General features: G+C 41.4%; 1 protein-coding gene across 3 annotated transcripts; it reads left to right on the top strand.

Moving 5' to 3' along the window:
* Positions 1–28,110: 28,110 nt before the first annotated feature.
* On the top strand, positions 28,111–64,778 carry LOC126457582 (MAD2L1-binding protein). Of its 3 annotated transcripts, XM_050094028.1 has the most exons (5): positions 28,111–28,422; positions 37,595–37,687; positions 44,137–44,312; positions 44,885–44,981; positions 64,241–64,374. In XM_050094028.1, exons 1-4 carry the CDS (start codon positions 28,201–28,203, stop codon positions 44,967–44,969), a joined length of 576 nt encoding a protein of 191 aa, XP_049949985.1. In that variant the 5' UTR covers positions 28,111–28,200; the 3' UTR covers positions 44,970–44,981; positions 64,241–64,374. The 3 variants fall into 3 exon arrangements, with proteins under 3 accessions (XP_049949985.1, XP_049949969.1, XP_049949977.1); XM_050094012.1 differs by lacking the exon at positions 44,885–44,981 and having other exon boundaries at positions 64,241–64,778; XM_050094020.1 differs by lacking the exons at positions 37,595–37,687; positions 44,885–44,981 and having other exon boundaries at positions 64,241–64,778.
* The last annotated feature ends 7,311 nt before the right edge of the window (positions 64,779–72,089 follow it).

Genomic DNA, 72,089 nt, shown 5'->3' with positions numbered 1-72,089 from the left:
AACTGGTGGAAATAACTTATTATGGACCAGAGATCTCAACACCAGAAGCCACACTGTAGGAAGTGATGCAAGCCATTAAGGCCTTAAAAAACAATAAGGCACCTGGAGAAGATTAGCTCCAGATGGAACTTCTCACATATGTTGGGGAAGCACTGTGAAAAGTAATAGATATAGTAGTAATACTGAGTATCTGGCAGAAGGAAACCATGCCAATGGAGTGGAAAACGGCTATTATGTGTCCCATACATAAAAAAGGAGAAAAATTAAACTGACAGAACTACTGAGGAATATCCCTGCTAAATACTACATATAAGGTGTTCTCCAAGATCCTAACTGGGAGGCTTATCCCCTTTGTAGAAGAGAGAATTGGAGACAATTAGAATGGCTTTAGAAGAAATAAATCAACAACTGAGCAAATGTTCACATTAAGCATACTACTTAAAAAATGTTATGATCATCAAAGAAACATACACCAGCATGATATCGATTTTAAACAAGCCTATGATAGCATGTCAAAAGTGGCATTGAGGAATGTGATGGAAGATGCTGGAATACCTAAGAAGCTCGTTAAACTTATTATGATGATCCTCAGTGAAACCAAATGTAAAGTAAAAATACAGGGCGAAATCTCCAGAGCAGTGGAAGTGAAGAAGGAAATGAGACAGGGAGACAATATCTTCTCACTGTTATTCAACCTCTGCCTAGAAAAAGTCATAAGTTAGAGTTAAATAAAGGAGGAACCATTTTTAACCGTTCACTGCAGTACCTAGCCTACGCAGACGAAGTGGCATTACTCACACGAAACACTGCTATGCTGGCCGATGGCCATCAACAACTCTAGAGAGGTATAAAGGGACTTGGTCTGGTAGTCAATGTCGAAAACACCAAATTTAGCAGGCCGCTGTGGCCGAGCGGTTCTAAGCGCTTCAGTCCCGAATCGCGCTGCTGCTACGGTCGTAGGTTCGATATGTTAAAAAATGGTTTTTCATTCATGCCGATGGTTATTTGTCCTAGGGATTTAGCAACCACCAAGATGAAACAGCATGAGGAAGGTAGGCCCAGCCAACCTGTAATGGCCTCAATTTACCTTTCAATACCTACAATACCTACAACCTGGTCTGGGGAAGCAGCAACTCTAACAACAGAGGAGAGTACATTCTTGAATTTTTACTCGAAAGCAACTAGGAGATCCTGAAAGGGGCACGCAACCTACATCCAGGAAAATAAGAAGGGAAGAAATAATTTACACAGTTTTTGGGTCCATTCTAATGGGCAGCTATGTCATACAAGGGCATTGGCGCTAATCACACGTATATTAAATTTGAAGTTGAAATGGGTGTTAAACAGACCATGGCCTATAAAAAAACTAGGAAAACAGACTCAGGTAGGAAAGGCCTCGACTAACACTTATCTGAAATCGGAACTTCGATAAAGAATCCAATTGATTTCGAGGAAATGTCAGATGCAGTGACGTCTGCCATTATGACCTAGTATTTAGAAAATTGTCCAGTCACCAAGAAGTACGAACAGAAATTTACTTCAACGGAACAGTAACCTGGAATTGTGATGGAAACGGGTAGGATGATCGTCCAACCTTGCGAGAAGGAAAGGACAATGGGCGAAATATTGTATGGCCTTGCCAAATCAGCAAGCAAAACAACCGTCATGGAAGGTATTCCTTGAGGAAGTGGAAGATGTAGCTACTTCTGACAGACTTCACAAAATCGTCACAAAGATGCCAACTAATCCAGGAGGTATTCTAAGGAAGGAGGATGGTGAGTATACAGCGACAATGAATGAGACATTGCATGTCCTCATCAAGACTCACATCCCTCAGTGCACTCTGTCAAACAAGACAGACCAAGATTCAGTTCCTGAAAGGTACTTGTTTACAGGTAATCAAGTGGAGAATTGGAAATCTGCAAGTTAATGTGTTTATTTAGAAAAAAAAGTACAGTGACCAGAATGGGATGTTTGATTGTTCAAGTCAGCAGACGCAGATGGAAGCTTTCCAGCTCTACAGCAAAAATCAGGAGACAAACTTCATGGCAGATTAAAAGTGTATGCTAGACCCAGACTCGAATTTAGGATTCTGCCTTTTGAGGGAAGTGCTCTACCAACTGAGCAACCCAACCACGAGTCGTGACCCGTCCTCACAGTTTCACCCCCGTCAGTACCTCGTCTCCTACATTCCAAACTTGCTGGACTAGCACTTCTGGAAGAAAGGATATTGCAGAGACTTGGCTTACCCGCAGCTTGGCGGATGTTTCCAGAGTGAGATTTTTCACTCTACAGCAGAGTGTGCTCTGATATGAAACTTCCCGACGTGTAGCCGAGATAGGAGACAAGGTACTGACGGAAATAAAACTGTGAGAACGGGTCGTGATCCGTATGTGGGGAGCTCAGTTGGTGGACGATTTGCATGCTAAAGGCAAAGGTCTCGAGTTCGTGTCTCGGTTCGGCACACATATTTAATCTGCTAGAAAGTTTTTTATCACCAAACACTCCACGTCTGAGTGGAAATCTCATTTGGAAGCAGGAGAGAGTTTAATTAGACTCCTACATAGACTGCTTAGCCGAGCAGCAAGAATCATTTCTAATGCTTAATTGACTATGAGGGCTGTTTTCATTCTGATGTCAGGAAGGATTGACCATAACAATGCCAAGGATATGAGACAGATCAGTCTATCCTCCTTTTTTTGAGGACATTAGAAAAACTGGTTGATGTGTACGTTAGAGAAAGGAAGTGCCTAAAGTTCCTTTGTAGATAAACCATCATGCATATGAACCACGAAAATCGTGTGAAGCAGCACTTCACCAACGTGTAGGGAAGGTGGAAAAGCACTACATTTTCAGAAATTGCTCTCTGCATCTTCCTGGATTTTAGGGGGCTTTACGCAATAAGATCTTTGAATCCATGATTAGAGCTGCAGAAGAGCATGACACCACCACATATAGGTCATTAGGACAAAGTCGAGCAGAAAAAAGGTAGAAGCCACCATGACAGATGAAAAAATGCTGATCAACGCCGCCAGAGAGGGTCTGAAAGGCGGGGTTTGGTTCAAATGGTTCAAATGGCTCTTAGCACTATGGGACTTAACATCTTAGGTCATCAATCCCCGAGAACTTAGAACTACTTAAACCTAACTAACCTAAGGACATCACACACATCCATGCCCGAGGCAGGATTCGAACCTGCGACCATAGCAGTCCCCACGGTTCCGGACTGCAGCGCCTAGAACCGCACGGCCACCACGGCCGGCGAAAGGCGGGGTTTGTCCCCAGTCTTGTCAAACCTAGTGGTGAATGAACTCATTGGAGAGCTGAATACTAAAGGTTACTTTTACCAAGGGTATGTAGACGACTTAGTCATAGTAATACTTTGCAGATTTGCTAGTACTGTTAGATCAATGGCATAATGTGCATTGAACATTGCGCAAAACTGGTGCAGAAAACAGGATCTAAGGGTCAAGCCCCAAGAAAACTATTGGCGTACCATTGATGAGAAACATATCTAGCAAACATACTGGAATCGTAATGCAGGCTGCAGACAGCACTCAGTGATCTGAGAGTGGTGGTGCGACAGGCCACTGGACCCAATGACATACTTGTGGTCAAGAGAAATGTTTTATTCATCTTCAAATAAACATCACATCATTAGCAGTGTGAGGCAAACACACGCAAGTCCGGTGATCCTACCTGAGATCAGCTTGCAGGTAGCTGGATTCCACCATAGTGAATAGATGCATGCATTTTTGCTCTGCATTGCTGATATCGGACTGAGCTATGGATGGCAGCCTGACAGTTAGTCACGGCCTTAACATTAGCGGTACTCTCCTACTTCTGCAATGGCGTTCTGTTGTGGAACATCCATACCCAATGACTCAGGCTCTACTTGCATCCACCACAGAGGTGGGTTAAGACTGCCATGCACAGACATGAACTGCTGCCCCCTGGCAGGAGTCTGGCTATGGCAGGTGCAGACAGCAGGTTGGCAGTGCTATGGCACGAGGTCCCAAAAAGATATTCAGTACAGGAAGCAACTGGCCTGACCCAGCCTCCAAACCATGGTTGTGGCTGGTGGTGCCCAGTCATGTTGCTGTCTGCACTAACCTGGCATCATGGTGGTGCTGCTGGATTCTGAATGAATCTGACTCATAATTCATATCTATTTATATGGCTCTGAGGCGGATTTGTTGCACTATTTCCCAGTCCCAGTCACATAGCTCACAACGTTGGGCTTGCCTTGGTGTGGTGACTTCGTTCTGTCTGCTTCGCCTTTAACCACTGGATGGTGCAGAATTCACCAAGCACAGCTGCCCCTTCTAGCAACGCTTTTGCATATGTGTTGTTCTGACCCACGTGTTGCCATGCTATGGATACCGGCCTTGCTACTGTAACACTTCCTGGTGGCGTCCCTATACATTCTTACAAGTTCCACTAAAAATTCGGTAGTGATAATAAACTACACCACTCTACAGGGAAAACTCAGATCCTTGGATCTTGCTCAGGAACAGTTCTCCACTCAGACTACTTCCACCCTTGATACATGAAATAAGAACATACTTCGAAGATTATACTAGACTGGCAATTTCAAACACTATGCACTTACTATGTTAAATTTTATGACTGTTTCCCATCATCCTCAAGCACTGCAAATTCATTCTCCATCTCTTGCTTCGGCAATCCAGTACACTGAGACCTGGACTACACATAGCTTGGGTTTCTGAGCGATTCGACGTTTCAGATAAACGAAAGCTATGCAGTGCAAACTCAGAGTCACTATAGCACTGAGAATTGTGACACTCAAGGATACAGTTAACCAGCGCCTACCATCCTGATACTATCCCATGTGCTGCATTAATTGCTCTACTGCCCCGATTGTGTGGCCATCAACTAACTTAGTAAATGCACTAAGCTTTGTTCCCATATATATTTCAAGTCGGCGTGGTTTTGCTTAGGGAGTGTTAAGGGTCGTCTGGCCAATACAGCAGCAGTTGTGTTATATTTGAAAGAGTAATTCCAGTCATTGTTGTTGGTAAGTGAAACATTTGCCTAAAATATCACACAGGGTTTCCTCCATTAACAACCCACTGTCACTTAACTGTAAGTGTCTTGCTCCTATTATCTTCTGTTGTTCGTATTGTATTGTCATCACCAAATATACCCAATTGAGGCCTGTACGGTTTTGGTTCCCTCATTTCCTTCTGGCATGGTCGACTGTCTGCCTTACCCCTGAATAATTGCATGACGAATGTGCTCCTTCCCATCTGGATCTTACAAATTGGATATGCGGTGACCAGCCCATTTTGGCATTGTTGTAGCTCAATCTCAGTTGTTACCACATGCTGATCCCCATCTTCCATCACCAGTAACACACCATCCTCTTTTACTTGCACAAAATTTTCCACTGTTTCTAGCCTTACTGGATAGGTGTGCACCATGTAACACTTGGACAATGTGTGCTTGTCCTCCATCAGTTCTTTCATTGACACATACACCCATACACTATCTGTTGTCACTTCCATCATTCTGCCTATAGGGTAGGTTGTCGGAGGAGGAGGGTGGAAAGGAGGGAGGGGGCTGGGGCACACATGCTGGCTGAGAAAAACATGTGATGTCATTTGGGGTGGGGGTGGGCGTGGTCAGGGGTGGCATGGGTATGGCTGGGTGGGTGGGGGGATTAATAATTGAGACATTTAATTAATTTGCATAGCAATTTGATATCAATAGTGGAGTGGCACCGCCATCTCCCTACTACTGTTGGGAGGTTTTTCTCTTCATTCTGGGTAAGATCCTCTACATGCACAGTATGGTCTTGACTTCGCCAATTTGTATCTTGCGATGTCCGTTAATTAAATCCTCTTTGACGTTGATGTCCATCCAGTACATAATTGTTGTTCCACTGGTTGTAGCTACCAGGAGGGGGACTAGGTTGCTGTCTACCACCGGTCGGCGCTTGCCAATTATTATACTGGTTTTACCACTTGGTGGGGTTACATTTGGAATCTGTTGTCCAAAACCTGTCTGTTAGGTATATGCTGGTCTGTTGTAATTAAGGTCATGGCTTGCTTCTGAAACCTTACTTGTGTCCTTTTTTCCCTGGTTACCATAACTACCTCTTGCATGATTACTATTACGTGGATGGTATGGGTGCACACGTTGCTCCATGCTTCTGCCATTACTACTTTTTTGCGGATGTCCACTTTGCACATTATTGTTCTAGGGTTGAGACTGCTCCTCTTCGTAAATCAGGTCAATCGAATCCACAATGGATAAAAAGTATTCTACGTCATTCTGGGGTATTGTAATTAATTTTTCCTTGATATATGCTGATAAGCAGGTTTTGAGTATTTTAGTACATCCATGGGAAACACTGGATTTGTCCAATACTTTGTTTTGTTTAGCTATTTTTCAAAATATTTTCTTAGCCCCCCATGTTTACCTTTGAATGGTGCCTTAGCCCCTTTTGCAGTGCTATGGGCCGAAATTTGTCCAAGATGGCACACTCAAACTATCCATGAGTATGGCACAGTTTGGTAATATCAGTTGCCCATCGTAAAGCATCCCTTGGGTGTACCGCGCAACGAACCTAATGTCCTGTGCCTCAGTCCAGTTCCATGGTAATACGTTACAGAAGACTCTGATGAATACCGCAGGGTGCGTTCTTTTACCCTTGTAAGGTGTCAGGCAAATCCAACACCTTCCATGAAAACCCTGACATGATAGCAAATCCGGCAATATGTCAAATAGCTCCGAATAAATCCTGATCTTAAATTAACCAAAGTAATACGATCAACGAGTGAGCAAATGGAATACCACAGACTAACACAAGAATGCCTAAATGCATATCATACCTTCCCACCATGAAACAGACGCAGTTCTGAGGGGAGAAACAAGAACAGAAGCCGAGAGCAGAGCCGTGTAGGCTAGAAAGCCCTACGATAAGAGCGGGGAAATGGGACACCCACATCGCCGGCCGACCGCCGGGAGGTCCATCTCCCAGCCCATGTTAAAAGATAGAGCCCTCCAGAAGAACAGTATAGATCTTATGATAACACTAAAACGGCCACACCAGCTGCAACTTTTAGCGTGAGACTATACGCGTCTCTGTTACGTAGCAAACATTAAAAACATTGCCCCACCACGAAAAGTATAACATTTCTCATTGGATAGATAGAATTTTTGTAGGCGGAGCTTAAGGTTAACATTGAGATGCCGATTGGTCAGTTGAAAACACAGCCAGATACCTTTTTCTTAAACCAACTTTGGTAAACGGTAGTAAGGATAAGTTCGCGAGAGTTGCTACCGAGACGGCGAGGTGTGTGGAGCTGCGCCACCCACCACCCCTGACGCTGCCTAACCACCGACAAGGCTAATGAACACACACAATGCCGCATAAGAGCACATAAGGCTGCACTCAGAACTGTAGAAGTCTCATCTGTCACATCCCCTTTTTATGTAATATTAATGTCAATCGTCAATTAAACTTTGTGGTATTCACATTTGCTACTTGAAGTGAAAATCTGAAATGCGATGATTTTTCTGTTATATAATTATTGAGAAGCCACATCAGCCATTGTAATTTATGACAAGTTAAATAAGTAGTTAAAGATAATTGAGGATCACTGTAGACCATTTTTGATAGTTTTATCTTTTATGAAAATTACTGAACTCTTCTGAACTCTACATGTCGTGTGTGGTCTGGCGTCTCCTTACCAGCAACAGGTCCCATGTTCAAACTAGTCAATTCCCTAAAAAACACGCTCAGAGCGTCGTTGCACGAAAGTGGTAGGGAGACACGACTTAGAACAAACAGACACCACACAGAATGTTAGAGAAATCCCGTCAGGGTCGCTATTCTCTAACATTCGTGGTTTCTGCATTCTGAATTTGAATTTGGATCGCAATTTCTTTATTTTGCCTTGTCATGGTTTCTGTCATTTATTGTAACAATTATGCCAGATTGGTGAGTCCTATTGCGTTTTCTTCTGACGTCCTACGCTCTGTATTTTCGCCCAAGTGTTGGTTTGCAATCGATTGCATTGAACTGTGTGGTGACACGTTTCCTTGTACTCTGTTGTGAGCGAGCTCCGATTACTTGTACTATGGGTTCTACGTATTCAAGACGCAAGTTGGAATCCTCATCGACTGTCTCTCTACTTCCCTGCTCCTCTGTCGTACGCTGACCTACTTTTTCTGTGCCTTGGCGTACATTATCCTCGTTATGGTGCGTTTTCTGTCCTATTTCTCTCGATACTGCATCATCTGTCGTACTGTCCTCTATTCTCTGTCCGTTTTCACGTTGGGCCCGTACCTCAATTCGTTCAAGGTCTCAATCTGTCATTGCTAATCTTTCTGATCACCTTATTTTCTGTTCACGCGCCCTTCTTCGCATTAACTTCCGCTCATACGATCTCACGCGTTTCATAAACTTTTTGCTCACACATATTATACCCAAGGCCGACAATCCATTCGCTTACTTGTTGAGTCAGAACCAACTTGTCAACGATGTATACGCCTACTGTGCACTTGCATTGGAGAGAAAACTTAATTCTAACAATATTAAAATACATAATTTAATTATGCTATTGTATCTGCTAGAATGTCTCACTTTCTATTGCATACTTTCTTACTATCTATCGCTGCAGCTACTGTTTTCGACTATTTATGCCTCTCACAAAAATTATTCGTTACGAAAATTTTTAAACAGGATATTTTTCTGACCTAGTTAGGCATGTGGTCGACCTTTAATCATGGTATTTTACCATCCTGGCAGGGCTCAGATTCAGAACGCAGAAACCACAAATGTTAGAGAACGGCTACCCTGCCAGGATTTCTCTAACATTCTGCATGGTGTCTGTTCTAAGTCGTGTCTCCCTACCACTTTCGTGCAATGACGCTCTGAGCGTGTTTTTTTAGGCAATTGACTAGTTTGAACTTGGGACCTGTTGCTGGTAAGGTAACGCCAGATCACACATGACATGTAGAGTTCAGAAGAGTTCAGTGAGACTAGCGATGATATAATCAAATACTTAATGATTTCAGTGTTAGCTCCACCGCACTCCCTGTAAAAGAATCTTAACACTTCTAAATTTTGTGGAAGGGGTTAAAGGCTTTCCTATTTTTAGTTAGCCGGTAAAATAATGTCGAAAAAGCAGTTGCGTTTACTATTGGAATTTTTATTCTACTCACAAAACATTGTTTATAAATTTACTGTTGATAAGAGGAAATATTGTAATACAGGATGATAAAAACCAACTGTGTTCAACAAAAATGTGAACAAATATTCCCTGAATGGGTTTCCAAGTTCTATAATGGATCAAAGGATGACCTATGCCATATCACATCCATAATCTAGGTTTAAATTACTTTTCATAAAAGAGAAAACTATCAAAAATGGTCTACAGTGACCCTCAATTATCTTTAATTACTTATTTGACTTGTCGTAAATTACAGTGGCTGATGTGGCTTCTCAATAATTATATAATAGAAAAATCATCGCGTTTCACATTTTAACTTCAAGTAGCAAAGGTGAATACCAAGAAGTTTAATTGACGATCGACACTAGTATTTCATAAAAAGGGGATGTGACAGATGAGACTTCTGCAGTTCTGAGTGAAGGCTTATGTGCTCTTATGCGGCATCACGTGTGTTCATTACCTTGTCGGTGGTTAGGCAGCACCAGGGGCGGTGGGTGGCGCAGCTCCACACACCTCGCCGTCTCGGTAGCAACTCTCTCGAACTTATCCCCACTACCGTTTACCAAAGTTAGTTTAAGAAAAAGGTATCTGGCTGTGTTTTCAACTGACCAATCAGCGTCTCAATGTTAACCTTAAGCTCCGCCTACAAAAATTCTGTCTATCCAATGAGAAACGTTATACTTTTCGTGGTGGGGCAATGTTTTTAATGTTTGCTACGTAACAGAGACGCGTATAGTCTCACGCTAAAAGTTGCAGCTGGTGTGGCCCTTTTAGTGTTATCATAAGATCTATACTGTTCTTCTGGAGGGCTATATCTTTTAACATCGGCTGGGCCAGCGATGTGGGTGTCCCATTGTCCCACTCTTATCGTAGAGCCTTCTAGCCTACACAGCTCTGCTCTCAGCTTCTGTTCTCGTTTCTCCCCTCAGAACTGCGACTGTTTCACAGTAGGAAGGTATGACGTGCATTTAGGCGTTCTTGTGTTAGTCTGTGGTATTCCATTTGCTCACTCGTTGATTGTATTACTTTGGTTAATTTAATGTCAGGATTTATTCGGAGCTATGTGACATATTGCCGGATTTGCTATGATGTCAGGGTTTTCATGGAAGGTGTTGGATTTACCTGATACCTTACACCCTCTGTAGTAAAAATTAGAAGCTGCCTATGCTTTAGTAAGCCTTCATAAGGTAGTAGACTAGAGAGGCAGGAGGTATGGTTTGCTATCATCGTTGCATTGCTCAGCTGCATTAGGGGACCGCCGGTGTATGCCGGTGCAGCTGGTATTGACATTGGCAGTGCCTGTTGCCCTTCCTCTCCTCTTGAAGGACTAATGGTAAAGGGTGGAAAGGTATTGAAGCTCTCTATTCTGCCTCACTGCAGCTGACTGCTAGCGATTAGTGGCTCATTTGTGATACCAGTACCACTAGTTAAACTGTTCTGCAATTTTTCTTCCATTGTCTTTAAGCCTGATTCAGTCCTGGCAATTATTTCATTTTCATTCTTCTTGACTACCTCTTGGATCCCTTCTACACAGATATTATGCTCTTGTACTACCTTCTGTGCTGAAGTCGTACCATTTGCTAGCAATCCTGATTTGGCTTTTCCATTAAGTTCTTTACATCCTTATCAAATCTTTCTTGTGTTTTCTTTATGAGCTTACTGGACAATTTTAAATTATTCAATCATACAGGCAGTTCCTGTACTTCCTCACGTAAATCTTTACATATAGTTTGCAACTCGGTAATAGTGTCTTTCATCTCCATATCTCAATGTGGAACTTGAAACTTTCAGAACAAGAGCATGTAGAGGAACTATGGCCCAATTTAAAAAGAATAATTAACCACGCAATGGATAGATATGCACCCAGTAGAACAGTTCGGAATGGAAGGAAACACCGATCGTGAGAGACCCAACTAGCTTTATTTGTTCATGGGACCCAGAAAATATTAGATACAGGCTCCCAGGTAGATGCCATTTTCCTTAACTTTCGGAAGGCGTTCGATACAGTTCTGCACTGTCGCCTGATAAACGAAGTAAGAGCCTATGGAATATCAGACCAACTGTGTGGCTGGATTGAAGAGTTTTTAGCAAACAGAACACACTATGTTGTTCTCAATGGAGAGACGTCTACAGACGTTAAAATAGCCTCTGGCGTGCAACAGGGGAATGTTATGGGACCATTGCTTTTCACAATATATATAAATGACCTAGTAGATAGTGTCGGAAGTTCCATGAGGCTTTTCACGGATGATGCTGTACTATACAGAGAAGTTGCAGCATTAGAAAATTGCAGCGAAATGCAGGAAGATCTGCAGCGGATAGGCACTTGGTAGAGGGAGTGGCAACTGACCCTTAACATAGACAAATGTAATGTGTTGCGAATACATAGAAAGAATGATCCTTTATTGTATGATTATATGATAGCAGAACAAACACTGGTAGCAGCTATTTCTGTAAAATATCTGGGAGTATGCGTACGGAACGTTTGAAGTGGAATGATAATATAAAATTAATTGTTGGTAAGGCGGGTGCCAGGTTGAGATTCATTGGGAGAGTCCGTAGAAAATGTAGTCCATCAACAAAGGAGGTGGCTTACAAAACACTTGTTCGACCTATACTTGAGTATTGCTCACCAGTGTGGGATCCGTACCACGTCGGGTTGACAGAGGAGATAGAGAAGATCCAAAGATGAGCGGCGCGCTTCGTCACAGGGTTATTTGGTAAGCGTGATAGCGTTACGGAGATGTTTAGCAAACTCAAGTGGCAGACTCTGCAAGCGAGGCGTTCTGCATCGCGGTGTAGCTTGCTGTCCAGGTTTCGAGAGGGTGCGTTTCTAGATGACGTATCGAATATATTGCTTCCCCCTACTGGGAGAAAAGAGAGCCACTTGTATGAATATCAAGAGCTCAGATGGAAACCCAGTTCTAAACAAAGAAGGGAAAGCAGAAAGGTGGAAGGAGTATATAGAGGGTCTACACAAGGGCGATGCACTTGAGGACAGTATCATGGAAATGGAAGAGGATGTAGATGAAGATGAAATGGGAGATACAATACTGCGTGAAGAGTTTGACAGAGCACTGAAAGACCTGAGTCGAAACAAGGCCCCCGGAGTAGACAACATTCCATTAGAACTACTGACAGCCTTGGGAGAGCCAGTTCTGACAAAACTCTACCATCTGGTGAGCGAGATGTGTGACACAGGCGAACTACCCTCAGACTTCTAGAAGAATACAATAATTCCAATCCCAAAGAAAGCAGGTGTTGACAGATGTGAAAATTACCGAACTATCAGTTTTAATAAGTCACAGCTACAAAATACTAACGCGAATTCTTTACAGATGAATGGAAAAACTGATAGAAGCCGACCTCGGCGAAGATCAGTTTGGATTCCGTAGAAATGTTGGAACACGTGAGGCAATACTGACCCTACAACTTATCTTAGAAGCTAGATTAAGGAAAGGCAAACCTATATTTCTAGCATTTGTAGACTTAGAGAAAGCTTTTGACAATGTTGACTGGAAAACTCTCTTTCAAATTCTAAAGGTGGCAGGGGTAAAATACAGGGAGCGAAAGGCAATTTACAATTTGTACAGAAACCAGATGGCAGTTATAAGAGTTGAGGGACATGAAAGGGAAGCAGTGGTTGGGAAGGGAGTGAGACGGGATTGTAGCCTGTCCCCAATGTTATTCAATCTGTATATTGAGCAAGCAGTAAAGGAATCAAAAGTAAATTTCGGAGTAGGTATTAAAGTCCATGGAGAAGAAATAAAAACGTTGAGGTTCGCCGATGACATTGTAATTCTGTCAGAGACAGCAAAGGGCTTGGAAGAGCAGTTGAACGGAATGGACAGTGTCTTGAAAGGAGGATGTAAGATGAACATCAACAAAAGCAAAAGGAGGATAATGGAATGTAGTCGAATGAAGTCGGGTGATGCTGAGGGAATTAGATTAGGAAATGAGACACTTAAAGTAGTAAAGGAGTTTTGCTATTTGGGGAGCAAAATAACTGATGATGGTCGAAGTAGAGAGGATATAAAATGTAGACTGGCAATAGCAAGGAAAGCATTTCTGAAGAAGAGAAATTTGTTAACATCGAGTTTAGATTTAAGTGTCAGGAAGTCGTTTCTGAAAGTATTTGTATGGAGTGTAGCCATGTATGGAAGTGAAACATGAACGATAAATAGTTTGGACAAGAAGAGAATAGAAGCTTTCGAAATGTGGTGCTACAGAAGAATGCTGAATATTAGATGGGTAGATCACATAACTAATGAGGAGGTATTGAATAGAATTGGGGAGAAGAGGAGTTTGTGGCACAACTTGACCAGAAGAAGGGACCGATTGGTAGGACATGTTCTGAGGCATCAAGGGATCACAAATTTAGCATTGGAGGGCAGCGTGGAGGGTAAAAATCGTAGAGGGAGACCAAGAGAAGAATACACTAAGCAGATTCAGAAGCATGTAGGTTGCAGTAAGTACCAGGAGATGAAGAAACTTGCACAGGATAGAGTAGCATGGAGAGCTGCATCAAACCAGTCTCAGGATTGAAGACAACAACAACAACCTACTTATACCTCCTGAGGAGATCAAGAATGTAAAATTAAAGAGATTCGAGCGCGCACGGAGGCTTTCCAGCAGTCATTCTTCCCGTGAATCATACGCGACTGGAACAGGAAAGGGAGGTAATGACAGTGGCACGTAAAGTGCCCTCCGCCACACACCGTTGGGTGGCTTGCGGAGTTTAAATGTAGATGTAGGTAGATGTAGGACTCTCCTTAGTATACAGTCACTGTAAAGAAACTGTAATGAAACAGATACCCCAGATCACAGAGATGCTGAAGAAATTGAACTGGCCGATTCTTGAAGATAGACATAAGTGATCTCGAGAAAGCCTACTTACAGAGTTTCAGGAACCGGCTTTAAATGATGATTCTAGGAATATACTACAACCCTTTCCTTATCGCTGACGTGAGGATCGTGAGGAATGCCAGAGTAGAATAATTGTAGTAGACACAGATGCATTCAAACAACCATTCTTTCCTCGCTCGATACGTGAACAGCACGGGAAGAAACGCTAATAACTGGTACAATGGAAATTACCCTAGCCATGCACTTCACATTTGTTTGCAGAGTGTAGATGTAGATGTTATTAGTCGCAGCAGAATCGATATTTCCTTGAACCATTCGTATATTTCTTCGATACGAGTACCATTCCTGCCTCCCAAGGTCTACTGCTCTCTTGTGTTACGCCACTGGCCAGCTGTTGATTGATAAACTCCTCCAAAATCGGCTACAGATACCGCGGTATTCTGTACAGCCTCCAATACACTGGCGCTTCGTTCCCTGCAGGAATCCTGTGTTCTATCACAGGCACTGCAGGCAACCGTCCTCACGAAAAGAACAAGTATTGAGACTCTAGCAACAGTTTTACCATCTGTGCCCCGTCTTTTCCCCTCGAATGTTTCACCTTCTAACGCGATGCAGCCTTAGCATCGTTGCCTACATCTTCTGCGTAGCAGTCTATCTCTTCAGGTTTTTTTAACGTCGCCACTAACGTTCCTTTCAACAACTTGATCTCCTCGACACCAAAATTATCCGCATTGATGAGTCTAACTTCCGTCCTTTTCCTGTATGTGTACAGTACTTTGTCTTACTGAACAACACGCTTCATCGAATACTTCACTATCCTCCAGCGGTTCCACTATACACAACATATCAGCTGGTAAGTCAGTCTCCACATTCACCCACAATGACTTCCTGGTGCCACTCGACACACTATCAAGTAAATTAAGCATTAATCTCATTGTTCACGGTTTAACTAGATTATCTTGTAAAACAGACACTTCTCATGACGGATCAACATTGACCACAGTTTCTGCTAGCCAGAATGTTTTCCCACTAAATTCCACCACACATTGTCGAAGCTCAGTTACGACATCATGCTGATGCAGAAAGTCTGACACTAGGATCTTGCTGTAGCCCTCGTTTGCATGAGACACCATTTCCACGCACTGCCTAAATTTGGTTGCCTGTAATTGAGAATGCACTGTTATCGGACCCAGTGGCCATACATCATTATCCCCACCCCACGCAAATTATAACGTTGTGGGTCCCATTGCCTCTCACCCATCAAATTTCTTGAGGCTGCCGGCACATGCGCCCTTGTGACCAACCACTATGGCACATTCTGCTTGTGCATTGGTATTCACTGTGTTTGCTTTTACTGGGAATGCCTTTCAGTGGGTCTTGGCTTCCCTTTTCGATTTAACGGACGATTATTGCCACCCAGATCGCTCCTACCACCAGTCCTATAATCCTGCTGCTGATTCATACCACCCTTATGTTATTCCCGCAAAACCGCTGATAGTTTATACTACCCCTATTTATTCCATGGCAGGGAGCACTGCCTCTGCACATGCCCCATATGCCTACAATTAAAATATCGTATATTTGCTGCAAACATATCTCTTACTCCTGTCGCATCATCAGTCTCCTCTAATTCCGTCGGCAGTATAACTGCTGCAGGGAGATCCCTAGGCGTACCATTGTGCACCCTCCTAGACATTTCTGGATGTAGACCCCTCAAGAAAGCCTCAAGTACCTGTTGTTTGGTTTCCTATAAAACTTGTTATTTTGCTCATCACTCTGCATCAACCCATTAGTATGCATGTTAAGTTTCCTAAATAAGTCCTCAAAAGCCTCTTTGGCCTCATTACGCCTCTTAGAAAATATACCCAACTGTTCATGAAAAAGCTATGCACCATTCTGCTTCCTATATCTCTGTACAAATCCCTGCCTGAATTATTCAAAACTTTCCACCTTGTCCAGTACATCTACCTATACAAACGACTTCACTTCACCTGACAGGCTCACTCTTGCTATTTGCAACAACTGTTTGGCTGACCAACCCCCTATTTCAGCTGATGGCAAGAGATCTTCTATAAATGAAAACACATCCTCAGATGACCTACCAGAAAAGAGAGAAAAAAGGTTCTCAACAGACTCTGTGATTTCAACAGCACCAATTCCTCGTACTTTTCTGCTAGCTTATTATTCACAAATATACTCTCTGCCCTTGACCGCGCTACCTGATCAATTAACGATTGCCTGGCTTCCTCATTAGTGACATAATGTGTCTGTTGGCTCCAGGCATCCTGGTTGGCATCAGCTTGCAGACAGCTGGCTTCTGCCTCAGCGAAGAGATGCACACACACGTGTGTTCTGCATTGGCCTTAACGTCTGCGGCACTCTCCTACTTCTGCTGCAATGGGTCTCAAACCTGTGGCTGCAATTGGTAGTGCCCCGTTGTCTCATTGTCTAATGCCGATTTGACGTGCTGTTGTACTCCGAATGAATTTGCCTGCAAATTCACACATATTTATACGATTCTGAGGTGCATTTGTTGCACTATTAGCCATTCCCTGGTTATGTAGCTCACAACATGAGTCTTGCCATGGTATGGTGACGTCGTCCTGCCTGTTTTGGCTATTACTAGTGAATGGTGTAGGTTTTGCCAAGCTCATCTGGGCTGTCTTGCAGTCCTTTTTCGGATGTGTTATTCTGACCCATACACACTGCAGTTAAAGCCCATGGCTGCTACTACAACGCTTTGTAGTGGCTTCCTTAGAAATTCCTACAAGCTCTACTAGAAACTGTGTAGCGACGTTACATTAGCTTAGATTAAGCTTGTCGATGAAACTACCTGTAGAAGGGTTAGTGAAGGAGCTGTCCGCCTCAGTAGCGGAGTGGTCAGCGTGACAGAATGTCATGCCAAGGGGCCCAGGTTCGATTCCCGGCTGTGTTGGAGATTTTCTCCGCTCAGGGACTGGCTTTTGTGTTGTCCCCATCTCATCCCCATCGACACGCAAGTCACCAAAGTGGTGCCAACTCAAAAGACTTGCACCAGGCGAATGGTCTACCCGACGGGAGGCCCTAGCCACACGACATTTTATTTCAGTGAAGTAGCTGTGGGTAACCCTGCATGGGAAACTATCATCAATCCCACATGTAAGGAATGTATGTTCCAAGACGGTATGCACTCTTACGAGAATTAGAAGAGCCTAAGGAAAAAATTGGGGTCTAAACCCCAAGAGTATGCACTGGATATGTGCCACTGTAATAAGATCGATGATTTATTGGGCTGCAGTATGGAGAAACAGAACTAAAGGTGGCTGCTAAGGAGCTTGACAAAGTGCAGAGACTGGACTGATTAGAAATAACGGACGGAATTAGCAGTACAGCCACTGCTGGGGTGGAGACAATGCTAGACGTGCCCCCATTACACCTGTGGGCTAAAATGGCGGCAGTGGAAAGGGCAGACAGGCTAACAACTGGAAATAACTGGACACTTTTAGGAAATCCTGAATCCCACACCAATATTAGGAATGTGTTAAATATAGAAACGGTCGGAAAATGTAGGCTGACTGCACAATAACTTCCAGGTTATATGGGGTACAGCCTAAACTAGAGAACGCAGTCTCTCTAGGGAACTGGCTATGATATCTCAGGCGGAAATATCCGCTCTCAGAGTGTGTATAAAGGAAAATGTGTGTAAGCGTTACAAAGATTGTAGCAGCTATATTTATTCAAACAGCCAAGCTCTAAAATCTCTATCAGACCCTGTAATGAGATCAAAGACCGTTTCTGAAAGTCACTAACTCCTTGTGAGACTAGAGGAGAGCAATAGGGTAAACCTGCTGTGGATCCTTGGTTACTCAGGAATCAGTGGCACTGAACAAGCTGATAGGATAGCCATGGCAGACACGACGATTCCATTTACTGGACTGGAAACAGTCCTAACCACAAATAAGGCGATGGTTAAATCAAAACTACGAAACTAGATCAGAAGGTAGCATGTAAAATATTGAACAACAATCCAGAAACAAAAACAAAGCAAGCTAATGCTGCCAAAACCATGTTTTAGTAGAAGCTCTGTAATTCTGAGCTTGAACAGGAGACAGACCAATATCTTGGTAGGAGGAATGACAGGCCATGGGAACTTAAAGAAACCTTTACACATGATAGGTATAGAGAAGGAAGCCATTCAGTGTAAGCTGTGTGGTGAGGGTGATGAAACAATACCAGCGCGGATGCGACTTACACTGAGGCGACGAAAGTCATGAGATAGCGATATGCACATGTATAGATGGCGGTAGTATCGCTTACACATGATATAAAAGAGCAGTACGTTGGCAGAGCTGTCATTTGTTCTCAGAAGATTCATGTGTAAAGGTTACCGACGTGATTATGGTCGTTTGATGGGAATTAACAGACTTTGAATGCAGAATGGTAGTTGGAGGCTAGACGCATGGGACATTCCACTTCGGAAATCGTTTGGAAAGACAATATACCGAGTTCCACAGAGTCAAGAATGTGCCGAGAATAACAAATTTCAGGCATTACCTCTCATCACGGACAATGCAGTGGCTGAATGCCTCCATTTAACGACCGAAAGCAGTGGCTTCTGCGTAGCGTTGTGAGTGCTAAGGACAAGCAATACTGCGTGAAATAACCGCAGAAATCAATGTGGGACGTACTACGAACGTATTCGTTAGGACAGTGCGGCGAAATTTGGCGATACTGAGCTACGGCAGCTGACGACTGACGCGACGCCTTTGCTAACAGCGCGACATCGCCAGCAGCACCTCTCCTCGGCTCATGACCATGTCGGTTGGACCTTAGGTGACTGGAAAATCATGGCCCAGTCAGATGAATTCCGATTTCAGTTGGCAAGAGTTGGTGGTAGGGTTCGAGTATGGCGCAGACCCCATGAAGCCTTGGAACCAAGTTGTCAACAAGGCACTGTGGAACCTGGTGGTGGATCCATCATGATGTGGGCAGTTTTTACGTGGAATGGACTGGGTTCTCTGATCCAACTGAACCAATCACTGACTGAAAATGATTGTGTTCGACTGCTTGGAGACCATCTGCAGCTGTTCATGGTCTTTGTGTTCCCAAACAACGACGGAATTTTTATGTATGACAATGCACTATCTCAATGGGCCTCAATCATTCTCGATTTGAAGAACTTTCTGGAGAATTCGAGAGAATGTTTTGACCACTGACATGGCCGAACATGCATCCTATCGAATGTTATGGGGCATAACCGAGAGGTCAGTTCGTGCACAAAATCCTACAACAGCAACACTTTCGCAATTATGGTCGCCTATAGACGCAGCATGGCTCAAAATTTCTGCAGGGGATTTCTAACAACTTATTGAGCCCAAGCTACGTCGAGCTGCTGTAGTAGGCTGGGCAGAAGGACGTCCGACACTATTTTAGGAGGTGTCCCATGACTTTTGGCACCTCAGTGTAACATAGTCAAAATATTTGTAAGCTATAAAATATTTTTTTTATTATTCTGAAGTTCCGAGTGTGTGTTATTTATCGTAGTTCTTGACCTGAGAAGCAAAATGGACAGTAAAGAGAACTGAAATTAAAAGTGAACCAACAACGCCTAAACAGACAATATTATGTCGAGACCTTGTTCGGAAATCACCATGCAGCCAAACACAGAGCAAATAGTGACTTCAAATTCCAGGCAACTTCAAATAGTGTAGGACAATATTTCCACGAAGTTCGGGATTTTCGCATATCTGTCACTCGATATGTTTCAACAGCACCGTGATGTAAAATGGAAATTTCGTCATATTTACTAAAACACCCATAGTTAAGTTTTCGTATGCTGGAACTTTCGTTTGCTGCATATAATGTTTCAAGTGATTAGATGCAGTTTATACTGCCAGTTAACACCTCAGACTCTCATACATTAGTGTTGGTGCCATACATCATTAAAAACAGCAAATGCAAGACAGTTACCAGAATCTCAAAAGTACTTTAGTAAAAAGGATCTGCAAATCACAGGTTCAGCGCGTTCAATAGGTGTTAAACAAAGAGAAAATTAGTGAAAAGCGCCATTTGAGTTTTGGTGATCGTATGCGCTATTGTTGTGTCGGAAAATACAGACATAGTCAACATTACATTTTGCAGTGCTCAATCAGCTGCCACCACCCTTCAAAATACAGTTATATCAAGCAATAAAAATTACATTATTTCACAGACAGAGACTGCAGACAAATTAAGCCGCATGCTTCAGCACGAAATAGTATGAACAATGACGAAATCCCAAGATGGCATCACCATGGTGGCAGTCTCTGCCATCGAAAAGGAATACTAGCTAACGGTTTCTGAGCAGATCTGGACTTCACAACACAATCTGAATGCACTCAAACAAGAGATTAACGAGGAGGAAGACAAGTCATGAGGCTATGCCACACAAGAAGCTGCAAAAATTCTGTAGCTCCACCTCTCTGGGCCCCATGACCAGTAAAAGAACAGTACATGAAGCAACACTTGTGTGCTGGTATCAGCCGCTTCTGAGCTTGGGCTATGGATTGCATCACACCTTGCAAACGCAAACGGTAATCTGTATTAGGCACAGTCTACAAGCGCCAATTATCAGGGCACACAATGTCACCAATATTGCCACATCGAACCCACTACTCGCCAGCCATCAAAACAAAACAGTCAAGTGCCTGTTTCTTTACGAGCTGATATGTTCCATATACAGGAAACATTGGCCCTGTGGTCACTCATGGTTTGTGGTTTGCCTATCTACGATAAACAGGCTAGTGTTTTTGAAGAATTCCGACGGCTATACATAAATGACAAACAATATATTCACAAATCTGGTGGGCTGAAGTTCTGAATTGAGCACCTTACTGGTCACGCAGCAGAAATGGAGAAAAATACTCAGGCATGTATATGTCATACTGCGTCTAACAGTTCAGGTAGTTCCACTTACAGTGACTGTAAAATTATGGTGAACCTTGCTTTTCATTGGCCATTGGAAAGAATTTTGTGCTGACTAGTATATCTGAACCTAAGTTAGGTGCACATGTCTTATGTGATTGTGGACTGGAAATCAGTCTATACACAGCACAGCTTCAGAAGGAGACCAAGATGATATTGGGCAATTAGGCAAGTCTTCAAGAAACAGCAGCGTTTCTCACGTAATCTTCAGTGGACATCAGGTGTGAGCAAGAACAAAAATGGCTCTGAGCACTATGGGACTCAACCGCTGTGGTTATCAGTCCCCCAGAACTTAGAACTACTTAAACCTAACTAACCTAAGGACATCACACACATCCATGCCCGAGGCAGGATTCGAACCTGCGACCGTAGCAGTCGCACGGTTCCGGACTGCGCGCCTAGAACCACGAGACCACCGCGGCCGGCTAGCAAGAACAAAGGAAACATTGGCACCTCATCCAGTACGTTAAAGACAGATACAGAGAAGCTAGACTTGCTCGAGGTGAAATCTGATCCTCTACAATGTAATCTAGAAGACCTTTCGCAAGTAAAGGATAATTTCCATGTTTTGAAACCTAAGCTAAAGAACAAACCTAAGTTAAAGAACAAATAGAAAAATTATATGCTGAAAACCAAGAATTGTATTCTGTAAAAAGGGAATCGGATGCTGCAAAAATGAAACTACGAGGGTTGGCTGAAAAGTAATGCCTCCATCTTCGTAACTCTCCAGCAGTTGGAAGCATTGGTATGCGGTAGGTACTGGCTTGTTTCGTAGCCTCTTCTCTACAGCTCCAGTTGGCGGAAAGTCTTAGCACTGAACAGTTGTGTTGTTACAGTGTAAAGTATGTAACCCTGTGCAGACAGTCAGTCAATACGAGTTAAGCAACGTGCAGTCATTGAATTCTTGACAGCAGAAGGTGTCACCCCAAAGGAGATTCATCAAAGAATGAAAGGCGTTTACAGTGACTGTGTAGATGTGAGTACTGTGCGTCGTTGGGTGAGTAAGTTTAAAGATGTTGAGGCGGAAACATCTGACCTGCGTGACAAACAAAGAGCTGGACGTCCGGTGACAGCAACCACCGAGTTTCACAAGCAAAATGTTGACAGATTGATTCAGGACGATCGTCGTATCACTCAGAGAGAATTTGCAAGCACAACCGGCATTTCACAAGAACGTGTGGGTCACATTATTGATTTGCTTGGCTATGGGAAGATCTGTGCACGATGGGTACCTCGGATGCTGATTCCTGAAATGAAAGCACACAAACTTGAAATTTGCCGGGAACTCCTCTGGCGTCACAAGAATGAAGATGACGCCTTTCTCCATTCGATTGTGACAGGTGACGAAACGTGGGTACACCATTACGAACCGGAGACAAAACGCCAGTCTATGGAATATCGACACAAAGTCTCGCCCCAGAAAAAGAAATTCAAGACGCAGCTCTCAGCTCGAAAAATCGTGGCCACAATGTTCTGGGATGCAGATGGTGTTATCCATATTGCTTTCCTTGATCGTGGAACAACAATAAATTCAGAGCGTTACATCACAACGCTGTAAATTCTGAAACGACGGCTAACAAGGATCCGAAAGGAAAAGGGAAATGTTTCCTGCGGCATGACAATGCCAAACAACACACTTCGTCACCACAGCAGAACTTCAGAGACTGAATCTCACCACCATACGGCATCCTCCATACAGCCCAGACTTAGCAATGTCTAACTTTCATCTGTTCCTGATAATGTAAAACAATCTGTGGGGACATCATCATGCTTCTGATGAATTCATTGAGAGAACTGTGAGACTGTGGTTGCGGAAACAGAGTGTCGACTTTTTCCGTGATCACTTCAGGAAACTTGTTCATCGTTGGCAGAAATGTATCCAATTGCCTGGTAATTATGTGGAAAAGTGAATACTGGTAATTAAAGATCACATTCTAAGGATTATCTGAGTGATTTATTAAAATATTCCCATCCAAACCCAATTAACGAAGGTGGAGGCATTACTTTTCATTCAACCCTCGTAGAACGATGGGAAAATGAAAGTGTTTATAGCCAAAAAATCATTTGAGGATCGTGAGTTGCAATTTCCGACCAATTTACGGATGCCAACACAGCATAGCGGCATCAATCACAATACATTGCACCGCACTGAGACCACACCTGGTCCACCTGTCCCCGGAAATGTCGATTTTTAGCTCTGGGCAATCAAAGAAATGTTCAGGCAGAAATAAGCCACAGGTCAAGCAGCTCCTAGGCACCTCCACTGCACTTCATTAAAAAGAAAGATGGAACATGGAGACTATCTAGTATGTAATGCACATTAAGTGCTGAAATTGTACTTGACTGCTACCTCGATCCCAATATTAAAAATTTTACAACTCTAGTAGTAGGAGCGACCATATTCTTTGTTATAGTCTTCAAGAAAGCTTACCATTAAATTCTGGTGGGCCACAGGATGTTCTGAAGACAGCATTAATAACAAATGGTGGCCTCTTCGAATACCTACGAATGCCTTTTGGTCTAAAAAACGCTACACAGTCCTGGCAAAGATTTGTAGATGAAGTACTGCATGAACTATCTGTTTGTTTAGCCTGTCTGGCCGATGTACCGTTGTTTTTACGAACAGCAGTGGAATAAGATGCGCATTTAAGAACTGTATTTAATAAACTAGTAGAGTACGGTTTGATAGTGAATGACAACAAGTCCGGTTCTAGGCGCTACAGTCTGGAACCGCGCGACCGCTGCGGTTGCAGGTTCGAATCCTGCCTCGGGCATGGATGTTTGTGATGTCCTTAGGTTAGTTAGGTTTAAGTAGTTCTAAGTTATAGGGGACTGATGACCTCAGAAGTTAAGTTCCATAGTGCTCAGAGCCATTTGAACCATTTGACAACAAGTCTGTGCTCTGGAAAAAACGAGCACAATTCTTAGGGCACGTAGTTTCTGCAATTTGGCATCTGTTCTCTTAAGCAGAAAGTCGACGCCATAAAAACCTTGCCTCGCCCTATTGTGTTCTCACAACTAAAAAGATTCTTAGGGATGTTAGTCTTCATCAGTGACACTTGCTGGTTGCAGTCACAATTCAGGCACCCTTGATGGCAGGTTTCGTGGCCAAAATACCACCGGTCGCCACCGACCAGCAAAGACTACAGAAATTTAATGTGGCTCAGATCGCCAAAAAATCATTTGAGGAACGTGAAGACTGGCATACACGAAGTGCTTCTTTTGGTACACACCACATATGTGGCTCCTATTGCTGTGATTGTGGACACTAGTTAGCTAGCAACTTGTGTGATACTCGACACATGACAACCCCTAGATTCCTTTTTTCTCGTAATCTGTTTGTTCCTTAGACCAGGTTATGATTAGGAGTTGTTTGCAATATTCTAAGCTATCTTTCACTTTGTCCTGTATGTTGGAAGCAAGCCATTTACACTGATCACAAACTCATAACTTTTGCCATCAAAAGGCCTCAGGAATCTTTTTTCCTATGGCAGTTCGAAGTTACCAGTCAATTTACAACAGATTTAAGACACATAAAAGGTAAGGATAACATAGTTGCCAAGCCCAGTTTCCTATACCATCAGCTATCAAATTCACTGCCTGCCTCAGTCTGAAGCATTCAGATACATGTTCATGGCTATTAACCAGCACATCGATTGAGCTGAACCTACTAATCAAGGACATTTCTGTGGAAACAATGGCTAAGACATTCTATGCTATACGGTCTGTCCAGTTCGGTTGCCCAGTACATGTCACAACCGATCAAGGACAGCAGTACAAGCCTGTTCTATTTGTCAAATTCGCTAAATTAAGTAGATTCCAATACCATCTCACCACAAGTCATCACCTATCCAGCAATGGGATGGTAGAATTCTGGTACAGGACACTCAAAGCTGCACTTATATCTCATGACACGATGTGAACAGCAGTTCTAGCGCTAGTGGTTCATGATGTCCATACCACTATCAATCACGACATCAGCATGAAATGATTTGTGTAGAGACACTGCAACTTCCATTAAGTCAGATTTCCACAGGCATGAATTACTTACATGTGAATCCTGCCTCCTCCTCCCCCACTATCCTTATAAGCAAGTTAGCATTTCCACATACTGTAGTTGGAAACGCTACTTACCCAACTTTCAAGATGGCGACAAGTGAAGTTATTCATTGGGATAACTAGTATCACCTGAAGTTTACTAGTAAGGTTCAGATGAATATTGCTTCTTCCTTATGCGTGGGGGAGACAATATGATTGTGCAGCTTTTAGCTGAAGTGCTTACACTAACATTGACTAAGAAAAACAGACCCACAGAAGTTGACTAAGGAAAAGGGTACCACACAGAAATCATCTGGTGATATTCAGTATACTATAAAAGAGCCATCTGCCAAAGACGAAGCTCATTTTTGAGTGTGTAAAATCAATTTTGAATTCCTTTTGGGCCACATTTCTAATTCTATACAAAAATCTGCTAGACTCATGGGAGATTCTGTGTCAGCCCACATTAAAGTACACGTAAAATTTGGTATCTGGCAACTGGAGACAATCATCATTTCAGTACCAGCATTGCATTCCATAGAGCACTACTTCTAATTTTTTGTGGTAAATACTTAGATTCTGTCTACAATACACTGAAGAAACACCAGAAAGTAAGGTTTTTTTCTCAAAAGTTGTGTTTCGTTTTTATTTTTAGAGTTAATCATGATTCTGATGGGTCGCAGGTGCTGTAAACGTAACCTTTACTGGTGCAGTACTTAATTTTGTAACCAAACTTTGTACTAATGTGCAGAACAATTATTACTCAATGACTGCCACAGTGCAAACACTGTTGTATTTACATAAGGATAATTATGGTCAAGAATAACGTTCTCTAAAGGCACAAATTAATTTTGTATTTCAACTTCACCATCATATTTAAACTCAATGAGTGAAGCAAGAAAACTATTATCGTTATACTAAAATATAATGTACTTTTACGGTTGTGGTCATTCCGCAGTAACATGAACCTCGGCAAGTCCACACACTCAGCTAAATTCCTTTTATTATCCAGTTCGTCATTTTAAACAATGGCATGATATTCTATAACAAATAAGTAATTGCAAGGGATTTCTGAATGCTAGAATGTGATTCTATCACGATATTTGGAGACTAAGCCAATTATTTTTTCAGGACACTAACTGCTCAAACACATAAACAAATGATTCAAGACATATACCGTCCAACAACGATAGCCGAATGAGAATAGATCCACACTGCTGCAGTTGTTGAAGTTTACAGACGATGACTGGCGGAAGCAACATTGTGCAATAAAGTTAAATGCAGTTAATTTTAGCATCTTATGGATAAATGGGCATAACAGTGTGCAAGTGGAATGCTCCCATATGTGAGCTGACTTACATGTGGAAACCTGACGCTAGAGTTTTTCTTACCACAACAATCCCTCTCCATGCACAAACCACTGTTCCTACTGCAGCAAGTTAAGACTTTAAATTGAAAGCTTCACCCTACACCGCCACAGAGAAGCCAACATTCTCATTCATAATAATTGAAGACCTGCTCACATGTTAAGTTTAGGACAGACATTATCCACTTCCCACTACAACTTGTAACAATACATCGATTTATTTTCCTTTGTACATCAGTAACTGTGATAAAAATCAACAAAATTGTCTGTCTGAATTTTTGTAAGTTATTCATGATTTGTTTTCGATTAATTCTTTTTTTTCCTATTTTTCTCCAGTTAGATTACTCTCTTCTGCCTTGGCCATCGCTTATGTAAGCAGTTGTAATTCTTAGTTAATAATAAATGCATTGATTGAAAATTATGTACTTGTGTTTATTTTAAAAGTAATAATTACCACTCTCACAGCTGACCAACTAAAAAGCTTCCAATTTCTGTAAGTACCTGTAAGTACCTGTAAAGCTTTCCAGAATAACAGCTTGCTAACAGACAATTATCAACCATTTTCAGAATGAAGTTTTCACTCTGCAGCAGAGTGTGTGCTGATATGAAACTTCCTGGCAGATTAAAACTGTGTGCCAGACCGAGACTCGAACTCGGGACCTTTGCCTTTCGAAGGTTTGGAAGATAGGAGACGAGATACTGGCGGAATTAAAGCTGTGAGGATGGGTCATGAGTCGTGCTTCCGTAGCTCAGATGGTAGAACACTTGCTGCGAAAGGCCAAGTTACCGACTTGAGTCTTGATCCGGTACACAGTTTTATCCTGCCAGGAAGTTTCGTCTACCATATTCTACTTCTCATGCAGATTGCTACTGGCAGTAGTAAACATTTTCAGAGCAGCAGCTATTATTTCATTACGAAGTCCGACGTCCAAGCAGAATCTGTAATAATTAATATTTACGCGGTCGCGAATTAGAAATTATGAGGCTGTTGTCCTGGCAGCGGACAATGAGTTCACATATCTACATTCTCAAATAGTTTCTTTTACCAATGTAATTCTTCTTCTCGGTCAGAGAAGCAGAGTATAAACCTCCTTACACTGGCCGATAAGAGGTTTTGAAGCACAATGAACACAGTATGCAGCTCTTATAGAGGTAAACCTACGACGTGTCACTCAAAAGGTAAAGCCAATGTATCTGCTACCAGCCTACTCACTCGGTACCTGTCTCCCCTGTCACCAAATGAGACGAGCAGGGTCAGCGATATCCAATTTCAGCGCAGCCACTATCCCCACCGTACCAAGAGCCGCCAGCTTCACCTCGAAAGTACACTCCGCAGAAATCAGTGCTACTGCCGCCAGGGTTGGACGTCGATTTCGATACCAGTTCCCCTACATTCCCGGTGGTCCATTCTGCTGTGTTCGAGTGTAATGTGTACCTGTGGTTTAAATTGTAGATCGCTGTTTGCACTAAACAGAGCAGATCACTGACTCTGGCATTCACTCATGTTTTGTGCACGATTCAATGTTGTGTGAATGTTTGCAAGCTATAAAATAAATTTTGTTCTGATACAGCAATTCAGATTGTGTGTTATTTATTGTGTTTAACGTACCCATACAAACAGTCAGTGATCTCTTTAGAGATCATTGGACCACAGCCACCTTTATTGGAACCAAATGAAGGCAACTGTATCTTTGGTACACGTCAAAGGCGGCAATATTTAGGATTGAAAAGTACGAGTGTCTCCCTTTGTCAGTGTAGAGAGCAGAATGTCATTTTTGTGAAACTATGGCCACTCAAACGCGATGTTCGCGGATTAATGATTTATGTAAACCGATTACGGTTAATATTATGACACCTTCTCATGAACCAAGCTCCGTTATTGTAATAAAAACCATAAAATATATACTATATCAACGACAGCAAATACCTTTCACTTACGAATTTTTAATGGACCTCGCCTTGAAAGGCAAAGCAGTACTCGATGATTCAAAAATTAAAGAGGGTGCAGTAAGTACTGACTTTATAAGAGCTCATCTAAATTTTATGCGAAATCTGGTTGTATTTATTGTCTGTTGCTACCGTACTCAACGGTCATGCTGGCGCGTTATATTTTACAAGCCAGTATGCTTGTTCCTTTCCTTGGAAATTTTCATTGATTTATTTCATTCTGCTTATAGATGTAATATCATTTGCTTAACGCCTGTGAGATGCGCCAGCGAAAGTGAGAATGTTTTCTGTCGTATTTACCCTTGCTCCTCGAAAGTACTTACGCTTGTTCCGTGCTGCATGTCCGTATATTACACTAAATACTGTACATGAAAATTAACTGACCACAGAATTACACTTATGGAAAACGGGGGGCGGGCTGAAGCTTACGTTTCAACTGATACAGAAAATTCCTGTAATGCAGTTTCAGCGTGATGAACTTTTGAGGGAAGTAGGGATAATGTGCCGAACCGCAATATATTTTCGACAAAATCCCCAAACAGTTGCATCTTTCTCAGGGTCTGCAAGTAGAACGTAAAACTCTCTAATTTTTTAACTCTTAATAATGATAGGACATGATAATGTAATTAGATGATTAAGACACATTTTTGTCCTAACTCATTACAGATAACTGAAAATTATTTTGTGATGCACTTCATGGTTTACCATAAAAACCCCTTCGAGAAATGATTTTTGTTAAGTTCCATATGCAGCTTGTAGATGTAGTTGTACTGTCTTTCATTATATATCCTCTGAGTACAGAATTTTCTGCAATACAAGGTGTGTAACACACCCATGATGTCCCTTTGTATTGATATATTTTGAATTTCTTTTCATAGGCGTAATCAAAAGGTAATTCCAGCTTTCTATTTTGTTACAGACCACAGAAAATATTAGTTTATGCCCCTTGGTTGTAACAGTACTAAGAATTTCACCTGAGTTAAAATTTCCTAATTTCACTAAGAATTCTTCTGGGATTGTAATCACTTCATGCCATAAAATGTTTCACTGTTTTGGTCACTAATGCAAGTGGTCTACAGAAGTGTTAAAAGTATGTACTGATATAGCTCCGTTACAGATCCCCCTGCATACTGTAGCTCGTCAATAGCCCTTTTGTGTAGAAGGAATGTGTAATAATTGCTGAAATATAACTTTTGTAATACAAGGTAATTTGAACACAGTGGGAAAACACTAGACTTGTGTTTCAGAAGAAGGCTTTCCAGCTTCCCATCCATGTTTAATTTTTCTGTAGTTTCCCTAAATTACTTAAGAAAAATGCCAGGATGTTTCCTTTGAAATGGATGTTACCGAGTTCCTTCCACATCCCTCCTAAATTCAAGCTTGTGACACATCTCTAATAACCTTGTTGCAAAAAAGATGTTATACCATTTTTTTCTTGTCCCAGCATTTGACTGTGTCACTTTCTCAATAAAATTTGAACCTGGAATGACTGTTTTGTTGTAGATTGATTTTAGCAGTGCTGTGTCATCTGTGCTCCAAATTACTTCTAAAAATTGTCTTTCCTTTTTCTGTGCCTTCTTATCCATTATTAGAGAAGAATTAGCAGAACGGTTGGCTCTGACAGTTCCAGCAGCACAAATGTTTTCTAGTTTAAATGCTTGGAAAAGTTTGTATGGAGGGAAAAAATGAGCAAAATATATCTTCTGCCTTATTTCTTTTTTCATTCTCTGCACTAACCAAAAAACAACCTTTGGTCCATGCCCAAACACCTTCAATGAAGATTTTTGAAAATCAGTTGGTGCTTCCATATAAAGAATAAAATCCTTAACATGTCCACTATTCCCGCATAACATGTACACTCTTGATACTCCACTGAGTTGTCTTATACTTCACATCTTGTTTTACAAGAGAGCTGTCCTGTATATAGGATCATTGCCTCATCAACTACCAAGTCCAGCTCCACAGGTAACAATACATCTGTTACACGGGGGAGTATAGATAGTTCCATCTTTGTAAATCCTGTCTTTATTATACTCTGGGAAATTTTAGATTTCCCTTAAGTCTATGAACTCCAAATAATGTTTTGAGTTCTGCTGGTATAGTTAGTTTAAAATTGCAAATCTTTCTGCTTTGCAAAGCATATGTGTTTTGCCATATCAGCCATTGAGCTGAAGAAGTCATTGGGAATGTACTTTGTGAAAAAAATTGAAGGAGAATGCTGCGAATATAAATCCAATGTAGAAATCAGATAACAATGCCTTTTGATGTCCTTTCTTTCTGATATAATGTATTTTATGTCCCTAATTTCATTCTTGGTAAATATATCACTTTTTTGAATATTGCTATCACTGTTGTCATTGTCATTATACACATCATTTTCATTATCCGATTTTGTCTGAGCATTGGTTTCTTTCCAATTTATTTTATCGGCCCTTATTCTCATTTCTTTTTTCTCCTGGAAGTGCAGAAATATTCTAGAAATACCTTTTCTTTGACATGATGAATGGAGCCTAAAAGTTATAAAACAACAAACAATAATCGTAGTACTTTTGTGTATATAATGATATACAGTAGACCTGTAGGAAGTCATATACTACAGCACTTGTAAGCTACCGATAGAGACAACACACCCGTATTACAAGAGTACTGTTTATTAAACAGAGCACTAGTGTGGAACATCTGGTCAGTCGCATTGCCCACCTTACACTGAAGTCATATTGCGCTGTCCCAAAGAACTTCCAGACCACTCATACCAAAGATGTTTGATCACACTAGGATGAATGCCCCCACAGAGCCCCCCACTGGGAGTACAAAGCACTGTGGAGTATGGTGACTAGTCTGCGCTGACAGGTGCAGGAGTGCCAGGCAACTTTGCTGTTTGTGATGGTGCAGGTGCAGGTGCATGTACCCATGTGTGATGCCTGCAGAGGGCCTGACTGTGCTGTTTCTTGTGGAGAATGTGGGATTATATGTGCTTGATCACACTGTGGCTGGCACTTGCATGAAGCTCAATCAGATTATTTCTCACAGAGGAAGATGTAGCATGGCAGAAGCTGTACGTGTCGTAGGGGGTGGGGTGCTGCAGTGGTCATCTAGTGTGACCGTACCATGATGTTGGAGGTGTGGATGGGTTACTCAGATTGTGCAGAGACACACAGCAGTGCTGCATAGCTCTTGTGACGGCCAAAGTGAAGCGTTGTGTGTGACAGTGTTGGTTCCACATCCAGTAACAGTGGAGGTGGTCCGTCTTGCAGTGTCTGCACTGGTTTAAGATGGTTAAGGGAGGCAGTGGTAGATTTCTCGTTAATCAGTATGTCAAAGGTATGGGTTCCTGGTATAAGGAGGTCGCAATGCGGGATTTATGGTGTTATCACCTTGTCACAGTGTTAGAGATCTCCATGAGTGAATACATTCATTGTGGAGTGTGGCAACGGCACAGGATTCGTGTGTGATAAATGTGATTTTTCATGAGTCCTACCAATTGTGGAAGATCAAACTCGCAGGCTGAGTATAATCTGCGGAGAGTGCAAGCAGTTCTCCATACACCACTTTGGTGAGCGAGGCCTTAAGGTCATCTTTATGTGCACTCTGTATGCATAGCAGCCCCCATGGAAGTACCTCGGCCCATAAGTCCCCGTGGCACATGAGTCCGCTTTCATTGTTCCATGCCACCTCTCCACCAGGCCAATGCTTTGTGGATGGTAAGCAATGGTATGCATATGGTTGATTCCACAGTGGTGGCAGATAGTGTGGAAAAGGGCTGTGTCAAACTGTCTGCCCCTGTCAGTCATAAGTTCAGGTATGCCAAAGCGCGCAACCTGTAGTTCGACAAAAGCCCTCTCTATAGTGTGCTGAGGAGGCTGCCTCCACCCAGCAAGTCATTCTATCAATGCCAGAGAGGAAATAACAGAATCCTTTGGACTCGGCTGTGGTGTGCCGATGTCAGTGTGGACATGTTTGAAATGCATTGTCAGGATGGGAAAGTTGCCTAATATAGGTTGAGTGTGACACCCAGTTTTGCTTTTTTGGCAGGTAAACTGCATTGTACCTAATGGCAATGGTCATGTTTTATATTAGGCCACACAAAATGCTCCATAATCATCTATTGCGTTGCATTGGCACCAGGGTGGCTGAGCTTGTGAACTCTGTCATATACTTCGCATCAATGCTGAGGGGTCCCAGTGGGCATGGTTTCCGCAGAGAATCACAAAATAAAGTGGTAGTTGTCAAAGGCAAAGTGTGTTGTTCAGTCAGAAGGTTTGTTTTTCCATCAGTAAGCAGTTGAGTGGCAGAATCATTTGTTAATTCTTGTGACATGCATTCGTAGTCGTACTGAACGGAGTTTGCTGTAAGACATGAAAAATAATTAGTGATGCTATTATCAGCTCTGTGCGCACAACAAATATTGTTCATGTATTGGCCAATAAGATGAACTGCGAATGGCATCGGTCAAAGGCTTCTGATCTGTAAATATTGTTACATGGCGACCTTCGATGTCTTCATTGAAATAAGGCACAATGGGGTAAACTGCAAGCAGCTTATGGTCAAATGCTGACCATTTTGACTGCGTAGCTAAGAGTTTCTTGGAGAAAGATCGAAGTTGTTGTGGCACATCATTAACAGTCTGTTGAAGAACTGCTCCAATTATGTCCAGTGTATGTGCCAATTGAGCATCCAGTTGTGGGTGCACCATTGTAACAGTTTGAACGAGGCAGTTTGAACGGTTTAGCGTGGCAGAACGCTCCCTTCATTTCTGTGGCCAAGGTAATTTCCTCTTCCTCTGTTTGTTTTTGCCTTTCAAAGTGTTTGTTAGCGGGATCTGCAACTCAGCTGCCTGTGGGAGGTGTCAGAGGTAAAAGTTGAGAATCCTGAAGAATCATCGTAGGCCGTGGTATGTTTCTGGTTGAGGAAGGTCATGCACCAGCAGTATAGATTCATTTGTTGGTCTGATGGCAGTGGTGTTAAGAATGTGCCAAAGGAAGGTGACTTCAGTCTGCTGAAGTTATGATTTCACCTTGTTAATGACCATTCCGCCCTCCTGCAGTGTGGCTAGAACTTATTCCAGGTGCCATGGGAGCTTGTTCACGCCACTTGAGAAAATGAGTGTGTTGTCAAGATACGTATAGCAGAAGGTGAAGAGGAATAGGAGAATGTCAGTGAACCATTGAAAAGTCTGTGCAGCATTTTCAAGCCTGTACATCTTAAACAGATACTCAAACAGAGCAGTAATGGCGGAATTTTGGATGTCATCAGGGTAGATCAGTATTTATAGGTAGTCACGCTAGCAATAGATCATGCTGAAAATTTTAGCGCCTGCGAGGGCATAAGTAAAGTTCTATATGTTGGGAATGAGGTAGCTGTCATATGCTGTCTGATGAGAACTGAAGACCCTGTAATTGCCTCACAATCTGGTAGAGCAGTTATTCTTAGGCATGAGTTCGATTCTGGAGACCCAGGGATTATCTGACGAGTGAAAAATTCCTGCTTGAAGGAGTTTGTTTTCTGTATCTTTGGCAAATTGTGGATCTGCTGGGGCAAACAGTCTTGGTTTGTGTCAAACTGGGTGTCTGTCTATGGTTATTATTCAGTGTATGGTTTCGTCACTAACAACACAGGTGCATGTGTATCTGCACGAGGTGGTGGATTCGGTAGCACTGTTAACAAACCCTGCACGCTGTAGTTTACTGATCCTGGAATCGCTGTCAGCATCTGTGTTGGTGTCGTGTGTGCTGGAGAGAGGGCACACCTTGGTGAGAGAGGCTGGGCTGTGTCCAGCTGCTCATGTGCAGCTGCTAGGGCCATGGCAGTGGCAGCAGTACGAAGTTGAACCTCTCGTTTTATGTATGGAGCGGTTGTGTCTGCACATTGCAAGTGGTATAGTGTCGATTTGTGTGGGAAAGTCATCTGAGAGTTTGGCGCATTAGTGGAGAATGCCATGGACGGTGCGATTGAGGGAGAGCACAACTGGTGCTGTTTGTGGAGGCATGGAAGAGGTGTAGTGCGGTGGCCCGGTGTAATGTTAAGCATTTTCGTGGACTTACTTGTTGAAGAATGCGGGTTCTGCTTTCTTGCAGCGCTGATCTCTTCTGCTAGCACCGGACGCTTCTCTGAAGATTTCACTGCTATGAAGGGGAAATTTTCACTCTCTCTCTCTCTCTCTCTCTCTCTCTCTCTCTCTCTCTCTCTCTCTCTCTCTCTCTCTCTCTCTCTCATTTTATTTAAAAATACACTACTCGTGGAATATCATTCAATGCACCAGAACATATTTATTTCCACTTTGTACAAAAAATAACTAAACTTTATAACGTAAGCCCACACATTATCAGGCACCCAAGATCAGTTAATTACACATTTTTGAATGCAATTAATACATAAGCTTTTATCGTGGCTGACTATCCACATCCAGTCCACGTACTCTCAACAGCAGTTCAACGTCTTCTAAAACAGTCACTATCTCGAGTCACTCCATTTGTTTTTCAACAATACAAAGCTACATTACTCTTTGCAGCCGGCCACGGAGCTTCCAGGCCGTATGTGTTTATTCTTCGCAGGTTGCACTGAACACTTGCCAGTGCCCACGAACTATCTCCCTTCCAGTTTCGCCTGCACAAACAATAAATGGGTGCAGTATTCCATGCTCATCCTTACGCCCTGCTTTAAAATAACGTGTGTTCGAAACGGCTGGAACACAAGTGTCTCCAGACTTTCGTAAAATTCTGGGGCCACTACAGTAGCTAGCTTATACTCATTGTGGAGAATGAACGTGGACTGTAAGACATGGGGGGAGAGCTGATAATGGTGTATAAAGTTGATTCCGGTGAGTGGTTCTACCGTGTTGGTAACCAAGAAGGCCAATGGACACTGGAATGTGTCAGACAGGTGCACTGTGTGTGCGATGGTGCTTTGTATAGTAATCTTGGAGACATTGGCAGCCTGGAATGTGAGGGTAGTTGTAGGCTCAAAAGTTGGAACACGGAAGTGAGCTAACATGGAAACCCATGTCTGTTAGTAGATATTGGTTTGATGCTTTGTCCAAGTCGACAAGACATTTATGTGCAACAGCTGAGGTGGATGTGTCTGTGAGTTTTTCTGGTGAATTGGAGGTGACTTGATGAGACACTTCAGACTGAAATGCCTCTTATGACCCACTTATGGAGTTTGGGTGCCAGTAAGGATCCAGGCATTTGCATACAGCAGTGCCGAATTGCATATGATACTGGTAGGGAGCAGGACCTGGAGCGGGTGCAAACTGGATGATGCTGTTGACATGTGTAGCTTTGGGCTCTGGTGTGCATTGTCGTGCAGGCAGCGAGAAGTGGTGCTGTCTGCTGTGATTGTGGCACTTTCTGTCCCATCAGCTCCGGTCGTGTGGTGTTGGGAGTGGGGTCTGTTGTTTGTGTTACTGAGTCGAATCTTGGAACATTGTTACTTTTGCCTATAATGAATTACAGTGAACATTATGTCAGCCGTAGCCTAGTACCCTGTGATCATCTCTGTCTCATTCTTGAGCATGGTGAGCTGTAGGTGTGTCAATATCTTGAACAACCACACAGCCCACAGCATGGCGACCGGTATAAGAGCAGGATAGGCTGAGGTGCGGAAGGGTGTGAGAGATGTGATGGTGTACTACCACCCAGTTTGAATCCATCATGACCTCTTGAAGTTGCTGTTCCGGCATATGGGATTCTCTCTGTAACAGCATTGCCTTGGCCATCTCGTATCTATCCTCTGCCAGAGGCAACGTGATAATATCGTAAATTAGATCCAGGTGGCTGATTGTATGCATATACTTTGATTGGTCATTGAAATTGCCAGTTGTCTGAAAAATGTACTATATGATCATGAACCTCAAGCTCGGTTTCTTGGTGTCGAAAAGTGGTACTTTGAACTGAGTGCCTCCCGACCACGTCATTTTACTGGTCGTCGCACTGTGCCTGTGAAGTGAGGGAAGATGGCTGCCAATTATTCATGTATAATTAGTTGTTGCATGGCAAATTTTGAATAACACTGCATGGCATGAAAGATGCGGGTGATGTGAACATGGCATTGCAGAGATGATTAGAATCTAGAAAGCACTCAAAGGAGTCTGTGGAATTCACTGGATTTAAGACAGGTAATGGGTTCATTGTATTCATTGATGTGTTGTGCCACTGTTGGTTAGTGGTAACAAAATGGATTATTTGCACATTCAATTTTCACAGTCGGATTCACACAGTGTCCATACTGATCCTGCACTATATTCCTGTGAGCGGCATTCATTGATGTAGATACTGTGCCCAGTGATGTCGTGTAAAGTGGCCACATTGTCACCATGTAGTAAGCACAATTGAGTATGGAGACAAATTTGTACTTATTCATGTTTGACGTGGAGTACCATTGTAAGAAGTAGAGATTACACACTCAATCACAACAGTATTGTTTATTAAACAGAGAACTAGTACAGAGCTTCTAGTCAGTCTCTTCGTCCAGCTTGCACTAAAACCATATTATGCTGTCCCAAAGAGCTTCCACACCGCTCATGCCAAAGACTTTCGGTCGCACTAGGATGAATGTCCCCAAAGATCTAACAGCATTGGCAATAACTGGAGCTTGAATGATATAGTAATCATCCTAGTTGTAACTCATTATAACAATTACTGGTAATACAACAGACATATTTGTTTTGAAGAAGTCTCAAACAAAACTCTTAAAAATTGTTTGTATAACAGTTAAACATTTAGAACACCACTTCACATCAAGTAAAAGTAAAAGTTTTAAGTTGTGTCACATGTTGTGCTTCAGATCTCATGGTAAAAATTGTGTGCATAGAAGAAGTTGGCTTCTTTCCATGGACTGAAATAATTAATTTCGCTGTTGTAATAAATGAACTGATGTGTAAAATAACAACAACATTCATTTAAGTAGTTGATCAACCAGTTCCATCTGTTCTCACAGTCCCAAGCTGCTGTGCACTGCTACATTCATTTGTTCATATTTTGATAGTGGTGCACAACAGGTGGCAGCACTTGAGTGTGATGAAAAGGTTGAACATTGACAAACGTGTATATTAGATTTCTATTGTACAAAAATATTTCTGTTGCAGTTAAGACACAGTAAAAACTAATGTACTCAATTGTAGCCAGTTTGTCTGAACTACTGAAGTAGGGTTAATGTTATTACCGTTGCTGAGAGATCTTTAGTATCAAATGTATGTGGTAAGAACTCCAATAACTTTTTTTTCCACCCTCCACAGGGGCGTGGTGTTCACTTTCGGGACGTCAGAACCCAGTGGAAAAAATATCAAAAAATTGTCGAATCATTTGAAATGTTGGAAGAAATATTTAAGGTAGGCCCAAAATTAAAAGTAATTATGAGTGTAAATTTTGAAGTTGGTATTACATAATTTTCCTTACATGTCAGGAATTGTTAAACTTAAAACAGCTGCATCACTATGGTGCACAAATTTTTCACTGATTTGTAACATTTTGGGTACACTTATTGCACTTTTGATTCATTGAGTGTTAGAAAATACTGAAAAGTTTGCTGCAATTGTCTCGCCAGTTAATACCTACAGGAAGTGAGCTAAAGAGAAAAAAAATGTTTTTGTTAATGTGTATGAAGATTTATTTTAGGGGACCATTATATACTGTCAGTATTTCTGATTTATGTTTTTACTTAGGTGGTTTGGGCAGTGTTACAACCAGTGATTGATTATCCAGGGCTTTAGAGAGATCACAGATAGTGGCTCTGACTGTAACTGAGACCGAGGAAATGAATACAATAGAAGCGGAATGAATAGCTTTGAGATCTGTCGTAGTAGTGGTAGTAAAGGCAATAGGGTAAAAACTTGACAAGGCCTAGGAGAGATTATTGGATAACACATGAGAGATTAAAATTGATTGTTGAAAGGAGAAAGTGTAAAAATGCAAATAAAACAAGCAAAATGGAATATATTCACCTAAAAATGTCATTGACAGGAAGAGCAATGTGGAATGATTAGAGAAGAAATGAAAAGCATGTAAACATATGCTTGACTGTAGGAGAGGTGGTCACTATCAGGAACATTAAAGGAGCAACTGTAAATACAAACAGAGCTCAGATAGCAAGCCAGAACTAAACAAAGAAGGGAAGGCTGAAAGGTGGAATGAAATCTTGGAAGGACTATATAAAGAAATATTACTCGAAAAGAGAAGAATTAGTTAATGAAGATGAGATAGGGAATGCAATACTGCAGGAAGAATTTGCCTCAGCTGAGAAAGACTTAACTCAAAATAAGACAACTGGAGTAGACAACATTCCTTCAGCATTATTAAGATTCTTGGGTGAAGCAACAGTAACACAAATGTTCCATTGGTTATGTACCGTATATGACACACATGAAATACAATCACACATCAGTAATGCAATGATCTCAACCCTAAATAAGGCAGATACTAACAGCCAGTATTACTGCATGAACAGTTCTATGAGAGTGGGTCAGAAAGTAATACCTCCTGTACCATAAAAAAATTGCAATGGGCATACAACAGTGGAGTTATCTCAGATCATAGCCTGCACTGTATTATAAGCACCAATACCATTCAACATAGTCACCATGAATTTGTGCACATTTGTGGTATCATTGAACCCAGGCTTCAAAACCAATTTGGAAAAAATTGCAGTTTTTCTTCTTGACCCATAATTTTAAAACTGTTTTAACCTCATCCAAGTAATTGAATCAGTAATATCATTGGCTGTCTTTCATAGATCAAAACAGATAGAAACCAGAAAGGCCCAAATCAGGTCTGGTAGAGTGCATGAGGTACCATTAACCCGCCCATTTTCACAATCATTTGGTTTGTGGAAGATTATATGTAAGGGTGTGCATTATTGCAGCCTTAAGCTTCTTAAGTGTGGTTACATGAGTTTTACAGTTGATTGTGAGCTTTAATTAGTCTTCTTCTCAAATCCCTTCAACAGCACATCCTCAGTTAATATCTGTGGCAAATGTGAACCAGCTGCTGCATGGTTTATGTCCATTTGTTTGTCACCAAAATTCATCAACCAACACCATCCATTAAAGCATCTCTGTACACTTTCTTCGTGGATGAAATTGAAGTAGCTTTAAAATCATATTCAAGAAGCAAGTCTGTGAGTATTTCAAAACTTGTTTTGATGTCTGGGTTCAGTGATACTGCAAATGTATAAAAACATCTGATGACTATGTTGAATGATAGTGTTGTGTAGAAGTTAGTTCAGACTATGATATGTACTAATTCCACTGTTATATCTTCATTGTTAATTTTTTTATGGTACTGGAGGCATTATTTTTTATCCACTCTTGTATGTTTGTAAAATACTAACACAGGTGATGGAATGATTCATAGAAGCCAATCCATAGGGAAGATAAAATACAGGGAGTAAAATGTTACCTACAGCTTGTACAGAAACCACACTGCTCTCATGAGATACAGAGGACAAAACGGAAGGCAATAATTGAGAAAGGAGTGATGCAAGATTGAAGCCTATCACTATCGTTCTACATGTACATGAACAAGCAGCGAAGCAAATGAGGAAAATTTTGGAAAGTGAATTTCAGTTCATAAAGAAGATATAAGAGCTTTGCACTTTGCTAAACATATAGTTGTCAGAAACACCTTTGGCAAAGCACTTGGAAGATAAGGTGAGCAGAATGATAGTGTCTTAAAAGGATTTTATAAGATGTAAATAAAAGTGAAACAAGGGTAATAGATTATAGTTGAATTAAATCAGGTGATTCTTAGGGAAGTAGATAAGGAGAGTCAATGTAAGTATTAGACAGTGTGTGTTACTGGGACAGCAAAATAACTGACAGCAGCAGAAATAACTATACAAAATATAGACTGACAATAGCAAGAAAGGCTTTTCTGGAAAAGATTGTGTTAACATCAAATATAATTTTAAATAGCTTTTGACATGTGGTTCTGCAGAAGAATGCCGAAGATTGAGCAACTAATAAAAAAAGTACTGAATCAAATTCAAGAGAAAAGGATGTATTACACAATTTTTTTATAATGTATAGATTGCTAGTACACTCCTGAGTCATGAATAGTAGGTAATTTAGGGAAGGGAGGGGGGGGGGGGGAGATTAAAAGTTATATAGGAAGAAAAAAAAAAAAAAGCTTGGCTACAGTAGGCAGATTCAGACTGATGTAAATGCAGTGGTTATGCAGACATGGAAAGACTTGCCCAAGACAGAGCATTGTGGAGAGCTGCATCGAACTAATCAGTAACAAGGAAAACAATCAATTTTTGACAAAATAATAAAATAATTTCCTTCTCATCCCGTGCGGTAAATCTCCCCAGGCCTGCAGTTATGGGTGGCTTTCCAGAAATCTACTGCTTTTCCTAGGCCTCTCCAGTCCTTTTCCTTCAACCCTCTTCCTTTCCCTTCAACCCTTCTGCCTGGAGGAGGAGCCACTGGCTCCAAAAGCTTACCTAATTGCAACCTCTTTCATGTGTGTGTTATTCCGCTGCTTGGTGAGGAGTAGCTTTTTTATCTATACAATTAAATTATTTAATCAGTGACAAGGTGTCAGTGCAGTGTGAACACACATTTAAAGAAAAAAATATCTAAGTGAATTTATTGAAGTATTCAAAGAGAGCAAAGTATGTCTGCATATTTAGACTATTGTATACTTGACTACCATCAACTACAGAACCTTGTTACAGTGGATTTGTATGAAAAGACACTCTGAATGATGTATTGAGACCTTCATTTTTGGTAGCTGCAGAGTGTTGTTGTTATGTTCTGCCTACTTTCAGAGATGACATCTGTAACATACCTTCTCATTTAACCCTTTCAGACCCGACTTTTTTCTGGTGGAAGGAAAATTTTTATTTATGTGGTAATGCTCTTAGATGACTTTTTAAAGAATTTATATGCAAGTTTTATACAAAATTCTGTGCCTGTTTTCAAAACATATTTCGTATATTTGACTTCATTATATTGACCAAGATAACTAATTTCAAAATTTTCTCTACTGTAGTAATTAGTAAAATATTCATTCAATAATTATCATGCAAAATAACAATAACAATATTGGATTATACGGTGTAATATATCGAACCAACCACAACTGTGTATACTGTTGTTCATCATTTGCTACACTGTCTTGCTGATATTTTCACAATGAAGCCCAACAGTTGGCAGCACTTGCACAGGATGGAAAGATTGAACACTCACAAATGTATGCTTCAGGTTAACATTGGTAAAAAATACTTCTGGTGCAGCCAGGACACAGTAAAATTTAATGTACACAATTGTAGCCAGAGGGTCTGAAAGGGTTAATTCCTGACATATCACTTACTTATCATACGAACAGTAAATAATAAACCTTACAATCTACCAGGTGTGATCAGTTTGAAGTGAGAGTACCCAAAATATCTACAAATAAATCACTGACTTCTTTTCTTTTATATCTGTGCCTTATTTACATGTTTTATAAAGTTATCAGTCACACTGTACGTGCATAGATGTTAAAGATTTATTATTTCAGAAAAGATTCCAGGGCACTAAACTTGTCTTCAGATTGACATCTTGACCCTTTGTTTACTTGACCTGTCCTGCTCCATTTAACCATGAAAGTTGATCCATAAATCATAAATACACACATGAACAATCTCCGCTTTGCCATCTAAAATGGTTCTCTGCATGAGCATACAATTTAAAATTTACAGTAGGCCTCCTATTTGAATAACCTATATAAAAGTTCCTTGTATCAAAAGGATGATTAGACAAATGGCTGTTAGATTACAAATTAGAAAGGCAAACCCATCGATGTTTGCTACAAGCACCCTTCAATAATTAGAATGTGAGGGTGCTGCAATTAAAATAATTATCTTCGAAATACAACAGCCTACACACATATAGAGACAATGCACACTTAAATTACCCAGACATAAATGTCAGTTTTATTAAATGTGCATTTTTATATAGGTTTGAATTGTTCATTTGTAGTTCAGTTTTCCATTTCCGAAGAAAGCAGTTTTCTCAACATCACTGATGGAGATAACAGTCTCTCCAGTGAAAGCGGAAGTACCCCATTCTACCTGACTACATTATCTGTGTTGTGCCAGGAACAGTCACTAAACTTTCTGCTGCACTAGGTTGGTGATAGGTATTAGAGTCAGAGTTTAACAGAGATATGAAAGACTTGTGTGCAGATAAGGCAGCAAATAAGGATGGACAACATTCCTTTAGAATTTCTAAAATCGTTGGGGGATATATCAACCAAATGACTACTCAAGATGGTGTGTAGAATCTGTGCGACTTGAAGCATGCTGTCAGACTTTCGGAAGAATATCGTTCACACAATCCCAAAGATAGCTAGGGCAGATAAACGCAAGAACTATTGCATGATAAGCTGAAAGTTCCTGCATCTAAATTGCTGAAAAGAAAAATATACAGCAGAATGGAAAAGAAAATTAGTATCTATTAGATGATCGGTTTTGCTGTAGAAACTGTAAAGGCACCAGAGAAGCAGTTCTGATGTTGCAGTTACTAATGGAAGCTAGGCTGAAGAAAAATCAATACACATTCATTGCATTTATCACCCTAGGAAAAGCATTCGCCTCCATAAAATGGTGCAAGATGTTTGAAATTCTGAGAAACGTAAGAGTAAGTTATAGGGAAAGGAGGATAATGTACAATATGTGCAAGAAACAAAAGGGAATATTAAGATGGAATATCAAGAATTGGATTAAAAAAGGTGTAAGACAGGAATGCAATATTTTGCCCCCACTGTTTAACCTCTGCATTGAAGAAGGAATGAGGAAAATAAAAGATGGTTTCAGGAGTGGATTAAAATTCAGGGTGGAAGGGTATCAATGATACGGTTTTCTGATGACATTGCTGTCCGTAGTGAAAGTGAAGAAATGCAGAACCTATTGAATGGAATGAACAGTCTAATGAGCAAATATTATGGATTTAAGTATACCAAAAGAAGAGTGGGAAGTGGAGAAATTAGATTAGTGGTAAACTTAACATCAATGCTTGTAACCACTCAAGGGGTTCCTTGGTAGATATTGCAAAGCCTATTAGAAATATCGAACTGAGACTTCGAGGACATCTACTGGAATTTGTGCATTTCTCCACAAAGACACATTTAAAGTACTTTACTGGAAGTGGAAATGGTAGCTGTGCTCATACTGATGCAGATAGATTCTATGCTTTGTAATACTTATGTGCCTTTGGAGGAGGTGATCTCACACATGCCAGATGATCACAGATTTTATCTTTAATATACCACCACCTCTCCTCATTTAAGAGATTTAATGTTCCTTGTGTAGCATTTCTAAAGTTTCTTTGTGAAGCAATGTCATATACGAAAGTAACAGTCCTTTTCCCCTCACATACCTACCACTTGAAACTTGTGCAGTGATGGAATCATGAAATGAGTGGCCATTAAAAGAACCCAAATGACACTCCAACAACATGAACAACATTCATCCAGGGATACAGAGTCGATCCCCATATGACCGCCTAGTTTTAATGTTACTGTGGTTTCCCTGAATCTCACAAAGTGTGTACTGAAACAAGTGGAAATTTCCTCCTTATCCTGCTCCAAACGATACAGCCCTCCACCTCTATCATCCTGTCAGCACTGAGGTCATTAAACTGTTACCTTCCATCGTTCATGACTACTAATTTTGTATGGTTTTACAGTACATAGAGGTTACAGTGTGAATTTACATGTCAAACTAATGTTTAAATGTAATGAATTATTCTACAATTACATGAAAAATAGTTTAAGGGGAATCCTACTTATTTTTTAGAATGTGCGCCAGGAACTTGACCAGTGTAACAACCATTTAGTGCCTGAAGTGATGATAATACTTGGCTCCACACCAATGAGCCCAAAAGAAGTTTATAGAATCATCTTGCCTCAGCATTCAAGAATTTCTTCAACAAGTGACATAGCACCAAAAACTAATATTTTTCACATGTTCAGGTATGATAATTCTTTAAATGCATGTTATTATTATTGATTTTGTTCACTTTTTGCAGCAACAGTGGTATAATTTTCTCAGAATAAAATCAGCCATCAGCTACATAATTGAATTATTTTGTTGCACATAACTGGTTTCGATTGATTAATCTGTCATCTACGGAAGTCTACAAAATTTAGGAAATCGTTTGTATTTTCCTACGTTTGTAGATTTCCGAAGATGAGTGATTAATCTGTTGAAACTGGTTGCGTACATTAAAATATTTCAGTTGAGCAGCTGATGACTGATTGTATTGTCATTTATTGTTATTCGTGTAAACTGCTCAAAAAAGTTTAACACTACCATAAAGACTTGCATGTTAGTGTTTCTTCAATCAGAAACCTCTTTTTCAATATTCTTTTGACCACAGAAAACAGCTACTGGGTGCTTGTAGTCAACTGTACCAACTGATGATTGCAACGTACAAATTATGACTCTTAGTTACCCCCAAAGAGAATGCAATGGAATTGCACATTCTCTTTTTGGTACAGCTGGGAGTGCTTAGTCGACTTAGACAGTACTAATCTGTTTCCAGGCCTGCTCTGTGGACACCCATTGTGAACATCTGTACAAACTCCAGCAATGTAGGGTGTGGAGAAGATGGGCAAGGAAACACCTGAAATGGAATTACAGTATGTGGCTTACTTTACCAAAATGTATGGGGTTTGTATGAAGCCTTATGATTGTCATAGAAGAGCATAGAGGTTGCCGGTATCGATGCATGTCTCAGGCTCATTCTCCCATATATGAAGTGGGGAGGTAGGTCAGTTATGTTTTGGGCTGGTATAACATACAGGTATCGATGCCTTTTGTTGCTAATACTGAGTGAGGAGGCGCAGTGGTTAACACACTGGACTCGCATTCAATCCCGCGTCCGGCCATCCTGATTAAGGTTTTCAATGATTTCCCTAAATCTCTTCAGGCAAAAGGGCACTGCTGACTTCCTTCCCCATCCTTCCCTAATCTGATGAGACCAGTGACCTTGCAGTTTGGTCTCCTTCCCCAAATCAACCGAATCCATTGCTAATAGAGGTAATGTTGGAGGCTGTACAGCATCGGGACCATATCCTTCAAGCCACTATCCATCCCTACAGTCAGTGTGTTGCTGATTGCTTGATCTATCATGGCAGTAGTCCTCAAGCACTTCATGCCCGCCTTGTGAACACCTTCCCCCAAAAGGCAGGGTCAGCTGTGTGGAATAGCCTGCTGCATCAGATGGCAGGAATCCAAGTGGATGTACTTGAGACCAGTTGAAACTTGCAGTGCATTCTCACAAAAACATTCACCACTCACTGGATGATCTCAAATGAGCTGCCATCAAAGAGGGGGGGACCATTGAACGACGGCATCTTGCCCATTTTCCATACAGCATGTTAAGGAGGATCCAAGTATGTAACAATGCACAGAGTTGATCAACATGCCATCGAAAGTTACTGAGCAGCAGTGGTTTAGTTCAAAGATGTGCATTCTTGGACAGACTGCCTTTAATTTTTATTTCAAAGTACAGATATTTTTTTTTTTAGTTTCATAAAGCTTATTCTTTCATTCCTGCTCCCCTTGAATCGCAGCCCATATTCATTCACAGTTGTGCAAAGTTCTCTTTGAGCAGTTTACTTGCAGATAAGTAATGCATTTCATGTGATGAATCTAGTTTTAAATTTAAAACCACATAACACAAAATGATATTTCTTTGTTTCCATTTCTAAATGAACATAATACCAATAACTGGACAAACATCTTAGCCAACAGCAACCTCCAGAAGTACTCCTATCCAAAGTTACTGCTGCTGGAGATAATCACAGAAAGGAAATGGAAATATTTGTGACAGAAAACACCGTTTTCTACAAAGAGTTGATAATCAGAAAACTTCGTAAACGTTGTACTGTTACACACTTGTTTTAGAGAGGGTACTCCAGTCCAGTGGCAAGAGTATAGTTTGGTACATCACAGGGCTGGATTGTCATCATACTTTGTGCTGACCATCTGACAGCCAAGTTCAGTTGCACAAGACACACTGTATCAATGCATTTGGTTGTAGTTAGTTTGTGGGTGTCTGACATACAGAAAAGCTCGTCTCTGGAGTCAGGGATTCTTACGAGGCACCATGTCAGGCCCTCTTTGTAGTCAGGCAGATATTGGGGTTCTCACAAACCACAGTATCAAGTCAAATTGACTGCCATTATTTCAGTGTTGGACAATGACAACAATAACCCGTTTGCAACCATCCCGTCCAGAATCAGCTTGTTGCCAGGGGGTGTAGATGACATTGCCCCACACAAGTACCGAGTGGTTATAATAAAAGTGCAGCTACTTACAGAGGTTTTCTTTGGCCTGTAATTATCTATGGCAGCATAACTTGGTAGATCTTGTTATGCAGAATTGATTTACACTGGAAAAAAATTAGTTCCAGTTGGTCAACAAGTGCAGTTCTGATTATGTGGTTGCGAGAAAGGCGCAGAAATGTTTCCATATGTAGTGGATTAGGAACAAGATGTGAGCAAGAAATGTGAAGCAAGTGAGAAAGGCATAACTTTGATTTTATTATTATCAACCAGTTACAAAATTTGTTCAATATGAGCCTTCAAGCTGTCAATGAGATGCTACACCCATAGAACGATGCAATCAACAATTGTTCACTGCAGTTCCAGTGGGATCGGGGCAATATGTTCCTGTATACTGGACTTCAGATCACCCAAAGACTGAATGTGTTCCTGGTGAACATGTTCTTTTAGATAACCCCAGAGCCAAAAGCCACATGTATTAAGATCAGATGATCTTATCTGGAAAACATCTGGAGGTAATGCATTTATGGAAGGTTGCAGTAAGTAGATCTTTCACTGTGTGAGTGACATGAGGTGTTGCTCCAGCTTGCATGAATACAGTGGTTTCCATACAGTTGCACTCTTCCAAAACAGGAATCACATACTGTATACAAGGAGGTCTCAATAAAGTGCAGATGTCACAGTACCCCTCACAAGTCCCTTCAAAGAAGAATGGACCGAAGAGCAAATTTGGAATTTTGCTACATGGTCAGTTGCAGCAACAGCAACTTCATCAATAACTTCCAGAGATAGGATGCCTTACACTTCCAGGTGTCACACCAGACTCACCCATTTCTTTTTTAATTTCATCTCCACCACATTTAAATCATTTAAAGTCAACGGGCCTCTCCTCAGACCTTTCAGTCAGCAATACTCTTTCAGTGCAGCACTGTAATTACTGCCATTCATATAAAATAGTTTCACTAACAGCACACAGTCTCTCTTTGCGATAGACATACTGTTCACACATGTTATGGCTTGTCAAATGACAACATGGCTGTCACACCAGCATATAAACAGTGTACAGCACCAGATTTGCACCTAGTGGCCAACATTGGAACTACATTTTTTTCAACCATAAATCAGTTCCGCATTAACGCGTTAGCATATGTACCAAGTTTCTCTGCCATATGGTAATTCCAGCATACTCTAGACCTCTGTGAGTAGCTGCTTTTTAACCACCTGGTACCTCTGATCTATACTTCTGACAAGAGAGGGATTCGTACAGATCTAGGATTACCACCATTGAATGCTCTTAACATGGAAAAAGGTCAGCTGGATTGATGAGTGTCAGTACACACCAATGGTGTGGTACGAGTGTTTCAAAAATTAGGCTAGGTCATGCTGGCAAGTGATACAGGTATCCCACTGTTCAGTCCTGGACATCCATTTACTCATGTGCAGCACACAACAGGTAATCTCTATCCTAAGCAAAACATGCTCACCCTTTTGCTACCAAAAAGTGTTGGAATGATTTGAGAAAATCTCCACGGACATAAGGTTGCTTGAAACTTCCCAGCAGATTAAAGCTGTGTGATGTAAAAGGACTTGGACCCGGAACCTTACCTTTCAAGAAGCACACTCTTACAGGCATCAGGCACATGCGAAAAGCAAAGTTCCGGGTCCAAGTCCCACCCTGGTGCACAGTTTTAATCAGAGGGAAGTTTCTTAACCTTATAATCTCCACAGTAGAGTGTAGTACTCATTGTGATGATAACTGTGTGACCCTAAGGTTAGCTAACCTCAATCCTATTGAACATATCTAGGACACCATAGAATGAGATATGTGCATTATGGACACATTTCCAGTGTAAGCATTTCCCATTTTCATCATAACGAAACGAAGTGATTAAGCGTCTCTAACTTTGCTTATAAGTATCACCAGAATGACATGTAGTTGACAAAAATAATTGATTGTAATCTGTTGACAAGTGCATGCAATTCTGCTCAGATGGTCCTTCATTGCTCTTTATGGTCTTCTTTTAGGCGGCAAGGAACCCAGCATGCATACACCTTTGAGTACCCAACTGGTGTATGAGTGTGTCAGGACTTCTAACAGATACGTCCAGTTGGGCAGCAAGGTATTCAATTGCAATCCATTGATCACCTCAAATGAAAGTGCCCACATGTTCAAACATTGCAGGAGTCACAGCTGTTTGCCACTGATTGGCACACAGGTGATCAGACAGGTTTGTGTGACCTCAATGTGATGATGACAGATCCCTCGTCCAATGATTCACCATGCATTTATTCATTACCAGGTCTCTGCAGATGTTCTTCAAGCACCCATAAATATCCGTGATGCTCTGGTTTCTACCAAAAGGTCTGTGCTTGGAATGCACCTCTGTTGCAGATGCTATTTGAAGCCTGCATATAGCGCCGCCACCTATTGGAACTTCATGAAATCGTAGGGGCTGAAATGGGAATATTCCATGTTGTCCCACAACAAACTTCACTTTGCTTCAACTGAAACTGGCTGAGAAAAAAAAATGTCTTGGATTACTTATTGAACGGCTCTAGTAGATGATTATGATGATGATGATGATGTGGCTGGTAAATGGGTAGGCCAGGAGCAAAACAGTATTAGTGTAGCATGTAGAACACTTAAGCATTCCCAGACAGCTTATAGCCCAGTTCCTTTTTTGAATGTATTATCAGACGTGAGTTAAAGCAATAATTATATAGACTTATCTGATCTCTTGAAGCAGCAGTTACTAATAAGAGTAATGACAATAAATAATAAACCCATCAGGGGCTCAACATTTTCATTTGCTGGGTACGGACTTGGCGACCCTGGGGTTCCTGATCTGGGGGCTGGTAAGTGCCGCCAGCCCTTGTCACCGTAAGCTCTGGGCATGCTTCAGTGACCACTGTGCGGCACAGCGGTGGAACGTTGTGTGTCTCATGGAACGAGGATCTTGGCTTGACCACCTAGATCACGAGGACAGAATAAACCTCTAAAAAAAAAACCTAAATCTTAAGGTGTGCTTCACACTGATGAGATGCATGGCTGTTGAGGTGGCATAGTCATTAGCGGGCAACCTCTGGGAAACCTGCCGCACCTCAGTTGTATAAGTCTTATTCAGGCACACGGGGCTCTGTGTGAGTGGACCCTAGCTGCTCGTGGGACCGGGATGGAACCCTCTAAATCATCATCTTCTTCTCCCAGTGGGAAGGGTGTACCGCCGGGGAGTATTCACACCCATTCATCCAAAAGAATGAGAGAGGCTAGTCATCCTGGTAATAAGAATACTTTGGTCTGCAGTAACAGGGCTCATGGAGTCATGAATAACAGTGCGTTTCTGGTGGTAAAGAGGAAGGAGGGGACATTTGAAAAAGTGTCCCCCTTTTATATCCATAAGGGTTTCAAAGGCCATGCTGGGACATTAAAATCTATGAAACGATTGCGTAATGGTCCATTGGTGGTCGAAACTAACGGGTCAAAGGAGGTGGAACTTCTTAATAAATTGCAGAAACTGGGTGACTGTGATATTATTGTTGATATGCACACATCTCTCAATTTCAGTAAGGGCACGTGTTGAGATATCATGGACATGGACATGGACATGGCGGAACTGAAGCAAGAATGGGTATCCCAGGGAACAGTCGATGTAGAGCTACGAATGCACAGGAATAATGGAGCTACTGAAAAGACTGCCACTTTTATTGTCACATTCGATTCTTTGACACTGCCTGAACATTGTATGGCGGGGTTCCGTTGACTTAATGTTTGGCCTTACATTCCAAACCCTATGCGGTGCTATAAATGCCAGCATTTTGGCCATACGACCATGAGTGTGGATGTGAAGTGATCTGTGGGAACTGCAGAAAAACCGCTCATGACGCTGGGACCGACTGCCCATCACCAGCGACCTGCATCAACTGCTCTGGGAACCACCCAGTCTGGAGCCGAAACTGTCTTGCTTTTGCTGAGGAATGCAAAATACAGGAGATAAAGGTAACCAAGCAGATCCCTTATGCTGAAGCCAAAAAAGAATGTAAGGCGACAAAATCCTTTGTCGTTGCCACCTCATATTCTTCCATGGAAAACAAACCTATTCCCAAGGCGGCTGCTTCGACACAGACATCTTTAAGCGTGCTTGTATCTACCACAAGCACCTTTACTTGACATGTACATGTCAAGGAAAAAAGAGTAAGGACAAAGCAATCCAGGCAGCTGCACCAGGAAAGACCAATAATAGTTCTGCAGTGAGCTTACAGAAGGTGCAAGAATAACAGAGTGCCTCTCAATGCTTGCTTTCTCCATCATCCTCGAAGGGGCAGGTTGCAAGGAAAGTCTCATTAAATCTGTCCCAACCACCATCAGCTGTCATTCTTTCCTGTTTATCTGATGAGGAGGACATCATGGAGTTAGATGCCTCAGATACAGACAGCCCCTCCACTCCCCCTCGCTCTTCAAGTTTCACCTCCCTGGTACTAAGATGGGTAAATTAAAACCACACCAATGACATGGCTTCCATACTACAATGGAATATGAATGGGTTCCAGACTAATATGGAGGAACAGAAACTCATAGCACAGGCACGCCCCTTGTGCTTATGTTTACAAGAAATACACACCTGTATTTGTATACAGACATCCCTGTGCTACAGGTATACACAATATACCGCAATGATGACCTATCGGGAGAGGCCAAGGGAGGTGTCGCAGTGTTTGTCACTAACGTGCACCACTCCTCTGCTCTCCCCCTGGCTACTGACCTGCAAGCAGTTGCAGTTCAAATTCATGTGTATCGGTGTATCGGAGGATCGCTGTTTGCTCACTGCATTTACCTCTGCAAGATGCAATAGACACTGAGGCTCTCACAGATCTCATCACACAACTCCCATGACCATTCCTCCTCCTGCGAGACTTCACTGCCCATCATGTCCTGTGGGGTTTGATCTCTACTTGCCATTGGGGTCGGGTTTTGGAGGGCCTCATGACATCTCACGAGCTGTGCATCCTCGGCACGAGTACTCACACACATTTCTCTACTGCTACTGGGCCATTCTCAGCCATCGACCTCTCTTTCTGTTCTCCCACCCTCGCCGACTCTGTTCGGTGGGAGGTCATTGACGGCCTTCATTCCAGTGACCAGTTCCCAGTCTGCCTTCACCTACTAAATTGCTCACCACCTGAAGTTAAGCCACCAAAATGGATGGTCAGCAGGGCTAACTGGATGCATTTCAGACAGCTGGCTGTGTTCTAACACTGTGGCAGTTTCCACAGGTGGGTGGACCACATCACATGAGTGATCATCATGCTGCTGACCTGTCCATCCCACAGTCCTCAGGTCATCTTAGGAGGTGACTAGTATCTTGGTAGACAGGTGAATGCCATTCCGTGATCCGGGAAGGGTATGGCGCTCTTCAACATTTTAAATGCTGACCAACAGGAGGCAACCTTAGGGCCTTAAGAGTTGTGAGGACCAAGGCTCAACGCGTCATTAGGGAGAGTAAGAAAAGGTCATGGCAAGTGTTCCTGGACTCCATCAATCATTCCACTTCTTCTGTAAAAGTATGGGAAGCCATCCAAAGGATTTCCGGTAAACGAAGCTGTTTACTGATAGCAGCAATGCTGAAACAGGGGTGCCTCCAAACAACACCCAGAGATATTGCTCAGATGCTGGCCAAGCATTTTGCACAAACTACTGCCAATGCCAGCCAGGATCTGGTGTTTTGTCTCTACCATGTGACTTTAGAGAGGGAAAAGGTGGACTTCAGGCCCAACAGTTCTGAGGCCTACAATTCCCCTTTCTCCATGTGGGAGCTTGAATCAGCACTGACTGAGACTTATGACACTGCATCCGGTCACGACCAAATCCTGTATTGCATGCCTTGACATTTGCCAGCGGTGCAAGGGAAATCTTCTTCAAATGTTTTAATCTAATATGGTAGACAGGCAACTTCCCCAACACAACTCATGGAGGGAGGCAATTCTGATCCCTCTCCTCAAACCAGGAAAGGACTGCACATATCCCAGCAGTTATTGGAATATTGCCTTAACAAGCTGTGTAGGAAAGACCCTGGAGCAAGTGGTTAACCGTCGACTGGTCTGGTTGTTAGAGACCAGGCAACCCCTTAGCCTCTCTCAGTGTGGATTCCGAAGATTTTGGTCCACTGTCAACAATCTGACACTCCTAGAGGCAGCTATTCAGCAGGCTTTCCTCCACAAGCTTCAATGTATCGGCATATTCTTTGATATAAGTAAGGCATACAATACTACTTGGAGACATTTTTCTCACACAACTGCATCAATGGGGCTTTCGTGGCCACCTCCCCATCCTCATACCGTCTTTCATGTCTCAGCGGTTTTTTAGGACCCAAGCTGGTGACACGCTGTCTGATCGATTTGAGGAGGAGAATGGTGTTCCTCAGGGCAGTGTTTTGAAGAAGTGTTACCCTCTTTGCTATAGCCATCAACAGTATCACATCGATGGTAAGGAGTCCTGTACAGTACTCCTTATTTGTGAACGATTTTGCTGTTTTCTTTTGCTTCTCCAGTGTTGCAACAGCAAGCCATCAGTTGCAACTTACAGTGTGGAGGTTAGAGGAGTGGACTGCAAAGATGGGTTTTCAGTTTTCTGCAGATAAGAGTGTGTGTGTGTGTGTGTGTGTGTGTGTGTGTGTGTGTGTGTGTGTCTGTGTCTGTGTGTGTGTGTGTGTGTGTGTGTGTGTGTGTGTTCATTATTTTAATCGTTATTGTCACCTTTTTTTAATCTATCTACTTTGACTATGGAGGACACCATCCTACATTTTACAGACACAGTGCAGTTTCTGGGCCTGATTTTGTACTCCAGATTGTCGTGGCTGCCACATTTGCAAGACCTGAAAGCAAGAACCGTAAAGGCACTGATCACCATCAAGTGCTATAGCCACAGGTCTCGGGGAGTGGACAGGGCGTGTCTCCTCCAGTTTTATTGGGCTTTCGTGCATTCACAGCTGGACAACGGGTGCATGGTGTATGGGTTAGCGAGACCCTCTTATTTGTGGATCATTGACACTGTGCACCATGCAGGGATTCGGTTGGCCACGGGTGCTTATTGGACCAGTCCCATACCCAGCCTCTGTGCTGAGACGGGGGAACCACCACTTGCCATCCAGTGCCAGCTCCTCATGGTGAGTCAGGCGCATAAGTTCCTCACAGCTTCAACTTCACCCACACACCATACTTTTGTTCGTCCGCCTCTGGAGCACCTTTTTTCTAACTGTCCATGAGCCATGATGCCATTTGGGATCCGTGTGGAACATGTGCTGGAGTCACTCGGTGTGAAGCCAGTACGACCCCAAATCCAGAGTTTTAACTGTCTGCCACCCTGGATACTGGAGAGGGCCAGAGTGATTTTAGATTTGGATTAGTATGGGAGAGATTGCACTCCTTCTCCTGTTTTTAATTCGACATTTTCAGACATTTTATCTTAGCACCACAACCATGTAGCCGTTTTTACGGATGTGTCTAAGCAGGGAGACTCCGTCGGTTGCTTTGTTGTTTTCCCACATCATGTCTTTGACGTCAGACTCCCTTCAGTATTTAATATCTTCGACACAGAATTATATGTGATCTTATGGGCCCTGGAGCAGATAAGGTGTTCTCCCAGTGTTAGATTTCTCATCTGTTCGGATTCTCTGAGCATCCTTTACTCCCTCCAGTGTTTGTACCCAGCAGATAAAATAATCCAAAATATCCAGGATGCCCTCCTCCAACTAAAACAACTGGGGAAGGAGGTGTCTTTCTGCTGGTCCAAGGGCACTTGTGGATTGCGGGGAACGAATTGGCAGATCAAGCAGCCAAGGAGGCTTGTCGTGATCTTCAAGTATTTCGGAGTGCTATCCCCCTGCAAGTTATCACCTCACTGTTGAAGTACAAAGTGATGTGTCAATGGGAAGATGAGTGGCTGGAAGTGACTGACAACAAGCTCCGTGTCATCAAGCCCACAACTCAGCCATGGAGTACTTCCTTCCAGGCATGTTGACGGGATGAGGTCCTTCTTACTCGTCTTCACACAGGCCACAGCCCTATGACACATGGCTTCTTACTCTGGTGAGAGGACCCTCCAATGTATGGTGCTTGTGGTGTGCAGGTAACAGTGTGCCACGTTTTATTGGACTGTATTTTGTTTGCTGACCAGCTGTCTTCAGAAGAATTTCCAACGGACCTGCAGTGTATTTTATGTAATGATGAAACAAATGTGGTTTGAATTTTAAAGTTTTGTGAATTGCCCAACATTTTTAACAAGATTTTAGGGAGATGTTTTTAATGTGTCAACAGGTTGGCTGGCTCAGTGGTGGTCAGCCAGTCACATTTCCCTGTGCTTTTCTTTTAGCTCCTCTGTGTTTTGTTTTCTCTTTGTTTTAATTTGTTGATTAGCTATCTTCCCTCCTAATTGGTTTCATTGCATGTGAGATAGAGTGAGTATGTGGCCATCTCGAGTGCACACAGGTACACAGTTTTAGTTCATTTCCACATTCATTTGTGCTGATAATTGTAGGGATGCTGATGACCTTGCCATTGGGCGCCCATACAAACCAAACACATAGTAAATAATTAATTGTCACAAATAGCAGCTCCACTCTGATTCTTTAAAGAATCAAAGTCCCATGTATAGAACATATTCAAATGTCTGATTAATCTACAAATGAATTAATGTGTTAAATCTTGATATTAAGCACGTAAAACATTTATGGTTGAAAACATTCCATTTTAGGAAAACCTAGTTTTTCATGCATTTCAATGTTTATGGTATCATATCTCCTGAACTGTGTATCAAACAACAATATAATTTTGCAGTTGCTTTCAGTGGTATATGTGGAAACTGTCTGCAAAATGTGTTGCAAATAGAGTTAATAGTAAAGAAACAATAAATTTAAATGTCATGCCTGATGCTCAAGTTTTACTGCATGAACAGCGAAAATGTTGTTGAAAGGCACTAAGCGCTCTCATTCTTAAATGCTGAATGAATATAGTGGTAATTTGCATGTCATGAGTTACACAGCATCAAGACATAAACAGAGTTTTAATTTTAATACTTGATGTAATGTGTTAAACCTTTATTGTAAGATTATATCTGTTAATGAGTAGATTATGTAAGCATTTTATTTTTTTTAATTTTGGTCAGTAATTGCATGACATTCTTAAAATCAGATTTTTGTTGCCCTAGGGCCGTAAGATAGCAACCTTATACTGGGACAGACTGTTTTGTTCAGTAGTGTAGGTGCCCCATACTATCACACCTGTCATTATTCAGTCCAATGGCCCAATCTGTTTTTTCACAGTGAGGTAACAAAACATGCTTGGACATAGCTATGATGATGATGATGATATAAATTAATTACAGAATAATCACAAATAATGTTTCACTGCCAGGTTTCAGAAATTGGTATCACCTCATGTAAGTCTCTCAGACCATCATCAAATGAATGGTGTGGAAATTGTTGTACAGTGTCTGTTCCTCTGCACAACACCCATACCAGCACTTTATTGAATACCCAATTTCCTCATTACAGACCATCTACCATGACCACTACTGACTTGGTTGAGATTAGAACATTTGTGTCAGATAGGGTAACATTGCTTAACCTTCTACATTGGCTTCTGAATCATAGGGATGTAATAGGGTGGATGTTCATCCCAATATGCTACCAGTTGTCTTGTAGTACTGAAACATTTGATGTTGAAATTCGCCAAAGCTAATTTGTGTGTATTGTGAGGTCTTATAAAAAGATACATCTGCACAGGAAGTTACCATCCTTAACATTTCTACCTTGATATCTTCTATTTGAGGATCTGTGATGGTGGTACTTTTAACATAGACTATCACTCATAGTTCTGTTCAGCTAAACTTAGCTGTATGGGCACACAGGAGTGCATATTTAGCAGCATGACACTCACAGGCAAGTACCGCACCGGACACTTCATCTGCAGCTCCCCAGCACAGTTCCTTCTTGCCAATTTGGGAGGAGATTTGTCCTTTGAGCTAAATTTTTATAGTGATTTACGCAATGCTGCTTCAGTGTCAAGGACCGATTAAGGGCATTGCCCTAACGAAACACCTCATAGTCAGTAATTAAAATTTTTATATATCAGTCATTAAAGGTTTCAGAACCTTAGCGCTCTATGGATGATCCAGTATTCAAATTCCCCATCTGAAAATGGAGCTAATACTCGTAAGCGCATTGTGATTTATAAATTTTATATACTGTTTACAGATGGTTTTTCTCGCTTTAACAGTTGAATGTACAGTTGCAGACACAGTCTTGGCAAGTGTGGTTCCAGTAAAGGGAAACGAGTAGATATCTTGGTAAATAACTATGATACCCCCACAAACCATGGATCTTGCAGTGTGCCTAAGTGATACAGATAGCCGTAGTTTAAATGCAACTACAACAGAAGGTAACTATGGATTTCTGAATAGAGGCAGCAGCCTCTACAGTAGTTGCAGGGGCAACAGTCTAGGTGGTTCACTGATCTGGCATTTTAACATTACTAATGAGTGACAACAAGTGGTGGTTTCTCTTGTAAATCCCAGTTCTCCAGAGACACATGGTCTACCAGTTGGTTCATCCCCATTCATATTTGTTTGACCACACTGGAAGCGTCTGTGTCAGCTAACCACTGTTATATAATTGTGCAGCATTGACAAACTTCCACAAACTTGGCAAGGACTGTTGCAGTGTTGTTTGCCTTCAAATGTAGAAAGTAACTGACAAAATGGTACTCTAGTTTACTAATGAACTACACCATTTTGTTTTGGCGTCTGTACTGCTGTGCTGCATTACTGTGGTACAGGGATTTCAATGTGTACCAGGACTGCAGACATGTATCAGCAAACAAACAAAAAATTGATTACATAACTTGTTGTAGAGGATAATCATCGAAACTACCCAGCACAGTCCAACTAAGGTCAAAAAGTGTTTAATCTACAGAAGTGTGCAGTAACAGTATTTTGTAAAACTGATAACTGAATATCTTTCATGTGCCTCTTTAGGGACATAGGGATTCTTTCACTTATGGGCAAATGCATTTCTTCCCTATTTGCGGCTAATAATGAGAGTGAATTTTGGATGAGATGTGAAAATCACAGTCACATCTCATTCCATTTCATATTGTTTTGCAGCTTTATGCCCAGATATTTAAATGATGTGACTGTGTCAAGCAGGACACTACTAATGCTGTAGTCTAACATTACGGGTTTGCTTTTCCTATTCATACATATTAGCATATATTTTTCTACATTTAGAGCCAGCTTCCATTCATCACACCAAGTAGAAATTTTGTCTAAGTCATTTTGTATCCTCCTACAGTCACTCGATATCAACATCGTCCCATACACCACAGCATCATCAGCCAGCCACCACAGATTGCTGTCCACCATGTCTGGCAGATCTTTCATGTATATAGGAAATAATTGTGGTTCTACCACACTTCCCTAATCATTCCTGATGAAACACTTCTTTCTGATGAACACTCGCCATTGAGGACAACATACTGGGTTCTATTACTTAAGAAGTCTTCGAGCCACTCACATATCTGGGAACTTACTCAGTATGCTGATTCTTTGATTAATAGTTTGCAGTGGGGCATCTTGCCAAACACTTTTCAGGTAATATGGAATCTGCCTGTTGCCCTTCATCCGTGTTTCAAAGGACATCATGTGAGAAAAGGGAAAGCTGAGTATTGTGCAAGCAATTCTTTCTAAATCCACACTTATTTTTGGGCGAAAGCTTTTGCATCTCGAGAAAATTTATTATTTTTAAACTAAGAATATGCTCAAGATTTCTGCAGAAAACCATGTTAAGAATATCAGTCTGTAATGTTGCAGGTCTGCTGTTTATCCTTCTTATATACAAGAGTTTTTTTGCTTGAGCTGTTCACTTCATACTCTGTGCTGGGTAGAAAAATTGCGACAAATGGAAGCTAAGTACGAGCTGATGCTATAGAGAACTCTCTGTAAAACCAAATTGGGATTCCATGCGGACCTGGTAATTTATCTGTTTTGAACTCTTTCAGTTGCCTTCTATGACAGGGATGCCTATTACTTTGTCCTCCATTTGGCAGTCTGCACTATGGTCAAATAATGGTATGTTTGTACGATACTCCTGCGTGAACAATTTTTATGATGTGAAAGTGGAAACTTTAGTTTTCATTTTGCTATCTTGTATTGCTACAACAGATGGCTCAATGAGTGACTAGATAGAAGCCTTGACCTGCACAGTGATTGTATGTAGGACCAGAATTTTCTCAGGATCTTAGCAAGATCTTTTGCTAATGTATGATAGTGGTAGTTGTATGCTTCGCACATTGATCTTTTTACAGATGCACGAATTCTGTGTCTGTGTCTGTAGCCATATAAGTATATAGTTCTGGCAACACTGGCCATGACCTCCTTCTGTGTGCATGTACACACATTCCCCGAACTCTTACGGGATTTGGTAAGAATGTATTCCACGAGTAATGAGTGTGTTGGGGTGGTACAGTACAAATGTAGTGTGTGGACATACAAGGTGAGAATGTGGGTCTCACAGGAGGCGTGCGCGAGATAGTCCCTGCAGTCACACTATCCTCTGTGCCGTCGGTGGCTCAGATGGATAGTGTGTCTGCCATGTAGGCAGGAGATCCCGGGTACGAGTCCCGGTCGGGGCACACATTTTCACCTGTCCCCGTTGATATATATCAACGCCCGTTAGCAGCTGAAGGTATTAATATAATTCTAATTTCTTTCTACCAGATATGTTTAAACATACTTCACAAGGCTGCCTGTCCCAGTCGATACTCGGTTCGTTAAAGTCGCTTCCAACTAACATTGCATGGTCTGGGCATTTCCACACCACTGAGCATAAACTTTCTTTGAATGACTAAAACTGCCACTGTGGGATCATATGGCTGGCAAAAACATCCAACAATTAGCTTGATTTCACCTAAACCTGCTGTACATGTCCAGATAGCTTCACTGTCACACTCAAATTGAATCTCAATAGAGAGAATATTTTTGTAGACTCAATGAACGCTCCCCCTCCTATGACATCTGATCAGTTTTCCGCTGTACATTCCATGATTCACTAAATATTTCACAGCTTTCTACTTAAGGTTTCAGCCAGCTCTCAGTCTCTAGAATAATTTGAGCATGGCATATTTCCTGGAGGGCAGTAAATTCATGGACTTTATTACAAATAGTAATGACAGTTTACTGATAAAATTTTAACAATCAAAGTGTCTTTACTCTGAATGTGGTCTGATTTCACTATCTGAGTATTGATTGCTAAGTGTTCATCACAATACCTCAGCCTACCACATTGCCTAAAAAAGACCCATGTGCACTCCACAAGTCTTTTATTACGTGAGTAGCTGCTTCCTGTGTGTAATGCATCCCTGACCTATCAAGGGGAGTCCCATAGTTTTCCATCCGATCATGCTGATGATCCAGAAACCTGCAGCCAAGAATGACACAGTGCAAATTGTGAGCTTAGTTTGCACCCCCCCCCCCCCCCAAAAGCAAGGCCAACAACAGCCATCACCTCTTCTGCCCACTAGCCACTAATATTAACTGGGGATGGCCTCAGAACCCAAGCAGCAGGTGTCATTGGTGATGGTATAAGTCATAGCTTGCAGATAACTGCCCACTGCATGCTCAATAGCCACAGTCAAGGCCACCTCCACATCACAGATGAGACCCCCCACCCAGCAGGCATACTGAGTTTGCATTGACTTTCTTTCTGGCTATTTGCTTAAGGGGCTCCGTAATGTGCCTAGCTCCCAATAACTAGCAAGTCCCTGCCCTTGTGTGCCTGATCACACACTGCTGAAGGAGCGACCACCTGTCCATTCATAGAGTGGATGTGCGAGGACAGACAGCCAGTCTCCATATTGACCCTCCGTCTTGAGTGGCGCAAACACATTACAACCTGCCACCCACCCTGCGGTGAGGGTGTATCCACAGCATTGGGTACATTGATAAGGCCGACACCTGAGTTGTCACATGCAATGTACCAGATTCTTTGCCACAACTACATACTGAGGCATTATCCTCAAGACAGCTACCATAACCAAAAATGTATTCAGCTGTTACAAACTATGGCCAGCTCCTCTTGGGTCTGCACACAGCATGCACACCTCTTTCCCATCCTATTAAAACTAACTGGAGAAGTACACTATAAAAGTACAAAGAGCAATGTAGATACCCAACTTGCTGCCCTCCTGACATTTCTCCAATGGCAGCTGACTCCTACTGAACTGTGTAAATGGTTGCTCAAAAGAAGTGAAAACTCACCTACAGACTGCACAGATCTACACTTTACAGTTACAAAAAATGAGGTTCCAGCTCTTACATAGAAAAACATGCACGGAATTTAAAGAATTAAATGAGGAAGAAAACAAAGAAAAAGCTAAATATTAACTTGTTGGTCTGCTCTTAATATTAAGCATCCTTCTGTAACACCACATTTCTCTTTATTTTTTGTTTTCCCCCATCTATACAATCCTGTGTTCTAAAAACACTTTCATAGAACTTTCTTGTTCAAATTAAGGCCTATATTTGATACTGGTAGATTTCTTGAAGTGAGGAATGCTCTCTCTTCTCTGCTAGTCTGCATCGAGGAATGCTATCTTTTTTTTTCTTCTGCTAGTCTGCATCATCTTCCCACTAGCTTCCTCTGGTGTGTGATCTTTTGCTTCCAGTTTAGTATAATTCCTTTACTTCCTTTATTATGTGGTCCCAAATTTTGAAAAAGGGCATTGTTCTTCCATGGTGTATTTTAAATGATCTGTAACGATGCATGTATTCATACTCATTGAGCTGTGATGCCAATTTTGATGTAGTACCCAATTCTGATATTTAGTTTGCTGTCTCATTGCTACTACTTCTCACTGCCTTCATTTTCCTTTAGTTTCTGTGCTCAGAGGACTCTTCATCCCATTCAATGTATCCTGTAATTCATCCTCAGCCTCACTGAGACTAGCAGTATCATGAACAAATCTTATCATTGATATTCTTTCACTCTCAATTTTTTTCGCACTCCTGGACCTTTCTTTCCATTATTGCTTTTTCTGCATGAAAGTTGAACAGTAATGGAGAAAAACTTTTGCCTTTTTTAATTCAAGCACTTTTCTCCTGGTCTTCCATTCATTTTTTTCCCCTCTTGGTTCTTGTATATATTGTATATTACCCATCTTTCTTTATAACTTATCCTTACTTTTCTGAGAATTTCAAACACTTTACAACATTTTACATTGTTGAAGCTTTTCCTGTGTTGACAACTCCTATGACTGTTTCTTGATTTTTATAAAGTTTAGTCTCAACAATAAAAGCACATCATCACAGTTGCCTCTCTGGTGCTTTTACCATGCCTAAAGCTAAGCTAACTGTCATGTAACACAGCTACATCCACCAGTTATTAGGGTTTCTTCCCATTCCATGCATGTATGAAGTGCAGGAAGAATGATTGATTGAATGAATGCCTCTGCACATGCTGTAATTATTCTAATCTTGTCCTCACAATCCCTGTGTGAGCAATACGTAGAGAGTTGTAATGTATTCCTAGAGTTATTTAAAGCCGGTTCTTGAAACTTTGTTACTAGACTTTGTGGGGTAGTCAACATCTATCTTCAAGAGTCTTCCAGTTCAGTTTTTTTAGCATCACTGCAACACCCTCCCTCAGGTCAAACAAACCTGTGACCATTTGTTCTGTCCTTCTCTGTATGTGTTCAGTACCCCATGCTAGTTCTATTTGGTACAGGTCCCACACACTTGAGTAATACTCTAGAATGGATTGCATGAATGATTTATAAGCAGTCTCCTTTGTAGACTGATTGCACTTCTCCAGTATTCTACCAATAAACCAAACCCTACCACTTGCTTTACCCACAACTGAGGCTACTTGATCATTCCATTCCTCAATTTTTCTTTCCCATTCTTCTGTATGTTATTCTTATGAGGATGCAAGATCTAGTAAACTGACTGTGGAATATGTATCACATTCATCTCCATTGAGTATCTTCAGGATTGAGTGAATGATGGTATTCTACAGCCCAATGGTACATCTCCAGTCTCATACACCCCACAGACTATCTTGAATAATCGTTTGGTTGACACTTTCTCCTGTAATTTCTCCAATTCTGTATTAATGTTTTCTATACTTTCTGTCTTATTTGATTGACTTCTAAAGCTCTGCCAGACACTTACTCTAGTACTAGATTCCCCTATGTCCTCTGGAGAAACATCCATTTCTTGTTCTATTGTCAGCAGATAGTTCCTCCTCCTCGCAGGAGCTCTCAATTCACTCTTTTCCTATCTTTGCTCTATCCTGTGTGTTTCACAATATAATTCCTCTTACACTCTCAGTGTTGACAACTTTGCTTTTAATTTCATTTCGGCTGTTCTATATGCTAAATCTGTTCTGACAACCTTTTCCTTTTCTGTTTCATTGCATTTTTCCTGCAGCCATTTCATTTAACTTCCCAGCACTTTCTTTTGGTTTCATTCCTAGTTGACTTAGGAAGGGAAAATACCATTACATCAGTCACTTGCATTTGCTCTCCAGATTTTTTTCATTTTGTATGTCCAAAATCGGTAATTGGAGAAGTTTACAAAAGTGCAACTATGTACAAACTATAAATGAAGAAATTAGGAAAAAAGAGGAGCATGGGAGTTATAAAATAAGTAATGGCATTCAAATTAATTTTGCTAATAAATTATTAAATTATACAATATACATATTAAATCAATGTAAGTTAAACGTTTGTGATTAAGTTGGTAATGGGTTTGGTTTGATAGTTTTTGAAGATTCAGCAAAGATTGTCCATGTTTAGAGAGCCTGTTAAAGAAACTGTTATTGTTCTTCATTTATTATCAACCTGTAAATGAAGTCTTGAATTAATTTTATCCCTCTTTCAGTTGTATCAGTAACAACCCGTACAATGTTTTATTTCCTTTAGCTGTTAAAAAATGTTGATTTTCTCACTGTACATTGTGATCAGCATTTAAAAATTCTTTATCAGCTTCAAATCTCTTACAGAAATTTAATGTTTAAGGAGAAACAGAGAAATTGGTTTCTTTGTCCTGGGAATTATCAACTTTTTTCACACCGAGTGATGCTTTACCTGTCATCACAATTATCTGATTCACCATTATATTGGATCAAAATGTGTCAAGCATATTGATATTACACCTTCTGAAAAGCCATGTTATCTGAAATCATCAGGATTACAGCCAAAAAATATTTGAACCATTGCCACAGGAAGGTGTAGGTGGTAGCCGTCAAGCCTTTTGTCCTGTGGTGATGAATACAGTCCATGGATTCATGCACTGTGGTCACCACCTATTCATGTGATTCCTGCTTTTGCCCTATTATTAGTAAGATTGTTGTGATTCTATGTTTTGAACTTCTATTTTGGAAATAACTTTATTATTTCACAAATTACTTAAGTAACATAGTTTAATTTGCTGTCCAGTACATTTACTGATTGGAGTAAATCTGAATGTTTACCGTATACTAATAGACAGATTTAAAATATTAAAGACATCTCAACATTGTATGCCAGTTGTTCTGAAACCACTTTTTCTTATTCATTTTCAGGGGCATTATGACTTGTGAAGAGTTGCAGAACTTTGTTACCAAGTCACTCAGCACTACTAACACCTATCTGTTTGTGAAAAAGAGAGCTGGGCTGAATAGTCCATGGCTTCTTCCCAAAAGACTGTATGAACCACCTAACATGGGGCAACATATTATATTTTCATTGAAAGGTTCTACTAATGAAGAACAGTCTATCAGCAGTAATGTGGATAATGATACTGGTCAAGAGGCAGAGATTTATCCAGATTGTGCTTTAGTGACTGAAGATAGTGAAGAACAGTTCAGGCTTCCTTACAATGAAGGACATAATCCCTTACATAGAAACAGTTATGTATTACATGACCTAAAAAAGAATTCTGTGGATAAGAATTTTGATGACATGCACTGGTACCAAGCAAAACATGTGTTCAGAGGGTTTGTAAATGAGATGCAATTTTAATTCTGTGTGTGTGTGTGTGTGTGTGTGTGTGTGTACAAAAAAAATTAAATTATCGTGGTGGTGTTCACGTGCTTCACAATAAAGTGCATTTGGAGCAGAGCAGTGTCTAGTATATGTGTGGTATTTCAATCAATTTATATGTGTTACAGTCTCTACCATTTTTTCCTCCCTTGTTTCGCCTTTTTTTGCGTACTGTGTTACCCACACGTTTCTATTTCAAGTGTCAAGAACACAACTAGAAAGATACACTGCGTATACACACAAGTGTGATAAAATACAGACACACTAAATAAAAAATCACAGTTGTTTTTTTCATTGATCCTTTTCTTGTAGAGTTGTGCTGAACAGGATTAGCTTATCATTTAGAGTGCCCCAAATTCATGTAGTCTTTATGAAAACTGCATTATTCATATATATGTTCTAAGAAAAATTACTGCATCAACAACACCTAGATTGTCTCTCTGTACTTCAGGTGCCAATGTGTGCATAAATTCATTCTTCTTTCTTGTGCAGAAATGGAATATGCTTTGGTTCATTAATAGGGAATACCATAAGGCACTATCAACTGCTTCCCCCCCCCCCCCCCCAGAGGTCACGAGTATTGTGTGCTGTAAGTCAGCTTCAAAGAATTTTCAGATCAGTTGTCTTGTGCTTCTCCTGTAAGCTGAATTTTCATACTCGTAGCGATGAACATGTTCCATGTTTGAGTCCTGATCTTCCACACTATTTTAACGTGTAATGAAGTTTCTCATACTATTTATTACCATATGCATTTTGTCGAAGAAAAAAGTCTCATGACAAGGCATTTTTACTACTTGCATGGTCAGAATATAAATTACCAATGCTATTACACAACAGTTGGAAATATAATAGAGACACAAATTAATAGATAATAAGCTATAATTTGAGAAGAGTGAGTAATGCTTGTTGTATCTATAACATTTCATAAGCTCTGTGTGTTCCATAGATAATGCAGGTGGGGAGCACATTAGGGAACTTGGTCGATCGTGGCTGGGTGAGATTTTGCAAATCTGTGGGTAATAAACGTCCAAATATGCCTTGAACAAAATTAACAGTGACAGTTGAATGTACTGTTAGAGGAACAATAATCTTCACATTAGGTAAACATGGAGTAGCGAAAGAATGCCTATGTTAATGTAATGGTATTGTTTAGATTTGAGTGGGTGAGTGGTTCTCTGCTAGAGCTGGGTGGAGACAGAGATGATGAAGGCAGCCAAATTTTGTCAAAGTTCTTTATTATTAACCACAGACAGACATAGTGCAGTGCGCCTACACTAAGCAGACGATGATAATTGAACCCTGCACCCAGGTGCACTGGTTTGGATATGCTGTTGTATGTGTTTTCTCAAAGAGATGGCTCGATAGTGAACAGCCTTGGCTACTAGTGTATTCCAGTCAGGCAGCTGTGGCTGAGTCAGGATGGTGTGACACTGTTCTGGCTCTGATGGCTGGGTTAATGCAGCCTGCTGACCAGCGTAGTGAAAGATGGTGGTGACATTTGGATGATAAACACTGGGTTGAAAGCTGCTGCACTGTTCCTAGAGATATCAGACCCAGAGCAGTATGCGTTCTTCTACTTGAGTCCACTGGAATCGTGCTTGAGTAAACTATAACTTTGTCTTTTTTCCATTTCTGTATTTATTTTATGTTCAGAGTGTCACTCTTATGAGGCACAGACACAGAGTCTTTGGGTCCTATTTTGCACCACCCTGCTTCATCTCTCACTCCCTTTTTAACCCAGTAAGCTACTCTGCTGTTCCACCTTGTAAGAAGGGGGGATCAGAATTGGAGGCATTGTATCACTGTAACCTCGCTAACAATACCCACATTTTTAGTGCCATTCTCAACATCACTTATTCTGAGTACTACTAAGAAGGCAGAGTAATATATATAGTATGTGAGCAAAAGTATCCGGATACCCCCAAAAACATACATTTTTCGTATTAGGTGCATTGTGCTGCCACCTACTCCATATCAGCAACCTCAATAGTCATTAAACATCATGAGAGAGCAGAATGGGGCACTCCACGGAACTCACGTACTTTGACCATGGTCAGGTATTGAGTGTCACTTGTGTCATACGTCTTTACATGAGATTTCCACACTCCTAAACATCCCTAGGTCCACTGCTTCCCATGTGATAGCGAAGTGGAAATGTGAAGGGACACAAACAGCACAAAAGTGTACAGGGCGACCTTGTCTGTTCACTGACAGAGACCACTGACAGTTGAAGAGCGTCGTAATGTATCCAGACCTTCACACAGGAATTCCAAACTGCATCAGGATCCACTGCAAGTACTATGACCGTTAGGCAGGAGGTGAGAAAACTTGGATTTCATGGTTGAGCGGCTGCTCATAAGCCACACAACATGCTGGTAAATGTCAAACGACGCCTCACTTTGGTGTAAGGAGCATAAACATTGGACGATTGAACACTGGAAAAATGTTGTGTGGAGTGGCAAATCACGGTACACAATATGGCAATACATTGTGGCAGGGTGTGGGTATGACGAATGCCTGGTGAATATCATCTACCAGCAGTGTAGTGCTAATAGTGAAGTTCACAGGTGGTGGTGTTATGGTGTGATCATGATTCTCATGCTGTTCTTTGTGTCACTATCACAGCACAGGCCTACATTGATGTTTTAAGCACCTTTTTGCTTCCCACTGTTGAAGAGCAATTCGGGGATGGCCATTGCATCTTTCAACATGACCGAGTTCAACATGATCGAGCACCTGTTCATAATGCACGGCTTGTGGCGAAGTGGTTGCATGACAGTAATGTCCCTGTAATGGACTGGCCTACACACAGAGTCCTGACCTGAACCCTATAGAACACCTTTGGGATGTTTTGGAACGCTGACTTCGTGCCAGGCTTCACCGACAAACATCAATACCTCTCCTTACTGCAGCACTCCATGAAGAATGGGCTGCCATTCCCCAGGAAAACTTCCAGCATCTGATTGAACGTATGCCTGTGAGAGTGGAATCTGTCATCAAGGCTAAGTGTGGGGCAATACCATATTGAATTCCAGCATTACTGATGGAAGGCGCCATGAAGTTGTAAGTCGTTTTCAGCTAGGTGTCCAGATGCTTTTGATCACATAGTATATGTCTTCTAGAGCCATGCCGTGTGCTATCCTAAGTAAGCAGTATTTGGCAATCTTCCAGCACTCAAGGTCAAAGCAAGCATGTCTTGGCTTGAACAAACTTACCCATATTCACAGTGCCCTATTGTGCCTTATAACAAATAAGGGTAATTATTAGTTACAGAAGGAAGGAGTCTTTGGTAACATAGCTATGGTCGAATTCTCAGACATAATGACCGGGAAACTATCAAAACTCCACATTTCTGTGGCTCATATTACTACAAAAATTTCAATGTAATAAAACCTCTCATCCAGAGACACTTGTCCAATGTACTGTGCTACATGAGATTTCCAATATCACTGACTTACTGTTTGGGGGCTGCTTTTCAACAACTCCCTCCTGTGCACTCTATGATACTGTATAACAACTAACCCCATCCAAATAGGCCTCAGAAGGCCCAACGGTACTGACCGAGTGCCGTGTCATCATCAGCCTGAGAGCACCCCCCCCCCCCCCGCCCCCTCCCCCCTCCCTCCCCTTGCCAATAGTGCTCAGCCAACCTGGACACTCAACCGTCCAAGTGATAACCACGCCCAACAGCACTTAACTTTAGCGATCTGAAGGAAACCGGTGTTATGACTTCAGCAAGGCTGTTGTCAATACTTAATAATTATTCCCTTAATATCTGAAGCATTCCCCATGATGTCATTTCCTGGACTTGAACATATATATGAGGTGGATTTTCTGCCATCATGCTCCTTGTAACTCAAGGACCTGGAGCAGTTTAACTGATGACATCATGGCCAAAGACTCATTTTTATCTCAGTGCCTTGCTGCTTTGAGTCAGTGCACATGATTCAAAGTCAGGAAACATTAAACAGTTTTGTTGTGACACTTAATCCATGTTGTTTTATGGAAACACATCTACCTTATTAGAACCAAGCAGTATTCACTAAGTAATATCGTGATGGTTGTCGTACTACCAGATTATTAGCTCTTGATAAGCTATTGGTTATGTTGTTTCCTAGTACAAACTTTAACTATTTATAACACTCATTCTATTTCAGATAGACATATCATATCCACTAGAACAAACTACTAAATTTCTATTTCTCTATTTAAAACAACCCTTGCTTGTATTTGCCTATTATTTGCATTCACCTAAATGTTCTTGGTATGCAGGGCCTTCCTCACCTTAGCCACAGACTTCGAGTTTACTGCCTAGGGTAATGCCCTTTCTGTCTGCGCACCAAGTGTGATTCAGCTCATGGGGCTGCATGCCCAAAAAAATAACATTGCTTACACACATTTGGTGTCATTGGTTCATCCCTCAGGTGCTACCCTAGCACCATAACTGAGTTTATCCCAGACAAATGATTACAAAATGGGAAGAGGACAAGTGCAGGGACTCTATAAGTGATATAAGCGGTTGCTGCTACTTACATTCATTGCTTCACACATGTTGAGCTACCAGTTCAATCTGCATCAGCACTCTGTCTCCATCTGCGCCATCCAACTTCTGACACCAGTTGTAATGGTATTGAGGAGAACAGAGTAGACACATGGTTCTCTGGAGGAGATGGCTGGACGATTAGGTGACGAAGGCAGCCGGATGTTGCAAAAGTTGTTTATTTTTAACAATAAACAGACATAGTGCAGTGTGCATGCTGCAATTAGATGATAGATGTTGGGCATTGAACTGTGCAGCCAGGTACACAGGTGTGGACGCAATGCTATAAGCGTTTCTCGAAGAGAAATCTGGTACTGAGAAGTCTCGACTATAGCACATTCCAAGCCACTGGCTGCTTTTGAGTTACGATGGTGTGATAGAGTCCAACCTCAGGTGGCCAAAATGAGGCAGACCAGTGGACAGTCTAGCAGGATATATCAGTGAATTCCAGATAACAAACCCTGGACTGATGGTTGGGGCACTGTGTCTGACAGTGTCAGCCCTCAGCAGTTTGTAGCTGGGAGGCCCTCATTTTGTACGTCGGACAATGAGGTAGGACCCCCACTGACAGTCTCTTGGAGATGGTGCAGAAGAAAGGTGACTTGATGGCTAGGCAGTCAGGCAGCAGTCATTGGGATGCAGATCAGTTGTGTTAATGATAGTTGCATCAGAAGAGTGTCAGCGACCCAATGACCCGTTGGCAGAGATCTACACATGTTAGCCATTGATGCATAGCCAAGCCATACTGATGATCTGCTCGGCTGGTCCAGGGGTATATATATACAGAAAATGAGGGCTTGTTAATGTGAAGGACAAGTACTGCCACATACTTCAGTGCCATCAAAACTTCTTGAAGACTGATCATTGCCTGGAGAACTAGGGTCGCTATTGAGGAAGCTGTCACTATGGTAAAATGATACACTGGCTAGCTCCAATGTGCACCCTGAGTACAACTCTGGACTCCTGTCTGCGTCATACCATTACAATAGTAAATTACCATCACCAAATTAAATATCAAGGCTTAGCATTAAGCACAGCCACAGCTCCACAATATTTGATGTAAGACTGTCAGAGCTTTGACTTGTTTGACACTTCATATGACGAATGAAACGGCTTTTAGTGTTGTAGTCAGTATTTCTTTATGTATTTCCATGGTGCATTTTGGAGGTTTAACCTACATCGGGTGGGTTTATGTAGATTAATATGGCATGTATGTGTTCTTTTATAAATTTCAGGTAACCTATAGTACTCTCTCTTGTAGTCTTATTGCAGACACAAAGTTTGATGGTGTATATGATGTAGCATGAGAGGAAAACGAGCCTATGACCATTAGAAATAGTGCCACAGGTTACCCAAAAGTCATAAAAAACACACACACACACACACACACACACACACACACACACACACACACACACACATTGTATTAACCCACTTGTTAATAGAGGTTTAGACCTCTGAAATGCATCGTCGAAATTAATAAATGGTGACTGGTAACAGTAAACTTGTTTCATTCTATATCAATAATAGCCACAGTAAAGCCTAAGCAAACATGTTTGCATTTAAAGTTCAGATGACAACTATTTCACTCTATGATATGGACTTAAGTGTCTGCCTGAACAAACCCTCAAGTAACCCTCTCCATCTGCCATAATCTCCTCTCCTTGGAGAAAACAGCCAGATGTAAAGAAACAGATCTCACAACTAAAGTGGCTCCCATACTACAGTTGAACATGAATTGCTTCAGGATACATAAAGGAACTGAAACTTTTAACACAGTGGAGACTCTTTTATGATGCCCCTGCATTCAGGGATTATTTTTGAAGGGGAAATACATGTATTTGTAGGTAATGACACACTTTTTGCTTCTTTCATACACCACTATCTTACAAGCAATCACTGCAGCATTTTGTGTGTCATTTGCGTATACCACTGTTCATATGGCACAACTGTTGGTAAAACATTCAAGTGAATAATGAAAAGGAAAGGTCTGAGAACAGATCACTGAAGCAGAACTTTTACAACTGGAAGACATTCTGACTTCGGATTAGTTATCTTCAGTAAATGTTTTCAGTTGCCCATGTACGACTGCACTAGGTGTATAGAGAATTCTCTCTCACTCCATAGTACTGGATTCTTTTGGTAAGAATATTTTAGGAGACCATATTAAATATATTTCTTGATCTGACACAGTTGCACAGATCATATCTTTATTTTCAAAAGAGTTCTATACCTTTATTACCAAGCTGTCAACTGCTTTGGCTGTAAAAAGGCTGGATCTGAATTCCTATTGAGATGAGGTAAGAACAGGGTGTCTATAATGTCCCAGCATCATTTAAAAAAAATCACAACTTTGAAACTATTAGAGCATTGTGGTTTGTTGTAAAATGTTTAGCAACTCTCAATTTTTTTTCTGTTGTGGTAGAATTTTAAAGTAAATTCTGCTAGGCATTCGTACAACATCAAGGTGTTATTAGAGTTCTGGCAGCTTCAACAGTTCTGACTGCATCATTGATTCACGCAAGAAGGTTAGCAGTCAACCACCACCATATTAAACCTACTAGATCTTTGAAGATGGCGCCGAATGAAATTCGCGAGTGTGTTAGTTCCAGTAATAAATGTAAATTTAATGAAGAAAAGTGTGCATTTTGCAGAAATGTTGGTTGGTATTGTGACCAGTTATGTATTACGTGTTATATTGTGTTAAAAGTATCTGAAAAAAACTGTGATGCATCTATAAACTGTGAAAAAGAAACCATGTTGACGATCGGTAAACAGAACAGCATGAGTTTCGCAAATAAAAGCAAACAATCCGAAGTTTGTGTGAAGTGTAAGAAGTTCGACGTATT

Source organism: Schistocerca serialis, chromosome 1, assembly GCF_023864345.2.
Source record: "Schistocerca serialis cubense isolate TAMUIC-IGC-003099 chromosome 1, iqSchSeri2.2, whole genome shotgun sequence".
Lineage (NCBI taxonomy): Eukaryota > Metazoa > Arthropoda > Insecta > Orthoptera > Acrididae > Schistocerca > Schistocerca serialis.
The sequence above is the reverse complement of the archived record's forward strand: the minus strand, read 5'-3'. Positions and strand labels throughout refer to the sequence as shown.

Coding starts and splice junctions, on each gene's coding strand:
- LOC126457582 (XM_050094012.1), top strand. CDS start 28,201: ATGGCCACTCAAACGCGATGTTCGCGGATTAATGATTTATGTAAACCG. Junction 28,423..37,594: donor CAAAAATTAAAGAGGGTGCA/GTAAGTACTGAC, acceptor CACCCTCCACAG/GGGCGTGGTGTTCACTTTCG. Junction 44,313..64,240: donor AATATTTTTCACATGTTCAG/GTATGATAATTC, acceptor ATTCATTTTCAG/GGGCATTATGACTTGTGAAG.